This window comes from Glycine max, chromosome 7 (genome assembly GCF_000004515.6).
Source record: "Glycine max cultivar Williams 82 chromosome 7, Glycine_max_v4.0, whole genome shotgun sequence".
Classification (NCBI taxonomy): Eukaryota; Viridiplantae; Streptophyta; class Magnoliopsida; order Fabales; family Fabaceae; genus Glycine; species Glycine max.
Window position 1 is genome coordinate 36,746,929 of NC_038243.2, and position 60,230 is coordinate 36,807,158.

General features: G+C 32.7%; 6 protein-coding genes across 9 annotated transcripts; 3 read left to right on the plus strand and 3 right to left on the minus strand.

Annotated features, from left to right (window-relative positions):
* The first annotated feature begins 7,220 nt into the window (after positions 1-7,220).
* Positions 7,221-14,083, plus strand: LOC100777843 (general transcription and DNA repair factor IIH subunit TFB2). Of its 2 annotated transcripts, none has more exons than XM_014778120.3 (15): positions 7,221-7,796; positions 8,353-8,520; positions 9,106-9,174; positions 9,461-9,554; positions 9,729-9,829; positions 9,934-9,979; positions 10,064-10,123; positions 10,626-10,694; positions 11,080-11,163; positions 11,281-11,364; positions 12,069-12,154; positions 12,427-12,517; positions 13,399-13,479; positions 13,568-13,642; positions 13,717-14,083. In XM_014778120.3, exons 1-15 carry the CDS (start codon positions 7,684-7,686, stop codon positions 13,849-13,851), a joined length of 1,356 nt encoding a protein of 451 aa, XP_014633606.1. In that variant the 5' UTR covers positions 7,221-7,683; the 3' UTR covers positions 13,852-14,083. The 2 variants fall into 2 exon arrangements, with proteins under 2 accessions (XP_014633606.1, XP_040873284.1); XM_041017350.1 differs by having other exon boundaries at positions 7,229-7,796; positions 9,762-9,829.
* Positions 14,084-15,588: 1,505 nt separating this feature from the next.
* On the minus strand, positions 15,589-18,483 carry LOC100500177 (uncharacterized). Its single transcript, NM_001251083.2, is given in 5 exon segments — positions 15,589-15,788; positions 16,740-16,778; positions 17,202-17,305; positions 17,952-18,005; positions 18,389-18,483. Coding segments are annotated over 5 exon segments (414 nt in total). The 5' UTR covers positions 18,465-18,483; the 3' UTR covers positions 15,589-15,647.
* Positions 18,484-24,985: 6,502 nt separating this feature from the next.
* On the plus strand, positions 24,986-31,375 carry LOC100778373 (endonuclease MutS2). Of its 2 annotated transcripts, XM_006583753.4 has the most exons (6): positions 24,986-25,517; positions 26,543-27,530; positions 27,630-28,154; positions 28,684-29,148; positions 29,603-29,948; positions 30,754-31,375. In XM_006583753.4, the coding sequence occupies exons 1-5, from the start codon at positions 25,063-25,065 to the stop codon at positions 29,912-29,914; spliced, it is 2,745 nt and encodes a 914-aa protein (XP_006583816.1). In that variant the 5' UTR covers positions 24,986-25,062; the 3' UTR covers positions 29,915-29,948; positions 30,754-31,375. The 2 variants fall into 2 exon arrangements, with proteins under 2 accessions (XP_006583816.1, XP_003529319.1); XM_003529271.5 differs by lacking the exon at positions 30,754-31,375 and having other exon boundaries at positions 29,603-30,142.
* Positions 30,050-31,209, plus strand: LOC102666888 (REF/SRPP-like protein At3g05500). Its single transcript, XM_014777514.1, has 2 exons — positions 30,050-30,060; positions 30,816-31,209. The coding sequence occupies exons 1-2, from the start codon at positions 30,050-30,052 to the stop codon at positions 31,207-31,209; spliced, it is 405 nt and encodes a 134-aa protein (XP_014633000.1).
* Positions 31,376-33,411: 2,036 nt separating the features above from the next.
* LOC100779259 (vesicle-fusing ATPase) lies at positions 33,412-45,275 on the minus strand. The gene is made up of 21 exons (XM_003529273.5): positions 44,892-45,275; positions 44,576-44,671; positions 44,377-44,458; positions 44,219-44,269; positions 43,409-43,579; positions 41,472-41,626; positions 41,279-41,387; positions 40,551-40,650; positions 40,417-40,472; positions 39,972-40,037; positions 39,782-39,864; positions 38,591-38,724; positions 37,251-37,461; positions 36,046-36,177; positions 35,911-35,971; positions 35,743-35,802; positions 35,435-35,493; positions 35,259-35,346; positions 34,608-34,730; positions 34,256-34,321; positions 33,412-33,831 (listed from the first exon to the last, which is right to left on the minus strand). Exons 1-21 carry the CDS (start codon positions 45,083-45,085, stop codon positions 33,688-33,690), a joined length of 2,241 nt encoding a protein of 746 aa, XP_003529321.1. The 5' UTR covers positions 45,086-45,275; the 3' UTR covers positions 33,412-33,687.
* A 3,236-nt stretch (positions 45,276-48,511) lies between these two features.
* Positions 48,512-51,226, minus strand: LOC100779793 (E3 ubiquitin-protein ligase RMA1H1). 2 transcript variants are annotated; one of them, XM_003529274.5, is made up of 2 exons: positions 51,118-51,226; positions 48,512-49,467 (listed from the first exon to the last, which is right to left on the minus strand). In XM_003529274.5, exon 2 carries the CDS (start codon positions 49,411-49,413, stop codon positions 48,667-48,669), a length of 747 nt encoding a protein of 248 aa, XP_003529322.2. In that variant the 5' UTR covers positions 49,414-49,467; positions 51,118-51,226; the 3' UTR covers positions 48,512-48,666. The 2 variants fall into 2 exon arrangements, with proteins under 2 accessions (XP_003529322.2, XP_006583817.2); XM_006583754.4 differs by having other exon boundaries at positions 48,512-49,462; positions 51,118-51,172.
* Between the last annotated feature and the right edge of the window lie 9,004 nt (positions 51,227-60,230).

Consider the following 60,230-nt stretch of genomic DNA (forward strand, 5'->3'; position numbering starts at 1 on the left):
TTGTTCTCCTTATTTTGTTTTTTACTTTGTTGGTGTTATCATTGTTGTTGGTACTGTCATTGTCTTTATTGTGCTTCCCAACATTGCCCTATATGCAATTACCATGGTTATTACCACCCCTATCATTGTTGTTGGTACTGTCATTGTCTTTATTGTGCTTCCCAACATTGCCCTATATGCAATTACCATGGTTATTACCACCCCTATCATTATACAAAAAAAAAAAAGTACAAGTGCCTTTTACATGTTTGCATTGTATAATTGTGATACATTTTCTAAAATTTTCAAATTTAAGAAAACAACTTGTTTTTTGATTTTTTTTACAAATTAAATCTATTCCCCCACTGCTTCAAAAGAGGTATGGTCTTGCTTTGATTTCCTCCACTTTTCAGGATTTGGATGTATGGTCTCACTTAGAGTCAAGGGTTCATGTTTGCGGCAACTTGCTACTGGATTTGGTGTTGACAAAACTATAGGATCTTTAATGATTCTATTATGCAAAGTATCACAAAAATGATACACATAAATCTCATAATTTATTTATCAAGATGAGTTTCAGATTATAAGGAGTTTTTCTAGAAAGAATTGAAAACAAATCACACCCAAACTAAATAGTAGTTGAGCTATTTATACTGTTTTTTTTTTTTTGCAAATGGATAGCTCACTAATATTAATAGTTTTGTTACAACTGTTTTAACTACAAGCTTAGTTTGTTACAATTGTTTTAACTACCAGCTTAATTTGTTAGTTATGTGGACCAACTTATCAACAAATCTCCACCTTGGTTACATAACTAAACAAGGATCAAAGTTGTTGTTCCCTTTTTGAAATTAGACTAGCTGACATTACTTCAATTTTATAAGGTTTAGGCAGTAGAAAAACTTGTTGCTTGGTAGAACTTTAGTGATCATATCAGAGGGATTATGCTCAGTGGATACTTTCTTTACAAACATAGCTCTTTCAGCAATAATCTCTTTCACAAAGTGTAGCTTCACATCTACATGCTTTGTCCTTTCGTTATAAACCTGGTTCTTTGAAAGGTGGATAACACTTTGGTTATCACAATGGACAGTGATAACATGATTTTGCAGCTTCAGCTCTTGAGCTATTCCCCTTAACCATAGTGATTCTTTTATTGCTTATGTCAAAGCAATATACTTTGCTTCAGTAGTGGACAATGCAACCACCTTCTGAAGACTAGCTTTCCAGCTAATTGCAGTTCCAAATGTAGTAAATACATAGCCCGTGAGAGATTTTCTGGTGTCCAAACAACCAACAAAATCAGAATCTACAAACCCCTCTATTACAACAGTATTTTCCTAGTAACCCTTAACTTCTCCATATATTAGAATCTTTCCAATTAACCCTTTTATATACCTTAGGATCCATTTTAAAGCCTGCCAGTGTGCCTTTCCAGGATTTGCCATAAATCTGCTTACAAGGTAATTGAGTATGAAAGGTCAGGTCGAGTGCATACCATGGCATACATGAGTGAACCTACTGCATTTGCATAAGGAACTTCAGACATGAACTCCTTATCTTCTTTGCTTTCAAGAGCTTGATCCATGCTAAGTTTGAACTGTTGAGACAGGTTTAACATCTGACATACCAAACCAGTTTAGAACTTTCTTTAGGTACATTTCTTGAGATAGAAATAGTAGCTTCTTGTCTCTATCTCTCTTGATCCCTACACCCAATATTCTTTTAGCTCCACCCAAATCTTTCATTTCAAATTCTCTTTTCAAGTCTGCCTTAACTTTGCCTGTTTCATCCTTGTTATTGCTTGCTATTAGGATGTCATCTACATATAGCAATAGAATGACAAAATTATGATATGAGGCAAACTTGAAATACACACAATTATCAAACTTGCTCCTCTTGAACTTGACGCGAGTCATGAACTCATCAAATCTTTTATTCCACTACCTTGAAGATTACTTTAGACCATATTGGGACTTGTTTAGTTTACACACAAAGTCTTCCTTTCCTTCTATTATAAATCCCTCAAGTTGTCTCATGTAAATAGTTTCTTCCAGTTCTCCATATAGGAAGATAGTTTTAACATCCATTTGCTCCAATTCTAGATCAAACTTGGCAACCATTGATAGCAGAATTCTTATGGACCTATGCTTCACCACTAGAAATAATACATCATTGTAATCAATTCCCTCCCTCTGAGTGAAGCCTCGAGCTACTAGCCTAGCTTTGAATCTTCCTTGTTCAACTCCAAGAATGCATTGTTTCCTCTTGAAAATCCACTTACAGTTGACTAACTTTGACCTCGCAGGTCTCTTTACCAGGTCCCAAGTATGGTTATCATGGAGAGACTTCATCTCTTCATCCATGACCATAAGCCATTTATCTTTCTCTTTGCAATCAACGACAACTTTGAAACAGTTTGGTTCATCATTCATGACCTCACTAGCTGCAACAAGAGAGAATGCCATCAAATCTACATAATCATACTTCTCAGGGGGGGTTTAACTTGCCTTCTGGTTCTATCTCGAGCCAACAATTAACCCTCCCCACCTTCTTCCCCATCATCATCATCAGTCTGAGGTTAAATATCGGATTCTTCTCTGTGCAAATTTTAGATGGATCTATTTGGTTTTCTTCATTGAGCTTCACCTCAATGCTATCCTTTTTTGAGCTTGCATGGACCACCTTATCTTCTACAGTTGCCTTTGTTTTATAAGCCATTTCAGACTCATTAAAAACAACATCACGACTTATAATGTATCTTCTGTGTCCTGGCTCTAGACACCACAATTTGTACCTTTTAACACCTTGAGGATATCCTAGAAACATACACTTGATAGTTCTAGGTTCCAATTTGTCTTGCCTTATGTAAGCATAAGCAACACATCCAAACACCCTGAGTCTATCATAACTTGGAGGATGCCCTGACCATACCTCTTTTGGTGTTTTCATGTTTATAGCTGTTGAGGGGCACCTGTTGATTAAGTAACAAGCAGTCATGACTGCTTCAGCTCAGAAAGATTTTGATAGATTAGCACTCAGCAAGATACACCTCACTCTCTCAAGAATGATTCTGTTAAATCTATTAGCCAAACCATTCTATTGAGGTGTTTTTACTATTGTCTTGTGTCTTGCTATTTCAGCCTTCCTACAATAGTTAGTGAAAAAATCTGAACAAAATTCAAGTCCATTATCTGTCTTGAATCTTTTAATCTTTTTTCTTGTTTGGTTTTCTATCAATGTTTTCCAGTTTTCAAAACAATCATCCACCTCATCTTTAGTCTTCAAAATGAAAATCCATAACTTCTTGGAATAGTCATCTACCATTGAAAGAAAATACCTAGCACCTAAGTGAGATGGAGTTCGAGAAGGACCCCATAAATCAGCATGGATGTAGTCCAGAGTACCTTTAGTTCTTTGTTGTCCAGTACCAAACTTGACCCTACAAGCTTTGCCATAAACAGTGTTCACAAAAGTCAAGTTTCTCCACCTTATCTTCATAAAGCAGGTTCTATTTTCCCAATTCAATCAACCCCCTCTCACTCACATGTCCTAACCTTTTGTGCCATAGTTCAGTCTTTGACAACCTTTTGACATAAACTGCAACAGTTGATCCAATCACCACTTCTCCAATCAGAGAATACAAGCCATTTTTTTGCATCCCTTTCATGAATATTATGGAGCACTTTAGAACCTTTAGAACTCCATTCTCCTCTTTGAACACATAGCCTTGTTTGTCAAACTCACTCAGAGAAATCAAATTTCTCTTCAAATCTGGGATAAGCCTTACATTCTTGATGACTTTCTTAGCACCATCATGAAGCTTGAACCTTACAGACCCAATTCCAGTGATCTTACAAGACTTGTTGTTTCCAAGTAGGACTGAACCACCAACTTGTTCATCAAGCTCCTCAAACCAAGACTTGTTTGGGGTCATATGGAATGAACAGCCAGAGTCCAAGATCCATTTTGTCTCAGTGTTGTCATGAGACACCATTAAAGCCTTAGCTGACTCATAACCATCTTCAACTAGAGCAGCATTTCTAGGTTCTTTAGATCGATCTTACCTGTTTCCTTTCTATCTATCAGGACAAAATCTCCTAGTATGACCTTCTCTTTTACAGTGGTAACATCTAATGTTTGGTACATTAGATCCAGATCGAGTTTGTGACTTGGATCTTTTCCCTTCTGTCTTATCATCCTTTGTATACTATCTTCCACGAACTGAGAGTCCCTCCCCATGTACATAAGGCCTTTATTCATTTCTTTCATTTAATTCCTTAGAGTTCAAGGCTGATTGGACTTCAACAAGAGTGAGAGAATCTCTTCCATAGAGAAGTGTTTCTTTGAAATGAGCAAAGGTCTTAGGTAGAGCACACAATAACAGTAATGCTTGATCTTCATCCTCAATAGTAACATCAATGTTTTCAAGATCAAGAATCAATTTATTAAAGACATCTAATTGTTCTTCTACTGTTTTATTTTCTTGCATCTTAAATGAATAAAATGCTTGCTTAAGGCCGAGGCGATTTACCAAAGATTTGGTCATGTACAAGTCTTCAAGCTTTGACCAAATTCCAGTTGCAATATTTTCTTTGGAGACTTGTCGAAGCACTTTGTCTCCCAGACTCAGGATGATGGCACTATGTGCTTTGTTGAGCAAGATCTTCTTGTCTTTACCTTCCATCTTCACATCAAGATTGGTTTCACCATTCAGAGCATCTTCAAGACCTTGATGCATAAGAAGAGCCCTCATCTTTAATCACCAAAGACCGAAATCATTTTGTCCTGTGAATTTTTAGACTTCATACTTTGCAGATGTCATAAATGATCGGTCCACGCTCACTGCACCAGTTTGTTATGCAAAGTATCACAGAAATGATACACAAAAATCTTAGAATTTATTTATCAAGATGAATTTCAAATTAAAGGAGTTTTTCTAGAGAGAATTGAAAAAGAATTACACCCAAACTAAACAGTAGTTGAGCTATTTATACTGGGTTTTTTTTTTTACGAATGGAGAGTTCACTAATATTAGTAGTTTGTTACAAGTGTTTTAACTACAAGCTTAGTTTGTTACAAGTGTTTTAACTACCAACTTAATTTGTTAGTTATGTGGACCAACTTATCAACAAATTTGACTTGGGAGATTACGTATGTAATTCATCAAGCTGGACTGCTATATGAAAATATTATTCTTTCTATATCTCAACTGGATCAAAATCCATCAAACTGGTTCAGAACTGAAGTTTTTTGAAACCGTTCAAGATGATTGGCACAAGGGTCTCCTTCGAGATCACAAGGGTGAGTGGATCTTCGGATTGTTCACATTTGATGGTAAGAGATATAGTATAATAGTCAATTATTAGCTATAGTTCATGGACTCCAAAATAGCCTGGGAAAGAAGATATAGAAATCGGAATTGTGAGTTTGATAATGTTAAATTTTGGAGCTTGTCCTGCAAATCACCTTTATACAGCACTTGTCCTGCAGACTATGGAGCTTCTTCAACGAGATTGGTCATGCAATGTTGCATATGTAAAATCGAGAAGCAAATCATATTTTGCTCATTTTATGGCTAATGTAGAGGTCCGCCAAACCCAAGCTTTCTGTTTTTTGCTCCCAACCTCCGAAGGCCCTTCTATTGAGAGATAGTTTAGAGTAGACTCTTTTCTGTTATTTCCCAAGCATAAAAAAAACATTTAACCCATATCATCTTAAATATCTAAAATTGATCTTTTAATCTCTACGGCTAAGATTAAGATTAATATTAAAAGTTATACGCATAAAAATTAAAAGAAGATATTTGTAAGTATAAGAATGGAAAAAATAATCAAGCTGCTTGAATGTGTAAATCAATGACAATTTAGTTGGTGAAATAACAAAATTTTGATTTAGTAGTTGAATATATAAAAAATGCACTAATTCCATGATGACGTAAGTTTATAAAATTATTTTGTTATTAAGTTATAATATTTAAAGATTAATTTAACATTAAATTGTATTATAATATTTCTTGATTGTTTTTTTAAAATTAGTTTGACATTAAGTTATAAAATTTCAATTTGTCATTAAATTATTCCTAAGACATAATTGTCGTACTTTCTACGTATTTAATTGACAAAATTATAATCTTCTTTAGGCTAAAATATATATTTTTTTCTTTTTAAATATCGAAAAGTTTGTAATTTATCCTGCAAAATTTTTGGTATGTTTTGTGTCCTAGTAGGATTGAAATGTGTTGTTTTTTTTGGAGCCAGACTTGGATGAATCTGAGTCTGCATTACATTTTTTAAAACTTAAATTATAAACTAAAATATGTTTTTCGTCCCTATAAATATCGAAATGTTCGGAATCCATTTTTACAAAATTTTAAATCTTTTTCTCGTCCTCGAAAAATTGAAATCGGTTATTTTTTTTTACCGGAATGTAGGTTCGAGTATTCAAATTTACGCGTCATTCTTTCATTGGTTTTATTGATAACCATGGAAGTGAGTGGTTTTTCAAGGTTAAAAATTGTCACAAAATATAAAAAAAAAACCTCACATATTTGTAAATCCCTCTTTTTTAACATACTTCTTTTCTAACTTTCTTCATCTTCCTTGAATTTAAATAAACAATTTTTTTCTTTTTTAAATATTCATTTCAAATGCTCATCATGTTATCTTTTTTTTTTTTTGAAGTCTCCTTCCTTTCAAAAATCTAACATTTTCACTTCCAAACTCAACGATATGACCACCAATCCTAATATTATGTCGGAATCAAACGTCTCCAACAAACTCAACAACCTGCTTCCAAATTCATTCACTCTCATGATCATCAATGAAACCAATAAAAAAATGAAACCTACTTCCGCGTTAAAAAGTAACGCATTTCAATTTTTCGAAGATAAAAAAAGACTCAAATTTTTGTAAGTATGAATTCTGAAGATTTTAATATTTATAGGAATGAAAAATATATTTTAACCTCTAATTTAAGTGTTAAAAGATGTCACGTGACTCGGATTCGTCAAAGTCTAATTCCGATAAAAAAAATAACACATTTCAATTTTACAAGAACAAAAAATATAATAAAAAATTTAGAAGAACGAATTTTAAATTTTTCATTATTAATAGAGACAAAAATATATATTCTATTTTATTTATTTATTTCAGAAACTAAATTTTTTACGCAATCAAAATGATCATATTTGCCCATGGAAATTAATAATAAGTTTCAATATCTATAAAACCAAATGAATAAATTAAACATGTTTAAAAATATGTTGTTCTCCTCCTCTTCCTCCTTGGTGTTGCTCCTTTGACTCCCCGGAACCAGAGCTGCCATACGCCCATAACTGCTTCTCCAACTTCCTTAAGCAGTTTTCCGACCTCTCTTCTCTTCTCTTCTCATCTCATCTCTTATCTTCACCAGTCACCACCCTCTCTCCCCAACTTCACGTGATAGTTTCAAATCCAAAACGGTGCGTATTATCACCGCCGCAAGAGACCCTTTTCGCCGTTCTCATTGGATCCTCCAATTTGATTCTGCAAAGCGTCTCTGTGTGCTCTACAATTACGAAACGAAACGAGGTTCTTGATGGGGTTTCATAAAGTCTCTCGCTTTTTCTTTTAATTTGGTGGTTTAAGCTCTGCATAAAGACCCCTTTAATTAGAATCCGATTAAAGAGAAAGAAAAGGTGGTGGTAGTGGTGTCGGAATCACAATGCCAGAGGTTAGGATCATTGCCAAGAATTTCATGGACATGGTGGCTTCCATGCCTGCCATGAAGCTCGATAAGCTCTATGAAAACGGATTCATCTGTGAAGCTATTCTCAGGTCATTTTTTTACTACCTTTTTTTCTTACTGGAACCAAGTTACTGATTATTTTGGGTTCAAAGTTTCCTTGTGTTTTATTTTTTTGGGAAATCAGTTGTGGATATTTTGCATACTCATTCAATTTGCCTCAGTAACATATTCTTACCCATTCACCCTCCCTTCATAAGTATGGTGTTAAGTTTTAATAGTTTTTGGCCTTTTTGGAAGAGGAGTGCTAGTAATAAATTCTCTAACACGCTCTTTATGTTGGTTGAATTAAAATTTATTAGAAACTACAAAATCATGAAGGTGATTTAAATAAGAAGTGAGGGCGATAAATTTCTGTGATCTCTTATAAATTTCAGTCTATAACAGATAATGTGTTCAAAAGGGTGTGTTGCTAGCCATTGTGTTTTTTTGGAATACAAAATATCCTCAACTTGATGCTGCCATTATAGTGGAATTACTATTATGGATTATCTTTTCACCTATAAGTTCAGAGTTAAGTGGGGTAGAGAATTTAGTTTCTCGAGTATTATTTTGTGGCTTTAACAGACATATGTTTTAAAACGTTAGGTCTGTTCCACCTCTTGCGAAGAAATATGTCATACAGATGCTGCATATTGATGTGCCAGTGGCAGCTAAATTGTTGGAGGAATGGGTGCTTCCGGCTGGAGTTTCAAAGCACAGAGTGGCCATTGATAGGTTGGTTCAATTGAGAGTTTTCCTTGAAGCTGTTGACAGGTATGCATTTATTCTCTAATGAAACGTTTTGTATTTTTATGTTTCTGTGAAAATGAAAAGTAGACATTTGTGCTTTGTAATGGTTCAAGTTGATTCAATTCATTTCAAATGACAATTGGATAAATGCTGCTCTTAGTATGGAGAGTACACGCCTTTTTTGCATCTTGTAATTTGTTTAATTGTCTTTGTGATAAAATCTTATTTTATTTTTGACATGTTGTAGTTCGACGGAACATATTTGCTTATCTGATTTGCATGCTCCATGGCATGCATGATATTTGTTTGCTTTCTCCTTTGTTTCTTTCAGAACATATTTGTGTAAAGTTATCAATCGCTTCATAGCATTTAATACTCAATACTGATCACTTAGCTCTATTCATTTTATTCTTCAATTTACAAGTAAGAGAAACTGATATTGATACGTATGTAGTTCATTTCTGTGGATTGTATATATTCTTCTTCTCTTTATGTGTCTTTGCGTCTAGCTAAGTTTCCATAGTTCTAGAACATCACTTTTAGCATTTTACCAGTTTGGAGCCTTGCCTTATCCCATTTACTTCAGTAAGTTTTTCCTCTTTCTGGCAGGAAGAATGAAAAGACTTACAAAGTTAATCCAACATTTCAGAGAAGTCTCCAAAAACTTTTAGTACAAGGGTGAGTAATACATCATTTTTTCTTCCTTTTCTGTGGATGGACCATGGTAATCATTAGCTTGTCTTGTTCTCTCGCTGCTATGCTGACTATTCTACTTTATGTATGATGGGTCATGGTTTAATTAGCCTATATAGGCTGAGAATGGTCTCTCCATGAAATTAAATGACCATAGTCACTCCTCTATTCTGAATTTTCAAGAAGAGCAATTATTGTAATGTAATTATTAATATGTAGACTGTAATATTTGCTTTAGCTGGTAATATTTCCTTGTGATTAAATATGGCAGTGGAACTTTGCCAAGGGAATCAATGCCTTCTAATATTACTGTAAGGCTCCCAACATTAGAGAATCTTGAGGCTTATGCTCTAGAACAATGGGAGGTACAATGTTTGATCTTCTCATTCCATTTTTTTTAAAAAAACTGTACATCTATTTATTTTATTTCTTAATATTATTTCTTTCATAAGTTACTTTAGTTATTTGATGTACAGCACCTTGCTTAAATTTTGGCTAAAATGAAGCCTTTTATGTGACTTTCTTTTGCGATGAACTAGTGTTTCTTATTGCAACTTATAAGCCCAAGTCAGGTTGAAAAGCCCTTAAATATTAGCTCTTCCTTGATGAAGGTTTTCCAGCGGCGTATCCTGAGTCACAGGTTTTGTTTCCTTGGCAGTAGTATTTCTCATTTGTAGCAGTTGCTTGTATGTGTGTGTATTGAAAATCTCATGTTTGATATCATTTTCTCATGTGCAAATACAGAGACAAAGAAGCTCCAAAATTAACTGAAAGTGGTTTCCAGTTTTTGGTATGCGCCAAATTATTTATAAGCCAATTGTATTTAATGTAATGCATTCTCCTAAATATAAAGATTGTTCCTTGTGAATTACAGCTGATGGATACAAATGCACAGCTTTGGTACATCATCAGGGAATATATCTCTAATTCTGAGGTAGCTCTAACCAGTGTTATGAAACCTAGTCCGGTCATTGACCTGGTCGAGGTAGTGGGTCAGTGGTCCAACTGGCAGGCCAGTAATTGGCCTGGTTTGATCCAGTATATATTAAAAATTCAAAATTATATATGTATCTATTACATATAAGTATATAACTAACATTATTCGATTAAGAAAAATCCATCCATACTCCAAAATCTAAAATAACAATTAATAATAATGAGACATCAAAATGACGACGTAGAGGTGGTCCATTTTTTTTTTAAATTGGGCGGATCAGACCAATCCAACCTTGGCCGGGTCAGACCGGTCCAGGGATTTGGTGACCTAACCGGCAGGGTCAATTGCATGACCAATCTGGTTAGGCCACCGGGTCTTGGTTGGACCAGTCCGACCGGCCGGGTCGAACTGGGTTTCATGACACTGGCTCTAACTTTTTTTTTTTAATAATATTTTTCCATTTATTTTCTAATGCTCTTCATTATCCAATTTGATGCAGGATAGAGGTGTTGATGCAGCTGATTTGATCTCATTCATGCTGGAACTTAGTTTTCATGTCATTGGGGAGGTAAGACATTATGGTTCTTTGATGAGAATTTTGTTGCATAAAAACTTATATTATGGTGTTATTAGAGTATGCAACTGCAGCAGTTATTCAACTGCTAGCACTGTGTAGTTATAGAGTGTTAGTTCTGTTTTGACAGCTGTCTCAACATCAATTCTATCTATATAAACTCATCTGTACTACTCTATTACTTGGTTAATGAAATCCCTTTTCATCTCCTTTAGAATTCTAATAGTATTCTACATTACTTGCACAAGTGTTGGACTAGTCAGACCTTTGCTTTCTTGTTCCTTTTTTCTCTATAGCTATGATTACTGAAACTGTTACTTCCTTTTCATGTAACCGGAATTCATTGTGACTTTGACACTTAATTTTTTTAATGCTTCAGGCTTATAGTGTTGACACATTGACTAGTTTTCAGAGGACCATAATTAATGACCTAGCAGACCTTGGATTGGTAAAAATTCAGCAGGTTATAATACTTCCATGCTTATCTTTTCAGACGTGACAAGGTTCATGATGATTTTAATTGTATATATTTATTCATTAGAATTTGTCTTCTGTTTCTTCTTTTTGTGACAACTTATAGGGCAGGAAAGGGAGTTGGTTTATACCTACTAAATTGGCGACCAATCTTTCAATGAGCTTGGCTGATTCATCATCTAGAAAACAGGTTTCTTATTGGTTTCAGAATGGATTTATCTTGATAGAAAATTTTGAACATGGCCTTGTTTTACGATGGGGTTTCTTTTAGGAAAACTCCTTCACAGACGTGCTGAATAGTGAAAGGCTCAGTAGTATCAATGTGTTTGTTTGTTTCAGCTGCATTTTTTCCGTTGTGCCTTGTTCACATAGGGTGGCTTATTCTTCTCCTTATATTTCCTTCTTTCCTTCTAATAAAATTTACGCTTCAATAAAAAAAGTAAACTTTGAAAATTGATTTAGATGATCTTTTGGGTTATACTCTATAGTTTTTTTTAGTATTAATGTGATTTATTTCAATAAATACGGCCAAGTTGTTTTGCTTCTTCATATGTGTGGATTACTGTTGTCGGTTAGGTGTTTTGGTTTCTTCATCTCAATCATTCCAAGTTTGCATAAACTTGTGTTCTTTAGAGTTTCCAAGTTTTACTGGATTACACAATACACGTAGGAGATGTGTTGATTCTTGTTCAAGAATCTTGTGTTGACTGATCATCACTAACTACCCAGACTGATGACCGCTTGACATGTCAATTAACCTTTGGTTGGCTTTAATGAATGAATTATCTTCTGTTATTGTAACACTAAATATGCCTATTTTGAAAAATAAAATAAAAATTCCTGTACGATTGTGAATATTAATGAAAAAAATGTCATTCTATTTAATATTTTCAGGGATTTGTGGTTGTGGAAACAAATTTTAGAGTTTATGCTTACTCAACTTCTAAATTACATTGTGAGATATTGCGGCTATTCTCAAGGTATGCCACCAAATACTTTGTAGAATGTTATATTTTGCAATTTGTGTCAAAGAAAGCTTCTAGTCTTTCCTTATTTTTTCCTGGCATTTGTGTTTTGGAACTACATAATACTTATAGATATCAGAAGTTGTTCTTCCTGGATAATATTTTTGGAATATCCTTAATTTTTCTGGCACTATTTGTATATGAAACCACTAATTAGCTATTAAATTTTGAGCTGCCTATTTCAACAAAGTATCATTGCTTAGTATCAATGCGTGTGGTGTACACAGGGTAGAGTATCAACTTCCAAATCTTATTGTTGGGGCTATTACGAAAGAAAGCTTATATAGTGCTTATGAAAATGGCATTACAGCAGAGCAGGTAAGTATTAGAAAATAGAAATTTGTGTGTAATATCTGCTTTTATAATATAATACTTGGTTTCTGCAGATAGATGGTAATGATTTATTTCTTGCTATGCTTTTGTTAGGAATAAGGGGCCCATTCCTAAAGTGTATTCCAGAAGGATTAGGAAGATAGCAAACCTAACTGATCCACAAGTCAATTAGTTAAGTGGTCACATGGATCAGTTAGGTAGCTAGGAGTTAATTGTTATAAATAGCAGTGCAGTAGATATTGCATAGGTAGTTTTTGGGGACACTCATTGTGGAGGAGAGTGCTGAGACACTTGAATTCTCAGTAATCAATAGATAATTACTTTCCTTTTTCTCTCTCTACCTCTGTGTACTGTTGTGTGAATTCTTCTATTTGTGGATACCAGTTGTATCAGTTTTGTCTATTTGCCCCCTGAATGTTGTTTTGACCATTTCACTTTTGTAAAATAATCCTTTACATAAGTAGTTCTGCTGCAGGAATTTATTAAGCTAGTCAATTTTAGACATGATATGGGGACTAGCCTCAACCTCAACCCTTTCTACCCACTGACCTTTCATTTGAATGACCTACACTGATGAATAGATGAATTTCTTTACTGCTATACACTTCCTCACCCTGACATGCTTGTATTCACTAAAGCTTTTGGCATTTTTTTACTATTGTTGTAGGTTAGTGTGCGTTTGTTTTACAGTTATCACACATTCCAATGCACGTTCACTCAAATCCATCTCTCTAGTGTCATTATTGTTAAAACAAAAACACCTTTAGTCTTTAAACATAAGCCTATACTAACATGTTTGAGTTGACTTTTGAAAGTTTACTATGAACAATATCTTACACAGACAACCACCTGCGTTGATGTTGCAGATAGTCACTTTCCTTCAGCAAAATGCTCATCCTCGTGTTGCAGAGAGGGTACCATCTGTGCCTGAAAATGTCACAGAACAGGTTTTTGATCTTAATATTGTGTGGTTGCACACACGCATATGTACTGTTTGTTTTCATTTTCTGATATGTAGCATTGTAATGGTGACAGATTAGGCTGTGGGAAGCAGATCTAAACAGAGTTGAGATGACAGACACATATTATTACGATGAGTTCCCTTCCAGAGTAAGCAACTTAGCATCATTGATTTGAGAATAAGCCCTTGTGTGTGTCTTATTATTTGTATAATTTGTGAGCAGGATGTGTTTGAAGGAGCATGTGACTGTGCTAGAGAATGGAATGGTTTGTTGTGGGAAGATTCAAAGAAGATGCATATGGTTGTTAAGACCGAGGTACATCCGTATGTACGAGATTATTTACGCCGTCAAAAGTAACAGCAAAGGCAACACCATCTCATGCATCCTGGTCCTGCCAACATGCAAATGGAAAACCGGGGGGAAAATGCATTTTGAGCTCCTTTTAGAATTTTTTTTAAAAAAGAATGTATTTGCCTTCAAGGTAAATTAGTTTTGACTTCCTTTTTTTTTTGGTGTTGGGAGGGGATCCTTTTATTACTTGAATGCTGTGAAACCTTTTATATATATATAATTAAAAATTTAAAAGTTACAACTTTAGTCAAAATATTTTTAAGCGTAAATTTTTCCAATGGTTAAATTAATTAAATTAAAATTTTTATATCCATATAATAAAAAAAACTACATATGTCCCAATACCTTTTTTTTTTTGTAAATTTAATGTTTTCTATACAATAATAATATATTGAAGATGAATGGATATTAGATTTTATAATTATTTTAATTCAACCGTATATTTTAGAACAAATTACACTTGCATCCTTTGATTATTATTATTTTTAATTACATTCATCATCACTCTTTTTTCATTCTTACATTAAACCTCTTTAATGTTTGAAAACATCACATCAATATCCTCTTGTATAACTAATAGTTAACATAAGTAGTAACGGTGTGTTCTTTAATAAGTAGTCTAGTGTTCAAATTCTAGCATTGGTATGGAGTAAATTGTGTTGGAAGGAAAAATACCTACCTTGTGTGTGCATAAAGTTATCGACGAAGATTAGTCAATACTTTTGCAAAGTTACTTTGAACAAATATCTTGTTCAACAAAAAAAAAAAAAACCTCATGTATATTACACTAATTCTTTTTAATGTTAAAAATATTACATTTATATCTCTTCTAAGAGGTGTTGTAAACATTAAATAAAGAGTATTGTGTGACTAAAAATCTCAAATGTAATTTACTTGGTTATAGGACCACCACTAACATTTTTTCTCTCCAATGGAAAGCATAGAATAAAGTAATATACTGTTAACTAAAATTGATGACCGAGCGAGTACATTGTGTATCTTTAAGAAAACATTAGTCGAATTATTTGTTTGTTTACCCTAATTTTACTGAGATGATATGATAACCCCGGATAAACTCAACATTCATATAAATAGCAAAATTAGAAGAAAAAAGATGAAGAAAGAAAGAACATATGAAAGTATCAATTTTGATGATCTTGTTCCTAAATCCAAGTTCCAACTAGTTAATCTTGTAAGACTGAGTATGATTCAAATTGCAATTGTCAATAATTGATCACAAAGCAACAGTGTAGATATGTCATCAAATTGGGCTTGGGAATTAGGATCTAAGAGTAAAAGGTTCTTAAAGAGATTGAAAACGCGAGTGTGATGTCAAGAGTCAAGTCTTAAATGAACAGCAATTATTTAGTCGAGAAGCACAAAATCCATTGGGAGGGTACAGGAGTGGTGATCAAATTTTCTTAAACTAACTGCTGACATCACCATGATTTGATCGAGATTTATAACGGTAATGATCAGATAAAAAAAATCACCAATTTAAAATCCTAGAACATCAACTTTCCTTAATAAATCATGGAAGCCCTGTAATTATCCAACTATCAATGCTCCCAGTTTAAAGGCAACACGATGCCTCCAAATTCTCAAGGCAAAAATAGGCACAACCACTCATGGTGTTGTCCACAAAATGTAAGTAACTCATGCTGATAACAATTAGCATGTTTCAAGGTAAAAAGAAAAAAAAAAGAAAAAGAAAGAAAAAAAAATTCCTGAGAGAATATAACCAACAAAGTATCAAGTATACATACATGCTGGATTTTTGTCAAATATGCTGATGTTTTTCACTATGCAGAAGTGTCAGGTATATCACCAGGCAGATCGATGGGGCGTACAGGTTGTGGCTTTGGCTTCTTAGTAGGCTTGGTCTCAGGCTTTGGTTGCCTGTTAGGACAGACTTTATCAGCTTCCTCTGATTTAACCTCAAACTGCAATATGAGAAATATATAATTGGGTTATAACAAGTGAATTTTTGAATATATTTGTCAGAGTTATTTAGACTAATGTAGATTATTGATATTCAATTCAGAGAGCAGGGAAAGCTGTATATCTGCGTCATGATTCACTAAATTAAATTGGCCATTCAATATTCAATAGTGACAGCTTAATATATGGGAAACCACATCAAAGCAACAGAGAAATATATTGATGATACATATGATTTATAAAGATGCAATAAATTTATAAGGTCACCTGTATCCTAATATTTCCGATGCAAACCAATTGATATAGAAAAGAGAATTGGTTTTCTGTTTGAAGAATTACATTCAATTTTTAGTTACTGTAAGGTGTGAAATGTATAAAATACCATGAATAAGAGAACAAATCAAATTTTATACTAATCATTCCAACTAGACTTTTAGTTGAAACACAAAAATGAAAGAATCATAGAAATGTCATCATGCAGTTGTGACAGCCACTGCAACCAAGATACCGCACCCACTTCACGTGATGCAATCCACAATTTCAAATCTTGGAAGAGATTACAAATCAATTTTAGGATACATTTCCCTATATAATTTTTCAATTTATAAACATGAAAATTTATTGAAGGTTATCAAACTGATTTGAGACTGAAATTTCTGATTAGCACCATGAGCAAGAGAACCTAGCTATAGGCAAGACATGATATGGTCATATGAATGAAATGAAGTTTCTACAACAGAAGTTAAAAAATAACAACTATTATGAGGTTCCTTTTGTTTCCTTTTTCAAATAAATATGGTAGAAAAAACTGCTTATATGAAGCAAGCATAGAAAAAGCATCATTCCCTCCTGTGCTTGTTGAAAAGATTCTAATAGTCCTTTCATTCGAGGGGGGAAACTGGAATGCATATGACAAGCTTAACCAAAATTTATGTTCTTCAAATCCAACCGACCTTGTAACCGCAGCCAGATACACACGCATGAAAGCATTCCTGTACATGAAACAATTAATCATCATTAATTTCCAAAGATAGCAGCCATACCATAATTAATCTTAAGCTAATAAAAAGCCACAAGCATGTCACAATTGATCAGCACAGTCAAGATTTCGGGGCTGAAAACTGGATTACTGATGCTGGTAAGAAAATTAGTTGACTAATCCTATTACAACAATTTTAGCACCATACACATTACACAATCAACTTGTAGTTCACTCATTGGCAAGCGAAGACCAAGGTAACAGTTCAATACTTGGTTCCAATAGTTCTTATCAAACCTAAAATTTTTCACTCAAATACTTTCCCTCTGACAATAACTCAACAGTAAACATGCGGAAACCTTTCCTTTAAGTTAAGTTGCAATCAAGATTCATGAATATGGAAAGTAAAAGGAACATGGGCAATAATAGAAAATACCTCCGAATAACTGGCAGCTCCAGGGGAACGATCAATATAAGCACTCCACTGCTGGTCCTTTAGTACGGGATCCTTGTAGCATATTTGATTGCAGTCCTCCAAACCTGGTTAACCATTATTCTTATCATTTGTTAATCAAAATCAAGTCTGTCACTAAGCAAGCCCAATTTTTACAATCACACTTTTTCCATTCTTTTTCTCAGAATGTGCCAGGAAGAAAGATGCTAGCAATCCTCATCTCAAAATATGAGATAAACCAACTACTTCTGCCATCTACAAAGCCAAAGCCAATGTTTGATCACGTATATTCAATCTTTGTTGCTTCAGTAGCAAAAACTAACTTAGTCTTATGATGTGACTCGTTAAAAAATAAATAAAAACTGTTTCGTTGAATTTCATTATTGCTGAAGAGGATTACCGAGTTACCGTTTAACTATAAAAAATAAAAAAAAGTGAAGCCGAACTTCAATACTTTCCCCAATCGTCAAAGATAAATCTTTTCCCTCAAGATATTATTGTTTTCATCTAGAATTATTAAGTCAAGATAAAAGTTAGTAAATTTTCAGAATAATTTTTTATGGACAGGAAAGGGAGAAAGAAATGATTCAGTAACTATTTTGCTAGCATTGATGCAGAAATACAAGAAAGTGAATTACATAAAGCCTAGAATTTGAGTGAATAGATTTTTTTTTTTATCTGCATTGCATTCATAAGAAAAAATTATTAAACAAAGATGCAAAGTAATCTCACATTCTTCCCATGTCTCTCCATCTGAGTCGCAACCCTTTTTGCAGAATATTCGCCCTACATTAAAACAAGTAGGATTTGTGAGTGCAGAAAGGAACGCAAAGATTCAATTTTTAGTGCAGACCCAAAACCAATTAACATCAAAATAACCTCACATCGACATCATCAACCATAATTGCTACAAGAGCCTTCAACGAGCCCGGAATATTGCTTCATTGAGTAACGTTAATGCATTACAATATATATCAAAATAATTTGAATAGTTCAACATATAATCTACCCAAACATTGAAAACCAGCCAGAAATAACGTTATGGGCTAATGAAAAGGATAACACAATTCCAGAGCATGGATAAGGCAAATTGAACATTCATGAAATTTAAAAAATAAAATAAAAGAAAGAAAGAATGAGGAAATGTTGAAGAGGGTTGGTTACATTACATGGGATTTTGCCGAGGGCAGCGTATTTATTGGTGCATTGGCTTCCACATGGAGAGCCCCATTGCTGCGACATCATCCTTGTTTTGTGTTGTTCCTGAAGAGAAGAGAACAACGAGCACAGAGATTAAGAAGCCATGTTTTAATTCGACAAGGGTAGTTTGGTCACTTCCCGTGTGATTCACCGCGGTTTCCTGTCCAGTTACATTTCCGAGTTTTGTGGGCCATTTCAATCAAAGGATTAAAAATTAGACATATGGTAGTGAATTTTAGTAATTGTATGTTCGGATCAAGATTGAAAAATTAATTTTGTAATGATAATTTTGATTAAAATTAATTTTAGAGTGATATAGTTTATGTTTGAATATTTTTATTATAAAAAAGATTAGTAGTAAAATTCCTTTAAAAGAAAAAGGATTAATAATAAAATTTGGTATACCTTTTTTTATCTAATGTAAAAGTTATTTTCATTTAGAATCAATGTTGAATCCAAAAATTAATTCCTTAACATAAAATTAAACATGTGAAAAGTTACTTAAAATCACATTGATATTTCAATGTGAATTTTGAATAATTCAACCTAAAATTAGGAATAGATATACAAATCAAGGTTCATTAAGTCCGTACTGTACGAAAATTTGTCTCTTTTTTTTTTAATCCGAATAACTATAGGCAAGTTTGGGAACGGTCCATGGAACCCACAAACTTCATAGGCTAAATCCATGGGCTCACGAGCTAGCCCGTGAAATCTGCATAAAACATGTTAAGACTTTGATATTTAATTTAGAAGGTTTGAATGTTCGATGTTGTTATAAATCTTGATATATTTTAGTTACAAATGTTGGTATATTTTGATTTTGTAGATTTTAGCTTAAAAAAGAAAATAAAAAAATCTTTTAATATGATAGATTTTTTTTATTTTTTAAAATTTTTTTTAGATTATTATTTAGATCTGTAGAGCGATTGGTTTATCAATGAACAACACAAGACAACCATACAAAAAAAAACACATATTGTGATTTATTGAAAAAGTGCCATTATAGAATTCTTTCCTAAGTGACAAGCCTCTTATTTGTCATGTACCTATGTCACCGACCACCCAAATATATATATAAAAAAGCCTAAGGAAATTGTCAATCATCACAAAAATGTAATCCTTTCCTATTTTGGAACTTGGAAGATTTATTACAAAACTTAAATTGATGTTATTCCATTGAGAATTCCTAGGGGAAAAAAGGGTACTAAGCTTATGCAAATCATGTCACATATGAGACCTTAAGATGTGTTCATATGAGGCATCCAACTCATATAAGAAACCAGTTGCTCCCTTACATGTATCCCATAATTTCCTTCCAAAATGAAGCATGTGGTGAAAACTTAGACATACACAATATCATATATCTACATATACATTTTCCTTGCAAACAAAGTTCTCCACAAACAAAATGTATAGGAGAAATCTCATTATTATCACACAAGTCGACATAATGGTCACTATTTTCAAGTCTCAAGGATTTCATGACATTACCCCAAAGCAAAATCATGCACAACATAAACATTATGCAAACCATAAGTGTAACACCTTGATTGATTGAATAACATCAGAATGAGAGAGATCCAGAGGCTGTGTAGATATGAGATTGTACAATTGAGGATGACTTAAAGGTATTAATTGGTACTACCTATACCAACAAGATGCATCTACTTTTTGTAGTCCATCACTTAAGAATTTCATAATTAAGCATACTTAACTTTAAGTAGTTATGGGATGGGTAACCTTCTGGAAAGTTTTCTGAAAAGCGTGTAAGTGAGAACAAAACACACTGAAATGTCTTTGTGTTGGCTTGTCAGGATAGTCACTGATCCGGGAAGCAGACAACTGATTGTCGAGATCACGGAAAGGACTATCTACGGAGGATTTTGACCAACAAAGATGTTGAGTGAAGTGTCGTAGTATGAAAGTTGACGAGAAGTAAAAAATCAAGGATATTACAATAAGCATCTTAAAACAATTGTTGCAACACATTAATTAATGTATTAGGCCTAGAAATAGTGTTTGTCAATAATTTTTATTCCATCGGAGAATGCTCCACCACTCCATTTAATTGCCTTGTCCATTGAATCTTTATGCATATTCCTCCTTTGCATACCAAAACAAAAGAAGTTAGGTGGTAAAAATTACAAGTTTGGAAACAAATTGAAACAAGAAGTCAAATTTGAACAAGTCATGCTTGGCTTTTGGAGATAAGCAACTTCTAGTATTCTTTGACTTTCCTTTCTTTAACCCTTGATGTAAAAACCTTCTTCTTGTAGTTGAAGCTTTGTTCCTCTTAAATAAGGCAATCCATGAGAAATATCATTAGGAAATATATCAAATTCTCTATAAAAAAAATGTGTCATCCTTAGGGGCTAAGTCTAGGTTCAAAGAGGGGTGTCCTGGGAGATTGTCATAGTTTGAAATAATTATAGCTCTTTGCTCTGTAATTTGTTAATTTAATGGAAAATCACAAGTGCTGCTTGAACACTAGATATAGGTTAGGTATATCGAACCAGAGTAAAATATTGGTGCCTTTTTTCTATTTCTAATCTCATTCACTTGTCTATTTGCTTATTTGTGCTTAAAATATATTTGAGTTTTGAGTTTCAAATTAAATCTCATCATCTCTTCTATTAAATTGAACTCTTGTATATTAAAGGTTGAGAAACAATTTTTAAAAAACTCAACCCATCTCCCATATTGAGTTATTGAGGCCACTTAGTTAACAAGGAGGAAAAAGAAAAATAATTTTCTCTTATTTCGTTTAAATTTTTAAATATTAGAATAGAGACAAAAATAAGAAGAAAAATATTTTAATCCCCTCATTTCTCCTTCCTTTTTAAATTTTAAACCAAATAAAGTACAATTAAAAAAAACTCCTATCAACATGTTGAATTCGAATCTCTTAAATAAGATTTCAATTTTAAGTTTTATAGATGAAAAAATATGATTAGAAAATAACAAATCCCATTAAAGATATTCAACTTTCTTAACAAATATTAGTCATTCATAAATTTAATCAATATAAAATATTAATATCATAATGACTAAAAAAAATCTTCTTTTAATTCCCTCTTCTCACTTCTCAGTTTCATTTTCCTTAATGAAACACATTGTAATACGAACCATGCCCCCTCCCTCGTTTAAATTTCATTGTTAGTGCCAAGGGATGTGGTAACATGATGAAGTGGAGTTGCAAGTAGAATAATTTGTTTAAACTTTAAAGCTGAACTTATTTGACACGTTAACGGAGGTAATGACTAATATCCAACAATAAACAACTCCAAATTCATACGTAAAAAAAGAAGAAGAAAATAAATACTAAAACTTTTAACATTTCCAAGCTATTTTCATTTTAGGCACACACGGACAGTGACATAATTTTTATTTAAGAAATGTTCACTCTTTTTTTAACTTTCTTTTTTTTTTTAAAGATTCTCTCTATGATTATCTTTTCCTTGGATATCTACACAAGTCCTACACATATTATGCTTTTTTTAAAGAGTAAATTACGTTGAAATTAACTCTATGTGATTCTTTTTAAGAATGCATATAATATTTTGCTTTTTTAAGGTTTACAATAACCTCATGAGACAATTAAGAGATAATTGTAATATTTTTTAAACAATTAAATAACTAAGAGAGTTAATGTGAGAATATAAATAAAAAAGAAAGAGTATTAGAAGAAAATTCACAAAACCTCAAGAAGAAAAGATGCAAATTACTCTTTTTTATAACATTTCCCATGTTTTTGTTGAAACAAATTTACATTATTCACTTTTCAGTATATAAATGACACGGAGTGCGAATTGGTTTGATCTGAAACACTATATATACATAAGGATTAATGCAACCCACCGGTGATCGTGCAAAAAAGCATGGTATCAATTAGCTCCACTACAGAAAAATACATGCATACACACACACACACACACACACATATATATATATATATATATATATATATATATATATATATATATATAAATTCATTTCCCAAGTCTTTCTTCTTCTTTTTTTAAAGCATTCCCACGTCTTTCTGGCTTGCACTTTCCGCTAAATCATCGTACACTTTGAAATAATGCTATGTTAATTTCACTGCATTAATAGTTAGTTTCTTTTTGTTAGCAGTTAAAATCAAATCCTAGACCTTTCCCTCTTCCTTTTACCACCAAGCTCCATCTTTTTAGCTCATGGTTGAAGATTTTTAGCCAAACCAAAGGAAATCCAGTACATGTAGTTTTTATTTTTTTTTATTTTGATGGCTACATCTGTGTACTCGTTTTACCTGGACAAAACAGAAGAGAACACTGAGAAAAAGGATGGCGACAAAGTGTTGAATTTGGTCTCTTGTGCAGCATTTTCCATGATGTCCCTGAGCTTGTCAAGATTAACTGGTCTCGGATTCATTAGTTTCAGGGCCAAAGACACCAGCAATATCTCCGATTATTTTGCTTCTATTCTACTTAAGAAATCACTCAAGGTCTATTTTCACCAAGAGCTAATTGGGGACTATGTACCACCCAGAGTGGTTGAGCAAATTGAGAAGGCTAAAGTTTCCGTCATCATACTTTCAGAAAGTTATCTGGATACAACTTGGTGCTTGGATGAAGGAAGGGAGGGTGAAACCCCATCTCACCCTGCACTGTTTCCTTATCTACCAGAGTAACTGTTTCCTTTCAACTCATCAATGTCTATGTGATGTATGAAACTCTTTTAAGTGTTTTGGACAGGAGATTTCAAGGTTGTGTGGCATTTGACTGTCATTTTATAAATTCTCATGATTACTATAGGACAAAAATAGATAATTTGAAACTCCACCTAAATAGATGAAATTCCTAGATTTCCTACCACCTTTTTTCTTGTCTCTTCATAACTTCTCTCTCTAGATAGCTTTATTATATACTAATTATTAGAAAAAATTTAAGTCTCACATTTGTTAGAGATAACATCAAGATATAATATTTAAGTAAGAGATAAATCTCATCTTTTGAGATTAAATTATGCCCAAAATCCATCATCTAAGATGATATTAAAAAACACAGATCACCCATGTCATCTATGTATCAAGTTCAATATTAAGATATAATATATAAGTAAGAAACAATCCTCATTTTATGAGTTAGTTTTTAAGATTGAATTAAACATAAAATTCACCTTTTAAGAGTAATGTCGTCTATGTATTTTTCATTCCTCAACATATTCCTCACCCCCATAGCACTAGCTTGGTGGGTTGAGCACTCTAACCTTATTTTATTTTTCATGCTCTACACTCTAATTTGGAAGCTATAGGTATAATGTTTCAGCTTTGAACAAATGTTGTTATTCTCTTGTTGGTGATGATGTAAGGTTACTTATCTCCAACCTAGGTGTAAAACTCATGACACAACATATTCTAAGATAGAGAGAAAAGAAGCTCGAAAAAGAAGACGAAAGGAATGTTTTTCATTACTTAATTCAATCATGAATACAGATTATATACAAGAATTAGTTTGTAACAAATTAACTAACAACTATGACAGCTAAAACAACTAAAACAGTTATAACCATTCTAACTGAAATGAGGCAGAAGCTGGTTGATGGTAAATAACTAAATACCATACATACAACACAATCAACAATTCAATTCTATTCCTTTCAACTAGAGTAGAAGAATATGTAGCAGATATTCCGAAGATTCATTGAAATAATTTGCTCATTTATATTTACTTTTTTCATAGTAAATGGATACTGTAATAGTATTCATTTCTATTTCATGCTACGATACTACTTTTGGTCCTATAATTTAGTTTGGTATGCTTGTTAAGTGTTAAACATTTACACATTTTATTTTGTTAAAAAAGAAAAATGTTTGATAAATATCTTAATATGTTATCTTATATCTAGAAAAAGAAAGAAAAAAGAGAAAATAAAATATAAATATAGTAAGATTTATGATATGATAAGAATAGAGACATGGAGAGAAATGAGAAGTATTGGTAAGATGTTTAGAATGAAAAGTGATTCATGTATCATTATTCTTTAAAAAATTTGGGATTGCTCATTGTCATAGAACAAATAGAAAATACATTTCCATTGTGTAACTTTTTCAATGAAAATGTGTTTCTACCATCAAACTTGACTTCATTCTAATGTAAAGGAATATGATTTTTGTTGAACAAATCATATAACGAAAATATGATTCTACTATGTAGTATGTTTATCGAAAATTGAATTTTGTTGTATTATGAGATGAAACCAATTATACAATGAGAAAAAAGTGATTCCATGGTAAGAAATATACAATAAAATTGTATTTTCATTGTGTAGTTAATTTTCACCTCTTTACGATTTTGATGTGAATTTTTTTCAACCGAATCAGGTTTCCACAAGAGACATTTGCAGTATTCGTAAAAATCCAAACAAATGATTGGGTGGGAAGAACAGACTTGGAAATGGGAATAGCAAAGTGCAACCTTATTAGGCCCCTATTTTTAAGCCCACTCAGCAAGGGGCTTTTCAGCCCACAGTGGAAACGACGCCGTTGAGTGTCTACGCTTGCAGCAGAGATAAAAGAAAGATCCAGAAGTGAAACCGAATTCAATCCATAACATAACGAACGGGTGGTAGACTCAGAAACAAACAGGGCACTGAGTCACCGATGCAACTCAGCAGCAACGTACTGATTCCGGCGAACAAACCCCCAAGACCGTTATTCTTCAAACCCCGATTCTGCTCCAACCCCAACTCGCCCGAGTCGAACTCGCTCCAAGCCGAGACCCTCAAGACTCTAGAATGGGGCTCCGTGTGCAAGCAGCTCTCGGCGTTCACCTCCACCTCCATGGGCTCTGCCGCCGCCCTCAACGCCCGCTTGCCCATCGGCCGGACACGCCGCGACAGCCAGAGGCTCCTCGACCAGACCTCCGCCGCCAGACTCGTCGCCGAGCCCCTCGACTTTTCCGGCGTCCACGACTTGACGGAGATTCTCGGCGTCGCCACCTCCGGCCACTTGCTGACCATCCGAGAGCTCTGCACCGTTCGCCACACGCTCGCCGCCGCCAGGGAACTGTTCGATGCTTTGAAACGCGTCGCTTCCGCTTCTAATCATCCACAAAGGTATTCACAAAACTATACGATTCTCTCTCTCTCTCTCTCTTTGTTGCTATTTTTAGTGAAATTGTTTGGTTTGAACTGTAATAAACATACATTGAATCGGAGTAACAAAACGTATGAGTTTAACAGTGCAACAACGAGTTAGCATGTGATTATAAAAAAAAGTTAGAATTTCTGATCAACGGTTGTAATAGCTTGACTTCTATGATCATTTAGCCATTCGTGATTGGATGATAGTGTGAACAAGTTTTGTGTTAAACATAAATCCAAATTATATGTCAAATTGTCAATTATTACATAGATTGACATTCTACTCCCATTATAGTTTTTTTTTCTTTCTTTTTTTAGTGAAACTGTTTAGTTTGAACTGCAAGAAACATACATTGAATTGGAGTCGAAATTTTATGAATTTAAATTTGATGCACTGTCAGTATAACGAGTTAGCGCGCAATTAAGAGTTTTTTTTTTGGAATTTCTGATTAACAGCTGTACTAGTTAGACTTCTCTAATAGTTTAGCAATTCGTGATTGGATGATGGTGTGAAGTTTTTGTTTGGTTGACCAAGTTATTTTTTTACTTTGACAATATATAAAAATTAAGCTCAAAAAGTAAATCCAAATTATATGTCAATCATAACTTGGATAATTGGATTGTCATTCTATGAGATTTATGTGACTCTCTATTTTTGAGTCACTTCAAAGGGTTGGTGTGAAATTGTAAAGAAATAGCTTTTCCCAGTATTTAAGGTTATTTTTTTTAGTTTGATTCAGTTTAAAAGAAGCTTCATTTATGTATTTTGGCTAGGTGTTGTGTTTTTCTTGACAAAGTTTGGAGCATAGATCATATGGTAATGGATTCTCATATCTCAATAAGGCCTTAAAACAAAGTTTGTCTCTAAGGTAATGACTGATGTTCAGAGTGTAAAACTCTAATTGCACTTGTTCTTTTGGGCATAATTGCTTCCTTTTAGAAATCCGAAGATAATTAATCATTTTGTTAACTTTATTGGTGCAACTGTTTCCCATCAGGTACTTACCCCTTCTCGATATACTCCAAAATTGTAATTTCCAAGTAGGCTTGGAGCGTAAAATAGAATTTTGCATAGATTGCAAGCTTTCAATAATTCTTGATAGAGCAAGTGAAGACCTGGAGATCATCAGATCAGAAAGAAAGAGGAACATAGAAATTTTGGATTCTTTGTTGAAGGAAGTATCTTCCCAAATTTTTCAGGCAGGGGGAATTGATAGACCATTAATAGTTAAGCGTCGATCTAGAATGTGTGTGGGAATTAGGGCTTCACATAGATATTTGCTTCCAGATGGTGTAGTTCTGAATGTTAGCAGCTCTGGGGCAACTTACTTTATGGAACCCAAAGATGCAATAGATCTGAACAACTTGGAAGTTAGGCTTTCAAGCTCTGAGAAGGCCGAGGAAAGTGTAATTTTGAGTATGCTTGCATCTGAAATAGCAAATTCAGAATCAGATATAAATCATTTATTGGATAAAATTCTTAAGGTTGATCTTGCTTTTGCAAGAGCTGCATATGCTCAATGGATGAATGGGGTATGTCCCATTTTCAGCTTAGGTAATTTTGAAGGCCGTGATTCCGTTGAAGATGATGATGATACCTTGGTCACACAAGAGGATGACGATTTAACAGTAGACATTGTTGGTATACGACATCCATTACTCCTGGAGTCCTCTCTAGAGAACATTTCAGACAATCTTACACTAAGATCTGGAAATGCTGCTGAGTTTGGTAATGGAAATGGAACAATGGCTTCTAAATATATGCCACAAGGCATATCAGACTTCCCTGTGCCAGTTGATTTTAAAATTGGACATGGAACTCGCGTGGTGGTGATCTCAGGTCCTAATACTGGAGGGAAAACTGCTTCCATGAAAACATTGGGCCTGGCATCACTTATGTCAAAGGCTGGGATGCATTTGCCTGCCAAGAAAAATCCAAAACTTCCTTGGTTTGACCTTATCCTTGCAGATATTGGAGATCACCAGGTAATATCTGAACTTTTTATGGACAATAAAAGACTTTTTGTTGAGATCGTGTAATTGTTTCTTTTGTTGTCTAATTCCTTTTCTCCCTCCAAATTGAAGTCCCTTGAACAAAATCTCTCAACTTTTAGCGGGCACATATCACGTATTTGTAAGATTTTGGAAGTGGCCTCAACACAATCACTTGTTCTCATTGATGAAATTGGTGGTGGAACTGATCCTTCAGAAGGTGTTGCTCTTTCTGCCAGTATCTTACAATATTTGAAGGATCGTGTTAACTTGGCTGTTGTAACCACTCATTATGCTGATCTGAGTAGTATGAAGGAAAAGGATACCCGTTTTGACAATGCAGCAATGGAATTTTCACTTGAAACATTACAACCAACTTATAGAATCCTTTGGGGATGTACTGGTGATTCAAATGCGTTAAGCATAGCACAATCTATTGGCTTTGATAGAAATATAATTGATCGTGCACAAAAATGGGTAGAAAAGTTTAAACCAGAACAGCAGCAAGAGCGGAGAGGAATGCTCTATCAGTCACTACAGGAGGAAAGAAACCAGTTAAAGGCTCAGGCTGAAAAGGCTGCATCTGTTCACGCAGAAATTATGAGTGTGTACAATGAGGTACAATCTAGATGTTTTGCTAGGAAGAGATCCTTTGTTTCTTGATTATATTTTTTTTTCCTTGGTCAATGTAGTATTACAATCAATAGTGTTCCTTTCCAAGTTCATATGAATTTTGCATCCTTAATAAGTAATGAGTTGGTAAATTGACTGGAAAATCAAAGAGTGATGGGGATTTGTACAAGTTTGTAGATTAACACAATATTTAGTACCTTGTGAATAGCCAACAAGTGGCTTTCTGGTTGGGAATGGCCTACAAATGTTAATTTCAATATCTTTGAGGGACTTACCTCTAAGAATATGGCTTTCTGGTTGACTACATGCACAATTATAATATAAAATATGTACATAGATTTTTCCTTACAAAATGCTCATATTTCCTTTATTGCTGGAAATTTTTTGTTCAGCAAAAGAATGCTTGAGCATTTGCCAGCAGACTTTAATTGAATATCATCATATTTGGAGTTGCTTATTTTTTTCCTTTTTTTCCTTCTTTGCCTTTTTTTTAATTCTTTTTAATATTGCAAAGATCCAAGGGGAGGCAGAAGACCTTGATCAACGTGAGATGGAACTTATGGCAAAGGAAACACAACAGGTTCAACACGAGCTAGAGCATGCAAAATCTCAGATAGAAACTGTGATACAGAAATTTGAGAAGCAACTCAGAATTTCTGGTCGTGATCAACTCAATTATCTTATTAGAGAATCTGAATCTGCAATTGCCTCCATTGTAAAAGCTCATACTCCTGCTGATAGTTTTCCCATCAATGAAGCTGATCGTGCTTTGTATACTCCACAAATTGGAGAGCAAGTCCATGTAAAGGGATTGGGGGGTAAATTGGCTACTGTGGTAGAATCGCCTGGCGACGATGGAACAATCATGGTACAGTATGGTAAAGTGAAAGTTCGTGTTAAGAAAAGTAACATCATAGCTATTCCATCTAGTAGAAAGAATGCTGTAACTAGTTCTTCTTCCACACATCAGGGGAGGCAGGTACGTATAAAGATGTTTAGATATTTACTGTCATGTAAATGTTCAATTGATATAATAACCTTAAAGGAAGAAAACAAAGTGATATACTTTTCCATTTAGAAAGTGATTGAGCAAGCATTAATTAAAAGACATTTTGAACATGGAAAAACCTAGCTTAGCATTGAATTCAAAACCTGCTGTTGATCAATGTTTATAACTAGATCATCCTATAAAATTATTCTTATTCTTCTTTCCATAACAGGCTTCTTAACCTGGTTTATTTTTAAGAAGTTCACATGTTTTCATCACTTAGATATTTTGCACATTCTGCTGAATTATAAGTAATTTCAGATCCAGAGATTATTAATAATGACCCCTTTCATGTAGGCATATAATTTATCTGTGCATTACTATGTAAAAACCATTCATCTAAAATCAAAATGCCCAGTGGTAACATTTTGATATAATATTGCAGAGTTTGCGGAATGGAGAATACAGGGATAATGTAGACAACAAAACCAACGATGATATTTCTTATGGTCCAGTGGTGCGTACATCTAAGAATACTGTGGACCTACGAGGTATGCGAGTAGAAGAAGCTTCTATCCAACTTGAGATGGCAATTAATGCGAGTCGGCCATATTCGGTTCTCTTTGTTATACATGGGATGGGCACTGGTGCTGTTAAGGAGCGTGCACTTCAGATTCTGCAAAACCACCCACGTGTTACCAATTTTGAACCAGAAAGTCCAATGAATTATGGTAGTACTATTGCTTATGTCAAGTGAAGCCTCATTGCCCTGGTGCAATAAACAATGTCAGGTTGAACCTTCTTCCTTTTCTGGGAGTTATCGTGCTTCTTCCTTGCCTGATAAAATCAAATGACTAAATTGATATGTAAATAAACACATTTGATATACAATATGGAGAATTTGTAAAATTTTGCAGTTTTAATTCATTAATTTTTACACTAAAGCTGTAGGTAGCATTCCTCGCAGCTTTATCTCTGTTCAGAAGAAGGCGTGTTTTCAATTTGTTTCATCTATATATATTATGATGACTTAGTGGAGTGGTGTGCTTCCTGATGCCTGATTAATAGATTTTGGCGTGCGATGAAAAAGGTCTGGAAATAGAAAGTCCAAGAATATGCTACCATAAGTTGTTCCAAGAAGATTCGGCTAATATATGGTGTTTTATTAATGTATTGCATCCAATGATTTAAAATCTTGTTAAATAATCAAATGTGTAAAAGTTTATTTATTTTTAATTCTTTTCATACAGTCATACACGGTTCTTGGATGTAATTATCTTTTTATAAATATATACATAAACAAATATTTCCTTATATAAACAATTACTGTACTTATTAAACATAATATACACGTATGATTTTTTCTTCTATGAATAATATATATGTAGTTTATTTTTTTAATATTTATCTTAAATTATATACCAAATTTCTTTTACTTAAAAATAAAAAATTAGAATCCTTTCCTTCTATGTGCAAGAAACGTTCCCTTAAATTAGGAGTTGAAATTCCGTCACTAAGATATTTATTCTCTTTCTTATCTTCAATCATATTTCATATCTACTCTGATGCATGCATTGATTTTTTGGTTTTTTTAAGGTGGGCGAGACAGAGCAAGGTAACAACACCAGCACAACTAATTAACGTACCGTGCATGCAAGTTGCCACCATGCGTTTACCGCCGTCGCCGCAATTTGTGCCAAGGAGCGCTCCGGCGTCCACGCTGTGGAGGAAGCCGTCAAGAGCGTCATCGGCTCTGTCTACGAAAAGTTCCACCTCGTTCCTGACGAGCTCGTCCGCATCGCCAACCGCAACCCCGACCTCTCCGGCGCCGCTGTGCACCGGCCTACCCCGCCTCCCAAGACCACCGCCTTTGGCATTGCCGGAGCCGTTTACGCCGAGTGCGAGCTGGCGGCGAAGGAGCTGTACGAGAGGTACGAGGGCAAGGCGGAGCAATGCGCGGTGGCAGCGGCTGTTCCCTCGGGTGCCGAAGGCGGCATATTGGACGGAGAAGTACAACAAGAAAGTTGCGGCAGCGGCGGAGAAAGGTTGTAGGGTTTCGGCATTGGTTGCTACGGAGAAGATAGCTAAGATGTTTAGTGAGAAACGATTTTGAACGGCCAACTTGTTGATTTAGTTGATAAAGGTCAAGTTCATATTATAGATAAGTTTGAGTCTCATTGACGTGAAGACTTTATTAATCGATAATTGTAATTATATATTTGTTCTGCTCTTATTTATATAAAAAAATCAATAATTTTTTTTATTATAAGATATTATTTCATCTTTTTTTGTATATTAACTATTTTTAATTAAAATATCTTAAATTATCTTTTTTTTTTCTTTTGTTTATAGAGATTAGAGAAGATGAATAGATTATTAATAAAATAAAAATAAATTTATAAAATATTATAACTATACATAAATTTGATGTTAATATAATTAAATTAACTAATTTTTTAATAAACATAGATTAGTCAATTATGTTTTATGTTAGAAATACGTCTTATAAATAAAAAGAGAGGAAGAGAATATGTTTAAGCTTGGAGGCATGTCCCTCCTAAAACTCACCTTACCTTAACTTTTGTTAATTGAAAAACGAGCATGAGCAGGCAAAAGGTGTTACTTGCACCTTTTCAGTTCTTATATAACCTCTTTTTTACTTTTATGAATTTGATTTAGAGTTTTTTTTCCCATCACTTAGAGATATTGTGTTTTAGGGGTGTAAACTAGTCAGTTTTACTTAGATTTAATTAAATTTATGACTACCTCAATCAAATTTGAAGGGTTGATTTGAATGAGTTTTTTTTTTTTTTTAAAAATGAGACCTAACTTGATCAAATCAATTTGCTTGTAAATGGTTTGACTTAAGTTAATGAGTTAAAATATTTAATTTTGTCTATTCTTTTTTAAAACACTATTTTTTATAAGCTAAAATTTGTATTAAATGAATCAGACACAATTGTTTCTTGTTAGATTTTTTATTAAAAAAATTGTAATGTTATCATACTTCACTCCATTTCATTGATTTCTATCTATCACACTTCACTCCACATGTTTTTCTTATAAACAGAGGATAATGTGTCAAATTAATTTGTTCCAAATAAAATTTGATAAAAAGGTAAAAAATTTACGGTGAAAAATGAAATAAAGCCTAGATTTTACATCTTTCAAATACTATTTTTAATGGTATTTTCAATTATAATTTGATTTAAATTTTACGCCTTCATATATTTATCAATTTGAAGATATCTTTGTCTTTTAGATATATTAAACTTAAAATTATTGTATTCTTAATATCTTTCGTTAAAAAAAACGTGTAATCTTGATATATGACGAGTCAAATTAAAATTTATAATTAATTTTAAATCAACATTTATTAATATATAGTCTTCAAAGTGTATCAAATTTAAAATTAAGTCAAAATAAATACTTATATAAAATAAAAAAGTATTTTAGATAAATAACTATTTATAAATAAAATAAATAAATTGTTTTTCATTTGAATACACTACTCATTAAGCGGTGAACTTCACTATCCTAGAATGCATATGGTATATTCTCTTAAGCTATTAAATTTTAATATAACTAAATGAGTTGTTAACAAGTTGTAATTGAAAGTGATAATATGTTTGTCTGTCTTTTGTATATATCTTTCATATAATATATTTTAAAAAATATATTTAAAATACATGGAAAATGTATTAATAAAATTTATCATTTGGTTAGTTTGTTATTATTTTGTTTTATTTACATAAATAAGAGATAACAAGATAAATTGAATTTTTTGTATTAGTATTTAAGATACTTTTATAAGATCAAATGTTTATGAAAGAAAACTAATTATATCATTTTCTTATTAGAAGAAATCAAATGCTAAATGAATTACCAAATAAGTTACTTCTCCATTCAAACGCACAGTAAGAGAGTTTCTAAATAAACATGGATGATATAAGATTTTTAGATAATTTTACAAGTGTGCTTGCACAAAGGAAGGGTGAAATGCATCAGGTGGAGTAGGTATTTTGTTATGAAAAAGAAAAGAATATTAAATCATATCATGAACACTTAAAATTTAGTGATTTAAAAAAGAAAATAAAAATAAAAATCGTGTAACTTAACAAATTTACAATCTTCATCATTCATATACATGATAAACTAAGGTTTACTCAAATGTTACTCTCGTTATTGTTATTTTTGGATTAATTTCTAGCAGAATAATAATCCCAGGGCAGCTTTAAAGAAAGGAGTACGAGATACCTCAATATGAGACGTACGTTTGGATAAATGATGAATCCCGAATAAAGGTCACAATTCCAATTTCCAACTAAGTCGTAGCCCTAAAGATAAAACATGAGACTACGAAACCCCTGCCTCCTCTCAAAATTACTATCAGCACAACCAAACAAACACTGATTCAAAAAAATCTCTGTAACTGAACCGTAACAAGCAATGTAATGAACTGTTAAAAAAAGATTTCAACTCAATAAGGATTATATGCACTCTAACTTAGAAAGCGCTTAATACAACAACTTATAACCTAACAACATCCTGGAGGCAATCATAGAAATGAGCGATACTAATCTTCTCTTTGCCAGAAAAGATGGCTTCTGCAGATCCACCATGCTCCCCTTGCGCTGCCATCTCGATCAACATGTATAGTTTCCTGATAGGCATCTGAGAACGAAAATTGAACACAAAAGTACAGAGTCAGAATAAGTACCAAAAACATCATGCCATCAATGTTCTTTGCCAATCACTGCTTTCCAATAGAAAAAATTGTGCAAATTAAATTAATAGTATACAAACAATTTAATTCCCTGACAGTAACTAAATTGAGCACCTTCATTTTGAAAGAGTGGACGAGAGTAAAAATAAAATAAACAAAACCTCATCTATAACTGGAGAAATATTATCAGTCAAAAGACCAATAGCTATTCTACTAGTAATCTGTAATTGGTACACGGAGAAGCACAAATTAACGAAAAAAGGATGGTCCCTTCCAAACAAAATTATTGGAGTTCCCTTGTTTTACAAGTCAGGAAAAACTAGCACGTGACAATTAAAAGAATGAAGCGCATAAAAGAGCAATTATACATACATCATTCAACGCCTCTGCAGCAGAATCAATATCTTCATCAGTAAACACATTCAACTGTTCTAGGACCTGTAATTTTAGAAAAGAAAAGGAGAAGCTTAACATTTATTTTGAACTGCAATGTTTACAAGAGGCACAATTTAGCATATAATCTCAAGAAACAAATTAAACTGTACATTTAATGATAACAAGTGATACAATCACTTAAATTTCATCAGATGAAACAACTGATCTGTTATCAAGAGAACAAAAAAGCACGAAAAATAACAGGAAACGTTCATAAGGTACAAGTCAATAGCATGCAATTAGCCCATGAGCCTGATATTACCACTATGTAAAGAGCAAATATGTTTACCTTCTTTGCATCCGTTGTGTTCAAGGTAGGAATATGGTAAGTAACAGAGAAGGTATCACAAAATCCAATTGATTCCAAGAAATCTAGTTCACTTGTTGTGCCAATAACCATTAGTTTTTTCCCCTGTCAACATGAGTAGAAATGCACATTAGTCATAGTAAGATTTAGGTAGCATCATCAACACAAACTATTTATACCTAACATTTCAAACTTTTCATTGGTGATATTGACCATGTGGAGATGAACTCTCAACAGTTATAAGAAACATACAGCTAGCATAAATTGCAGAAAAAAATACAAACATTAAAACATCCCAAATACCCAAGGTGTTGAAGATTGAAAACCTAGTTCTCGTCTTACACAAATAATTTGAATTCAATATTTGCTCCTGGAGGCAGGAGAGCAATTTGACGACAAAGAGATCGGCCACCTTTACATTAAGATGTAAAATATTATTATCAAAATTTTCATTTGACATTTTGGAAATCGAATGATAGATTTTGGTTAGCCCACTAACAACGTAAAGTAGCATGCCAGTATATCTTCACCCACCCACCCACTGAATCCAGATCTATTCCTGTCAGTTCTGCTTTTGAACTTATAACAGATATGCTTCAGAAAGGAACTGAAAGAACAAGGATGAACACAAACCTTTGGAGGAAGCCGTTTGAGCAGAACCAGCAGTGTCTGAGAAATCAAGTTTGAAAATCGAGGACCAATGGGCACATACTCCAATAATCTAGATCAATGAACAAGGAAACAATTAATATTATTCATTAAGGAGGAATTACCGGAAAGGATGATCAAATAAAAATCACAAATCTTACCTCTCAATGTCATCAAGAATGATGACACTCAATGGTGACTTGTATGCATCCTCAAAAACCTATCAGAAACCATTAGACCTTAGAATTTATGTCATACAGCCAACTAGCTAGGGAGATACAGAAAAGACTATTATATCAATGTAATTGTTAATGGACTAAAGATAATTGAAAGTCAAAAGCATGTACTTGACTTTTGACTTAGTAAAACCTCACTCGTAAGGTCAGTAACAGAGTCTTCAGAAACTATATACACTCAGTACTCAATAGATTCAAAAGAAAGGCTAAAAAAAATATTAGTTATGGCAAACCTTAATAATCTGTGCACATTTGGTGCTCTCATGTAGACCAATCATTGATTCAGCTGAAACCTAACCAAATTCAGAAGATGAATTACATGTGGCCATAATTATAAAGTCAAAAGACTCAAAAGCAATGCACATCTCTGGAGTAATATACAAGATAAGAAGAGAACTTACTATCTTGACGTATGGGAAGTCGCTGTCGATACCAACAGTAGCTGAAAGTGCAGTTTTACCACTATGACAACAAAGTAAGTTAGAAACAATCCATTATAAAGGTCATATTGAGATGAAAATCCATACACGGCATACCTGCCACGGGAACCTTCCAGGAGACAAGTGACAAGTGGGCTTCCTTTACTCACTTTAACTTGCTCCACAAGTAGCATTGCTCTTTGATAAATGTGCTTATGTCGATCACCACACTCAACCATGCCATGGAGTCTATAAACCAAATAACAAAAATATGTTAACAGTAACATGGCAAACTTGCTGGTTTCCACAATACTTCCAGATAGACTTAGATTTGAATTTTGCTACATTCATCATAAATCTAAATAACTACTTATGAAAACAAGTAAAACATTATTAGGCATCAAAGTTGCATGAACATTTGTGATAAACAATCCAAGGGACCTCCACAAACTCCGTCTGCAAGAAACTCGCCAACACCTTTCCAGCATCAATTTACTGGTCTGTTTGGGTAAATATCTTAATTAAGCACTTAAATAAGTACTGATCATGTAAACACTTATGTACAAGTTTTTATAATCAAAGAAAAAATAGGATTAAATTGATTTCATACAAGTTGTAAGTTGTTTTCATAAGCTATCCTGTGGAACTTACTGAAATAGCTTAAAACAACTTTTGGACATATCTTTTAAGTTTTTTTCATAAGCTCTCCAAAACACTTACACAAGTGCTTCTTTCATACGATAAATCCAAATACGTTGTAAATAAACTTTTCTAAATGTACCCTAGTGTTTCACATTCAAATAATTAGAAGTTGCAGACAATAATATTTCATATTTATGATGCTTCGTTTTATTTTAGTTGGGTAAGAGGCTGCATAGTCTTTTTGCTATAATAATGTTGCACTTGCCCACAACCGTGTTCTTCATGCAAGAACAAGGCATATGGAAATTGATCTGTTTTTTTTGCCCAAGAGAAAGTTCTGGCCAAGCACCTTGTTGTTCGATATGTACCTGCTCTGGATCAATGGGCTGATGCCCTCACCACCAAGCCACTGTCACCGACATGGTTTCTATACTAAGAGGCAAACTCAATGTGCTTGAGGGGGGGGAGAGTATTGTAAATAGATGCAGTTATTCAACTGCAGTCTCAGGTAGTTAGTATTCTGTTAGGTTAGTTGTGACTGCTTAGTCTATAAATACACAAGTGTGAGCTACTGTTAAAGCTGGTTAATAAGAATTAGTAACTTTTCCTCTTTCATTTTCTATCTCTCTAAGTTCTCTAAGAATCTGATAACTCTTAATCCTTGTGACTAAAAGTAGTACCTGCATCTTTCAAGATCATCAGTTGAAGCTCCAAATGCGGAAGTAACTTCGTGGAGTGCATTCAAAAAGTCATCCATTGTAACCTTAATGTTCTCTTCCTCCACTGGCTTAGTGAGATCCTCTAGACTCAATTGTCTATTTAAAGCATATGAGACAGCACTTTTCACAACACCTTCAAGTTCTGCACCACTGTAGTTTTTCGTTCGAGCAGCTGCAGAAGAGAAGAAAAAGCAAACCCAGAGTAAAACATCCCATGAACTTCATAGTTCAATCCATGTGATTCAGATAATTTATTTTTCCAACTTCTGTTAAAATGAAAAAATAATCTTGCCATCGGTATTTTGCAGATTATGCTTCATCTACATTGGCATGATATCAAAATAACTGATTATGAATAATAACTTTCTTGGTATCTTATGCCTGCCTTCAACCATTAATCATATCATCATGTTACAAACTGAACCCATTAACCAAAAGTGTGTCGACTAATTATCAAATAGGACCATAATTAGTCCACTGTCCAATTACAGATCAAATGGTGTCATCAAAGGACAAGAATGCATTTATGTTTTGTGATTACCTTTTTGGCCTCTTGAGCATATGTTTGTCATACTCCTAACCTAAAACCAAATAGTTACTAAGATATAGTGGAACTGATTCCAAAATCTTTTAAGGATTAATAATGATTCTATAATTATAAATCAATTCTTATCTCATAAATATTTAACTAAAAATTATTTTAACAAAGGAAGCTATTTAGTCAGCTTGTACTTTTTCAGTTTATGCTTGAACACATAACTTCCTTACTTTTTTAACATTTTACTAAACAATATTTAAATTACTATAAAACCAAATTTTAGACAAACTAGTTTTGATTTCTATGAAGCGCACACACTTTGAGAAAGTGACAGTCTCCATGTTAGATGCATAATGTCACACAACTAAATATGCAAAAAGAAATTGGACACCTTGCATTGTTGAATCTCAATATACAATGTCAAGGTCTGTGTTACTGCTGCGTTCAGTTTGTCCATGCTTAGGTGATTTCAAAACCAATTCAAAGGTAAAATTTATACAACTTTATAAACTGCTTGGAACTAGAACAGATGTGAACTAGTATTTAATTTGCCAGATTCCCCCTTCAAGTTTCATATGATAAAACTATCAAATAAAAGAGCTTATGATAGATCATGAATAATATCCACTAATAAAGAAATATTTTTGCTAATGCAAATAAGAAGCATAATATGCTACTTTTTTATTACTTTCATAATTTCATTTCATCAAAAAAGTAAATTTATACATATGTAAGACAAGACTAGGCATCATATAACACATACCAAGCTCTTGAAGGTTCACATCAGCAGCTAGAAAAGAATTCTCTTTCATTTTGTTAGTATGAATTTGAAGAATTTGCAATCGACCATTTTCATCAGGAAGGCTTATCTCAACCTGGACTTCCAACCTCCCTGGTCTACATGACACAAGTAGATGATAAATGACTAAAAGATAAGCACCACTTATGCAGATAGCTACTACACAAATCAATTACAGGTGTTACAATTAAGCAATAGAATTGAGCACATTAATAGGTAGTAGTTTTGGCCATTAATGAGACATAGTTACTAAAAATAGAACAGAGTTGCTAGGTCAATACAAAGGCCAAGTATCATGCTATGGAAGCAGCAACCAATGAGCTTGGGGTTAAAGCAATTGCTTTAACAGCTCAAGTTGTGAGACACTAAGGAAATGAAACTGATTTGTGACAACCCAACTGCATTTACTTATTGCTTCTAACCCAATATTTCATGAAAGGACTGAACACAAAGTGATTGACAATATTTTGTCAAAATTTCTTTTTTAAAGGCAAGATCGTCACTAAATTTGTCAACTGCAACAACTAGTTAGCTGAGGCCTCTGGTTGACTTTATTTATAAGCTTAGTACATATGACATACATACGTGTAAACTAAAATATTAGCAATAGTGTTTGAATTAGTCATACGTGTCGAGAGAAATATTAGCTAATACTGGCCTGAAGTTTATTAATGCTGATTAGCTTTAATTTAGGACATTATTCCTCTTCCAATTAATATTGTAAGTAATATAACTATATAAATGTGTAAAGTAAAATAACCAATCAATTTTCCTCACTCTCTCCAAATTCTATAATAAGCAATCAGAGTGCAGTAGATTGGATGACAACTATAATAGATATTGTTGACCGTCAACATTTATTTTTTTTTTGGAAGGCAGAAGATATATATATTATTAATCAGAAAAACAGCAGCACCAGAGGTACTGCTGGTGACATATACATAAGTACAAGACACCTATTATAACACCCTCCAATACAAGATATGAAAAAGAAAAAACCAACATTGACCCCACCACATAGGCTAGATGTGTCCAACCCATACTAGCCAAAATATTCCACAAGGTTGGAAGACCAGTGATTAAAAGACCGTCAACACTTATATTTTCCATGGAAAGTATATTCAAAGATCTAGAAAAGGGAAAAGATATAGAGACCTTAAGAGAGCTTCATCAAGCATGTCCTTTCTGTTAGTCATTCCAATAAGTAAAACATTATTTAGTGACTCCACACCATCTATCTGCAAACCATGCAAATAGTCTTTATAGGTTTACTGATATGACTACTGTAGGAACATTTTCTCTTTTTTTATCAAAAAAAAAATATATATTCAACACCTTTACTAACCTTAGTAAGAAGCTGATTTACAATACTATCATGAACTCCAGTACCATCTCGAGTTGAACCTCTTGACTGCACAACACATGAAGAGGAACATATAGTGATTATAGAACCAGGCAATTCAATCACTATTCAATGCTCATGATTACTCAAAAAACTACATGCAGCCCCAGATTTAAATGTCATCATATTCCCCTTTAATCATACTTATGCGCTTCCTCATATAAGCCAAGATGAACAAAATTTTTCCACTAGTTAAGTACATCAAAACAAAATGAACTTTAAAAAACTATTATTGATCAATGACCAAATAAATAAAGTTTAAGCTACCACTAAAATATAAAGATTCCACTGGTTAAGGCGAACTCAATTGTTGCTAATAAACTGTAATCAACAAATTGACAATAGCAACACAACTGATGATCCATGTTGTTGTTGAAAAACCTCATACCTTGCAAATAGCATCAATTTCATCAAAGATTATAACATGCAAATCACTTTCATCCCCTGGAAAACAGTGAACAACAAAAGTGAATTATATGAAATTTTGACTTAAGGAATATGCAATGTGTATATATCCATCACCTCGGGTCCTCTGATCCTGTTCAGCATCAGCAAAAAGGTCTCTCACATTCTTTTCAGTTTCACCAACAAATTTGCTCAAAACTTCAGGGCCATTTACAATCTAATACAAGTTGTAGAAAAGAAAAATTAAGATCACAAAAGATAATTACCAACTACCAACCTACAGAAAGGTCACACTTTCCATATACAAAATTTGAAGCTATTCAAGCATGTCAGTTAGTTAAAGAATCTGAAACAGGACAAAAAGTAAAAATGGCAAAATAATCTAGTACGTATAGAAGGCATAAATGCAGTGTGAGAATTGATAATATGTTAGGAGAAAGTTACGCCCACCCCAATAAAACTCCCACAAGTCACAAAATCACATTCATAAAAATAGAGAAGAGTGGACTACAAGCAATGAGATTCAAATTCAATACTTTCAAATCAAGCACAAATTCTTTATCAATAACATATGAATGATTTCTTTGATAACACATGAAAACAATCATGATGTAAAATTTAAATTAAGAAGATAGTAGATCTATAAAGTAACAAACAGCAAAAACAAAAGCATGCAATTACTAGACCACTATTAACAATAACTAGGAGACTAAATGATATTAATTAAATGGAAGAAATTACAATTATCTTATCTCTATTAACTGTTGCTGATAGCATACATAATAATTTCATATAAATGTACTTGTTCAAATTTATTATACAAGAATAAGGAGTCATTTCCAAACCTTGGGTTCCTTCCCATTCAAAATTTTTCCAATTTGGCGTGCCATAAGTGTCTTTCCAGTTCCAGGAGGCCCATAAAGAAGCATGCCCTTCACATGCTTGATTCCTAATCTGAAAGCTCAGAGGCTTTCAAGTAAGAACATGATATACTATAAAAACAGCAAATTAAATGAACCACAGTATCCAATGTATTACTTAGATGTCACATGGGGTGGGAAAACACGAGAGGCAAAAGCTCTTCGAAATATATCTGCAAATTCTGCACTCAGGCCACCAATACCCAGTGACTGAAGGTTAAATTCTTTCTGCTTGAAAATGTTGCTAGTGGCACCCTCTCGTTGATTGACAATCTGCAAATCACAACATAAACCAGTAAATATATGTAAGGAAAATTGCAATCAGTAGAGTACAGTCAAAAATTTTCATACAATATCATTTACTTAACAATGTATTGGCTATTATCTTACAAGGAGTATATAAAATAATAACCAATTCTAAGTAACTGGATTTAGCTTTCTAAATGACACACAGAAGATATTAAAAAAGTTATGTCAATATTAACATCAAGACTAGCTGAACATTCACCAAATCCCACTCAGTGAAATCTATTTAACTATACAATGCAGAAATATTTGCATCTGGGTAGATTTTACAATTTTATTGTAGATAAGCTGATCCAATAACTTTGTGGTGTCAAAACTCCTTGGCTGCTAAATTCGTGGTGGTTCTCAGTTCTACAGGGGTGAGGCATCTATAAAGATGATGCAGACTGGAGTAAGCTTTGATAGGCTTGAGACATGTATGGGGGGCAGCCATCTTTCTGCTTCCTACTTTCTATCACTATCTGTTTGTGACATAGCTATTCCTATTCTTAGAATTTACTTTCATATACCAGAAGCCAATATGAGAATTCTGTCTTCCCTCACTTGCCCTCAGAATTGTAGGCAGGAAAAAAAAATGGTGTTTCTTAAACCTGAATTGTTTTATTTGTATTTCTGTTATGCAATAATAGGTTAGTTAGGCTGTTAGAGATTGCATTTCTAACTATTGGTAACAGCTTATCCTGTTTATAGGTTCAGAATTAGTCACAATAACAGGTTCCAGAGACCACTTTCTACCAATTCTCTCATAGTTTTTCCTCATTTTCTCCTAGAAAGTAGAATCAGAAAATGATATTCCTCTTGGCCGTGGAAAAGTTCAGTGTTAACTATTAGCATAAAATGGAATACTTTTAGTCATATCAAATCCATCCATCATATTTTTTAACTGTTCCTACAAATGGCTTTAAATTTTCTTTAATTCGTTTTCCACTTGAAAAGATTCATTTCACAAAAATTATGTCTGGCTTGAAAGTTAAGTGGTTTTGCTGTCAAAGAGTAGTGGCGCAAGAAGAGAGAGCTAGGATTCCATATCCCATCAGACACTTCTCTGGTTATATCTGTAAGTTTGGGAATTTAGAATGCACACACAATTATGTGGTTTATTTACTACAGTCAGAGTTGATAATATCAAAGCAATCTATATTAGTTCACATGTGAAAAAAGGTGTGTCAGGCTGCCCTGCTATTTCTTTGTTTGTATTGATTTTGTCTAGATACAAGACTCTATTAGTGGCTTAGTGGCTTACTTAAAAGTGGAATCAGACAAATTATCAGTAGTTTCCTAGAAGTGAATGAGCATTGAGTTGCATAACATTATGTTATGTGTCACCAAACACACCCCCTCAAGGCTGCAATTAAGGCAGCCCACATAAAGGCCGCAACTAAAGTGGGCTAGGGGTGACCACAATTAAAGTGGCTTTCCAACATAGTGTCTTTCTATGGCAATGGCACCACTACAATGCTGATTCTGCATTTTGATCTTGGGAAGCCAAGATCTTGATAATTACTCAAGGTTAGAATTTAAGGTATGTAATTAGCTTAGTGTAAGTAATTTAAATGCAGCGTATTTGAAATTTTTGTTCCATCGTTGTGATTCACTTTTGAAGTTAAGGGTTCGTTACCTTTTTTTACTGGCTAGTGAACTAGTTAAGCATCAAAGGATAGTTAAGCTATGTAAACATTCAGAATGTATCAAGAAAAAATCTGACCAAAACAAGGTAGATAGATGTCAAAAGCAAAATGGGAAACTCACCTTAATTCCACTATCACGTGATGTTTCAAAAACAATGTATGTGTCATCTGAAATCATCCCTCTTTCAAGAGAATTAGACTTTTCTTGGCCCTCAACAGCAGCATTACTGACAGTAAAGCTATAATTATTTCCGTGATACTCAAATAATACTTTCTGCCCCACAGTCATAACCTGCATAAAATAATACCGATTAAAAAATTAATCGGGAATGTAGTACATCAAACGAAAGGTGCCTGAAAGAGCTAATAGGGAGACCCAGGATAAAGAATGTTCCTAAGCTTCCTGAGAATTAGAAAATAATTTGACAAGTCATGGAAATAGTGAGATAATAGAAATGTTACGACAGAATAACATGCACTTACTTACAAAGGCTATCAGGTATCGTGAACAAGTTGAATTTCAAAATAATTGCAAAAATCGAATAAAAATAGTATATATCGAAGCTATGCAAAATAATACTACTATGAATTATATATAGTAACTTTCTGGGAAATGATAAACACCTATATAAAAACTTCGTACCCCATTGCCCGGAGGCTCTTCGCTATGCTCTATATATGCAAATAATAACAAAAGAATTTATGCAACAATCAGATAACATTCTCTTTTCTGTTTCCAGCAGTGATCAATCTAGACAAGAAGATTTTGAAATAAAACTCTGCAATTAGTATTATTAACATCTAGCAACCATACAACATTGTGTGTTCAAGTGCTATAATCAGAAAAGACAGCAGGCACGTTAATAGTCAAAAAGGAACCAATCAATGATAACTCAAAAACCACCACTATTAACCAAGTAAAAGACCCTACCTGGTTCATAAATCTCTTACGAAGTTGCTTAGCCAGTAGAACAGCATCAATCTACAAGACAAAGCAACAGCAACAACAATATTTAATGCCAAACCACCCTAATGATCAACAAATTGATGACAACACAACACAATGAGCACTTGTTCAAATCAACATACCTGCTCACTCTTACTCCCCTTTTTAACAAATTCCAATTCAAGAGTTAGCAGTGCGAGGTTGAAATCTTCAGGCGGCACAAATCTTAAGCAACAGAAGGAAGAAAATCAAATCAAATCATGAGAAAATAACAAAAAGGGGGAAATCAATACTCAATACTAAAAGACCAATCGGAAAAAACACAAATCAAAACAAACTAACCGGCTCACTTGTACGGAATCACCGGAAGAAACTTTGGCACACCGGCGTTGAACGGCATTCAACGCAATCTGACCGCTGCCTATGGTGTCATGAGCAGTATCTCTCAGTTAAGGCCACAAAAAGAATCATCAATGATTCGATCATCAATCCAATTAAACCACGCAATAATTTCCACTATTCGGCATTTGCATATATATAATTAATAAGAACAAATTATTAACAAGTAAGTAATTCTACGCTACGCAATCGTTAAATAAGAAAGGAAATGCAATATGGATTGAAGAGAGAGAAAAAAAAAGGAGGCGAGGAAGGATATGAGAGAGATAAGACGAAGGAATCGGCGACGGCGGCGAGGTAGAGGTTATTGTGGCCAGGGACGGCGAAATTGCGGAGATCGGAGGGGGAACAGAAGGCGAGGTTGGTGAGGGCGAGGTCGCTCGCGGGCGTGTTGGTAACTCTCATGCTGGACGCAGAGGAAGACGAAGACGATAACCCGAACCGACTCGCCATTGTTTTGTTTGTTGTTCTTCTCGCAGATCTTGCTTGTTGCAGATCGCACCACAATAGCAATGGCGCGGAAGAGTGAGATGAAATGTCTATATTTCTCTTTTTTCTTGACCTGGCTATAAACACGACTTACGAGCTAAGCAATGATTTACTTTACAAATTCTTCTGTTGCCAAATAACATGTGAGATTTTTATTACATGGCAGTGAATGTTGTTGAGATGATGTATGTTCATGCAAGAAAGAATAAAATAAGAAATGGTTATGTACCTAAAAAGTAAAGATAACAAAATATAGATTAAGATAATTTAGACATATACAAATAAAGTCATAAAGACAATAGTTAATTGTTAGATTGGTAGAGTAAAAATGAGAATATAAAGATCAAAAATTATGTTTGAGGATATCATTGAGGAAAATCATATGCTAAATAATATTTTCAAAACTTTGAACTTTTAATGGGATTGAGTAATACATGTAATGAACTAAGATAAGATTTATTGTTGTTGTGAGATTTTATTATATTATCAAATCCATTATTATCTTATCAAATAATGAATTGTGAAATATCATAATATTGTTTATTATTGATTTTTGTGATGCATGTCTTAAAAATATACATGTAGATGAATCCTTAATTAGTTGATAATATTAAAGTATTTATATTCATATATTTATATTAATAAAAAACTATACATTAATATTAATATTGTAAAATAGTAAAATACTTTTATATTATTATTTAATCACAAACAATCATGTATAATAAATTTGTTGATTTTGATAATAAGTAACTTAAAAGCTATAAACAATAATTTATGATTGAATGATATTGTAATTATTTTATACTATTAATTTAGCATAACTATTAAACTCTATTATCAAAATTAAACTAGTGTTAATAATAATAATAATAATAATAATAATAATAATGTTTTTCAGAAACTATATTTCTTTTATTTGATCTACTTGTTTGGCCTCTCTACAGGCATGAGAGAAGTTACCATGAGCATCTTCTCCATTTTTAAAGGGAGTGTTGATTTATGACATCTTAAAACTACTAAATTAACTGTCATCAAGGAATCGCTCTCAATTCACATGTTGTTGAAACCATTTGACGAAGGAATCTTCATCATATAAAGAATACCCATATAGCTCTGGCATCAAGTTATTTTAGATCCTAGATTCCTTTGAAAACCTATGATCCATTACCCATCATGACATACGAATGCCTTTGCATATGTTACACTTATGTCATTTCCCTGGACTAACTCCTCAGTTTCCATATAACCTTTCCAAAATATCACTTGTCTACCATTGGCAATAACCCACTGTTTACCTTTGTTTATCCAATGCAACTTATTTTGAATGACCCTATACACCTCAAAGCAATTCTTCGTATTCTTTGCCACAAGTATAAGAGTGTATCAACATTTTTTTTTGTTCCTAAGAACTTTTACCCAAAGAGCATAAACTTTTGCCATTTTGTGTTTTTGTATTGGGAACTAGCAGAAGATGAAAATGCATTTTCGTTATGCATTTGGGGGGATGCATTCCCAATATAAAATGGTAATGAGTTTTCGTTTTGTATCATCAATTAAAACAAAAGAGAAACATGCTTTTGTTTTGTATTAAAAGCACACACACCCAATGCATAATAGAAACTCGTTTTTGTCTTGTGTGTTTACCAACGGAAAAGTGTTTTCACGAGAAGTATTTTTGTGGAAAAAAAAAGTAGAACAGGTAACATACTTAGCAATAAAGAAGGTGCCATTAATTCAGCCTTCTACACATTTGATTTGAGTTCAAGGCCCATTTTAAACATCCAAACTAGCCCACGTATCTTTTCACAGAAGTTGTAGATTTCTTTTCCTAATGTACAATGAATATAAAAATCAAACATATAGCTCGAATTATGGTAAAAATACAAAAAATGTTATCAAAATGCAAAAAAAGCTATCAAAATACTTCAAACGTCAATTTAGCTCAATGACTCAAATTAGTGTGAAGGCCAACCAATTAAGACTAAAGAGTCACTAATAAGGTAATTAACTAATTATTATCTATAACTATTATAATGACAATTATCTCATTTGGTGTACATATTTATTATTCTCAATTTATCATTAACTATTTTTTCCATTACTACCTATCGGGGAAAAAAAAATCATTCTTAAAATGTGAACAACATACTTAACTATCTCACTATCACACGAACCACAATTATTTATTAAATAACGAGGCACGATTGTTATTGGATAGTCACAGGAAGAGAGGATGATTTATCATAAGAATTAGACAAGTCACATGTCCAAATCTTCTTAGAGTGGGATACTAAAAGTGCTCTTTTAAGTCTGAAAACTTTCTCACTAAATTTCAATCCTACCAAAAAAGAAAAAAAAATCAGACAAGATAAAAGAGATAATAAAAAATGATGGTTGTCAATAAGATATTTTCTCTGTTTGTATATCCAAAAATTAAGACTCTGATTGAAAAAAATAAAATAAAATTGTGCAAGGCATTAATGGTAAATGTCCCCTTCCCAGCTGGACGAAGTGAACATATTGGAACTCAAACCTCCAACTCTAATACGAAGTCCAAATGGACCACCAGAAAGCTTAAAGATGGACATAAAAAAAAGTTTTTCTTAGAAGCTCGAGTAGTTGATATGTAGTTTTTTTCCCTAAAAGCAGAACTCAGCCATTTCGAGTTCGACATGCATTGTGACGTTTGTTGGTTTATAATTGTGGACCCTGGACAGCTAGCTCATTGCTTCAAGAGGCAAATCTTATCCTTTACAAAATTATCTATGTTGTCCCATGCAATTATTTATTCATTAGATTGGATCAACCTGCTATAATACTGTGAAGATATTATACTATAATTATATTATAGGTACCTTGTCCAAAAAAAAAAACAGTTTCACCGCTTATGGGTAAACCTTGTGAATATTCGTACATTTATGATTGCGTAAGAGTTGGAGTTGGGAATTTGTTCCTCCTCTTCTATTCCCTTAATATCTTCAAAGGAAAAGATTTTTCACTCAATCCGTCTGCAACTGCGTATTTAACAGCAACTACAAAGTTTTTAATTTTTAAGGTCTCTACAACCATAACACACCGTAATTGCGGTTACATTTATCTGCAATATCAAATATCACAACAAAACTACCACCACGACTTGCATGAGAGACATTTGATTTCTACAAATTAAACAGACCAGTTGTCTAAGTCCATGTTCAATCATCTTGGTCGGATTGATATGTTGTTCACTTCAAGCAACAAGTGCCCAAAATTTTGAGCTAGGCAAGTGAAATTGTAACCATAAGTGGGTCTTACAGGTACCAAGTTTGTTTTTTTAAAACTGTAGCATGGCATAGAATAGGGTGCAGTACAATGCAACATCTTCGATAGTCATATAGAGTGACAATCTGAAAAATGAGCTCTGATATATTGCAGTAAATGTTGAAGAACACCAGTTATTTTACCCTAACATTGCTCAATCTATCTCGTTCTCAGAGCTTACACCCGTGTTTCTTTACAAATTATACAATGGGACAATAGATAATAACAATCCAATTACTTGCTTAGAAGACAATAAGACACAGAAGGAAGCAACAAAACAGAAAAATTGAGATTCTGTTCAATGATTTGTTTGCTTGCATCTCTTGCCTTCTCAACCTGGGGCTATTATTATTACTTCCCCCCAGGTGATAAGAATTTGGATAGTTGTATAAATTTTCTGAGTTGCCAAAGACTCTGGCATAAAACATCTCTCCAAACATCCCAACCACAAGGTGGGGGAATCCTGGTGCCACCATGTTGGCACCAGGATTCAGCATTTGTGATGATGATTCATCCTCATCTTGGTACAAAGGAGGGTTGAAATGCTGATTCTGATAAGGGTTGCGATATGGAAGTTGTTGAGCACTTTGAGATGATGTTGACATGAGAGATTGAGCACCCAAAGCAGGTGGTCTTGGTGGTATAAAACTGCCTCTATAGGATGATGCCTTTCCATCACGGTCACTATGAGCTATGCCCTGGCCACGGCCATAGAGAGGAACCATTGTGGTGTGGCATATGTCATCCTTGCAAACAGGGCATTGAGGGTGCTCATCTGGTGCAAGAGAAGCACTTTGGACATGGAGCCACTTGTAGATGCAGGGCCAGCAGTATAGGTGGCCACAAAGGGTGACCACTGGTTCATGTGCAAAATCTAAGCAGATGTTGCAATCAAAACACCCATCAAGGTTTTCTGTCACTGTCATGGGGCTCGGGCTCGGGCTGGGGCTGGTTTTCCATTCCTGCGAAAGGTAGTGCTCTAAGGCCATGTATTAATGAACCCTTCTTGGAATTTTGGTTACTTGTCCTTGTCCAGCACTGATCTGAGTACTCAAGAGATCAATTGATCCACCAAAACAATTTAATACACAAAATCAAAAGAAATGTCAAGGGTCATTAAGTTCATATAATGCTTGTTTTTTTTTTTTGGTCATATAGTGCTTGTTTGGAAATGCAGTAAATCAAGATAAAATTATGGTAGTTATAAAGCTACTTTTTAGTATAATGAAAAATTATGATAGTGGTGGTTTTTGGATCTCACTGCCAATTTAAACACAAATATAAAATATTCAATACATATTTCCTTTTTCTTTTATTACTTTGTCTATTTTTTTCATTTTTTCTTCACATGACTTGTTATATTTATTATTTCCCCTCTCCCTTCATTTCCATAGATGTAAGTTTATCACTCTCTTCATAGCTGCACTCAACGTAAAAGAAACAAGAAAAGTTATAATTATCTACTCACTTCTACCTTCATTATCTTTTCATTTCTCTCTTTCTTTTCTATCACAATACTTATTAAAATTCTCATTCTCTTTTGTCTCAGTCCACCCCAAATTCCCAATCCAGCTCAAAATAGGTGGACGTTAATTAGCACTCAAGAAACAAAGAACAGGACATTAAATTAAAGTATTAATAAATTGGTATTCCACCATGCCTATTGCCTGATAAAGCAAGAAAAAGAAAAACCAACATAGCAGAGAGAGAGCATCGTATGACTTCAATTATTAAGAATCAGTCACTCCCGAAATCTAATGCAATTAATTATCCACAAAGGGCATTAAACCAGATCTCCACCTCAATATCCATGACCAAGTACAAAACTGCAAAATAAAACCCAACAATACAAAAGCATAATAACAAATTTCATATATATGTTTCTTCTTGAGAGAGTTAAATAATACTTTTACTTCTAAAGTAATAAGTTTCTTTTTCTTATTTTGTCCATCAAAATGTAGGAATTCCCGTTAAAACTCAAACATATTTTATAACTTTAAGATTCGGTTTGGGAAAGTAAAATGAAATAAATAAATAAAATTAATTAAAGTAAAACGTAAAAGTGAAAAATTCAATCTAAATTTTAAAACATTCCACTCTTTTCTTTACTACTTTCCGCTTATCAAAACAGTTCCACATATCAGAATATATGTTAATTGCTAAACCAAACATACCATATATCAGAGAGAGAGAGAGAATTAAAAAATGATATAGCATATCACTTCATCTGTGTCTATGGCAGGGAAGGTCACTGTCATGACTCAGTAGACAATCAGAGTTAGGCGAAACATCAATTCCAAAACCAAAAACGCTCCCATCAGCATTCAAACTTAAATAAATAAACAAATAACGTTTCATAAACACAATAGTGATGATGTTGCTGGAACTTGGAACCAAGAGTTCTGTGATGAAGAATTGAAGATAGTACCCAGCGAGAGAATTCGTATTGCGATCCATAATAATAATAAATAAATAAATAAATAAACAGATCCAACAAATTGTGAAACTGCTCACATATCCATAAAAATTGGCACGTAACAATCGGCATAAAGCAACGAGACGGAAGAGGAAGCTACCATAACCATGCTTGAACAATGAAAATCCATAAGATTGATTTATCTCATGCATTTATTAGTAAGGAACAAATATTTGAATATTAAATGTAAAATTTGATAAGATCTAAAAAGACATACCCAAAGAGAGAGAGAGGAGGGTGCAGAGAGCGGCGAGTGGCTTTATTATCAGAGCGGAGGGAATTGATGCAGCGCGTTGTTTATATAGTTTTTATTTTTTACCCCAGTCACACGAAAACAAAGGTTAAATTATTTTTCCCCCTCACATTTATTATTTTAGTTCGAAGTCTTCTAATTATTCTTTATGGACAAATTATCAACATTGAGGATCAAAATATCCTTTTTTTTTAATTAGAGGATCAAATTAGATTGAAAAAAATAAAAGATTAAATCGATCAAAAATAATAAATTAAAAAACCTAAAAATTAATTTAACCAAATTAACAGTGTCAACATTGTAAATAGGTGATTTTATTAAGCTTTAAAATATTTTTCTGTAATATATTACTTTTTTTATTTTATTATCTGAGATTTTCAAATTGTTGTTAGTTATGTGAGAAACAATTAGAGTGTTATATTATTGGATTAAGTAATTATATAACAAATTAATAAATTATTATGTTATCATTTAATATATTTAGACTAATGGAAGGTATCAAAAATAAAAATTTAAAAATATCAAATAATAAAATAAAATAAATATATTTTTTGGGTAATAAATTGAAAAAGTATATTAAAGGTATGAAAAAATATATTTAAGTCGTTTTATTATGACTTAATTATATTTCTCCTTCCAAAAGGTATATAATTTTGTTTCTAAATAATTTTGGCTTACATGATATTTTGATCCCTATAAAATATATTTTTTCTAGAAAAACAGGGTTTATAAAAAAATACTCAAATTTTTCTCACCTTCTCATATAAATAATTTTAATATTTTATTTTACATTTCACACGTTATATTTGTTATTAGCCTTAAAATTTGACTCTAATTATTTCAACTTATTATACTTTTATCTTTATATGTATACTTGATGTTCTTGATTGTTTATTCTTTTTAATCTATGTTATTTTATGTCTATATCTAAATTGAATTATAATTGATTTCTAGCCTTTATCAACTTTTAGTTATAGGTGTGATGTTCTCATACGGTGCAATAAGAACCTCTCATTTTCACTCTGAATTTCAAATGCTTTTGTTCTAATTTCTAAAAGCATTCAAAGAAACCCATGAGATCAAATCATGAAAATTTTCATATCTTTTATTTTGGGTCAAAGAAACTCATCTCCTTCCCTTCCCTGTAAAATCGTTTTCTTTCTTTAATTCCTTTCCTTTGTAACCTTATCCAACTACGCTGTCAACACCAACACTCTTTTTCCTTCATTAATTATCTTCACTTCCTTATCTCCAACCAATTGGCTTTCCTAAAAGTTAAAGTGTGATACTCTTTATCCCAATATGTATATAAATAAATAATATATATAAAAAAATATCGGTAAACAAATTTATGTGGATAAAAAGTTCACATTTACTTCACTATTATCAATTAAAACTTATTAAAAATATATTTGGCTCAAAATAAGGCCGTCAAAATTTATAAAAATATTTTGTTAAATTAGTGAGATAAAATAAAATAGACTAACATCATGCAATTAATATAAAAACTTATGCCCCAATGTCATATCCTATCAGAGCATTGTGTCCCGACGTCCTTCAATACAAAATTCCTTAAAGCAATTCACCTAGTCATCTGCTCCTCCGAATACAACGTTCAAGATCATCACAGGATTCAAACACAAACAACACACAAAAAGTGAGTTATCACATTCTTAACTAATAGAGAAGCAAGACAACTAGATATACATATCATATAAACAAGATAACTCACGCAATTTCACCACTTTGTCATTCAAAATTTACTTTTCAATCATCAATCACATTATACAAGAATCACACACTCCGATCAAGACATAATAATCCATCAATTTCATAATAAACAATTAGCAAGCGTATGCAACATTTATTCAAAGACTCAAGCCTATATGCAATGTGGTACCATGTCAGTGAAAAATTACACTAGGGCGCTTAGGAGTGCATAACAAGACGCACCACATAATGAGTATGTCAGGTCACTCTCACTAAGTAAAATCATAGGGAGACCAGTCAAGGTTACGTTGTTTTGCAAGAATGCTCCAACCATGTGGGATCGGCACATGCTTAAAGGAACACTCAAATCGGGTGACCCCCAAAGCCTACACTCCGAAGAGTCCATCAGGACCTCTCCCTCCTGATTCAGGTCCAACCCCTAAAATAATTTTTGCATGCAGACACTCCTCATGAATTATGCAATACCCACAACCTCACACTCGTGTTTTAAACACGTTTAACACAATTGCGCTACAATTTAACACTGGTTCCTAAATAGGAAACCTACATTTTTTCTTTAACACTAGTTCCTAAGTAGGAAACCTACATTTTTCCTGTAACACTGCACATTAACACTTTTCTCAAGATAACACTGGTTGGGTTATTGTACAATTCACAGCTTACAATACAAGTAATGTCACATCAAGTGTTAATCACACACTTATTTACAACCAAAACTCATTCACAATTTCACATCTCATAATGTCACAATCCATCATCACATGTTTACACGTATCTCACAAATTAACACATGTTCAACTTTGCACTTATACTTAATCTCAATAACAATACAATAATCTCAAAGCAACATGTTATTCCACAATTCATCATATATTTCATTTATAAACACTGCCCATGAATTATACAATACTCACGACCTCACACTCGTATTTCAAACACGTTTAAGACATTGGGCTATAATTTAAGATTGGTTCCTAAATAAGAAACATACACTTTTCCTTTAACACTACGCATCAACACTCTTCTCAATATCAACATTGGTCGGGTTATTGTATAATTCACAGCTCACAACATAATTATTGTCACATAAGTGTTAAATACACACACTTATCCACAACCCAATATCATGCCCACAATTTAACATCTCATAATGTCACAATCAATCATCTCATGTTTACATGTATCTAGCAAATTGACACATTCCACTTTGTATTACTCAATCACCATAATAATATTATAATGTCATAATAATAATAATTTATTACACCTCACAGTTCATATACACATCACACAACAATCATATTTGCATGACACAAAACACACACACACACACACACATATATATAGTAAATCAAACTACATTATTTTTAATCAAAAGAGTTTTTATAACAATTAATTTAATATTACATCAAAAGAAATTACCACTAAGCATTAACCTTACAACTTTCTTTAATTTATTATTTTAGTATTACAATAAATATATACACAGAATATGTTGATCATCGTCGTGGAAAAAATTAGAACAAGATAATAATTCGTATAAAATAAGTCATTGAATAATATTATTTAGAATATAATTCACGTTAATAAAAAGAGATCAATTTTTTTAAGGGTTCACACTCAACACAAGAACACATCAATTTCAGAGCAATTTCTCATTGGGACATCAACTGATTCATCAAACATATATAATTCACAATTGTAATTATAAGGATAACATAAAAAATTACAGAAACACCCCAAAATCCATTCCAATTAATACTCTAATGATTCCTACACATGTTCTCACTAATCCCTAATTGTGAATAACTCATCTCTTGTCTCGATGTAGTCGCTCAAGTATTCTCCGTTATCAATTGTGGCATTTCTGGTGCTCTCTAAAGCTCATCCTTTGATTGCTCTATTAGGATTCTCAAACGTTAAAAATGAGAAGGAATTGAAGCCTCTATTTCATGGTCCTACGTGTGATGCATATTTTTCCCTCCACAGACATTTTTTGCAAATCCCAACAGTGAAGACGTGCAAAGATTAATCGCGAATCACATATCAAAATTTCACGACAATCCAACGGTTAACGAATGTGAGATCGTGATTTTACAGAGACGGTTTTAGGTTTCTGCAGGAAAATAAAAAGGGTTTTTATCTTAGCTTCGACATGTTTTTGTAATTCTCATCGGTGAGAATGCTAGGAATTGAGTTGCGAACCTGATGTTTAAATTTCACGATGATCCGATGGTGAATGAGTTCGAGATTATCGTTTTTCTGAGATAGATTTGATGGTGTGAGGGAAAAGAGAGATTTTTGGGAGGAGAAGAAATGAAAACGAAATTGAGAGAAAGAGGAAGCATACCTAACACTATTTATAGTTAGGATACTCATAACCTATTATTCACCCAATTTATTTATTTTTATTATTTTATAAAAACAAATTCTATTTTATTTCTTATCAAATGAATATCTTTTTTATTTTCTCTTAAATCATTATTTTAATTAATAAATTTATTTCTTCTTATTTATTTAATTATAAAAACCTCATTATTTTTCTAAAACTCTATTTATTTTCAAATAACAATCCTTTTTAAATTAGTTTAAAAAAAATACACAAAGCCTCAAATTGAGGTTTATAGAATATGTTTAAAGACCAAATAATGTCAGATAGATGTACATTGGTCCCCTACATCTCAAATCAGTGCAGATCGATGCCCTATAACTCAAATTGGGGACTTTTGGTTCTCTCAATTGATAATCTAGATATGAAACAATAGAGTTATTGTGCATAATGTTTAAAAACACAGCTGTGCATTTCTAATATGTATAAAACATAGGAGCTGCGTATATTGTGTAACTATTAATTTTCTGTAATAGAGATTATTAGCAAGATTAAGTTTCTTATGTTTAGACAAACGTACCTGTTGCATTTGTTTTAGCATCTTGATATAGATCTTCTTGTATTAGGGAGATTTTTTATTTTCTTTAACTTCGAGGTATGCCCCGTTTATTATTGTATCATTTTGGGTTTAATATAATTTACATTTTTCAAAAAAAAAAAAAATAGGAGCTGCGTATATTGTGTAACTATGGATAATTTCAAGTTAATTTCAACTTTTTAAACCAATTGTAACCGAAGTTGTTACAAGAAGGGGTACCAAAGAAATATTTTCAAACAGAGGGAGTCATTGTGTTATTCAAGTAAAACATAAGGGTGTTACTGTAATGTGTTTTTTTTATATATATGAATTATTTCATTAGTTAACCAATTTTTACAATATAAAACTTTTTTCTTCATTTTTCAAACCTATTTTTTATGACTTTATATCCTTGTTCTGGTATAAGAAACTTATACAACATGACTTCAACTTGTGAATTTTCTTTTGCATGCAAATTTTTCTTGTGAATTTTTTATGCACAATTTTTTTTATGAATTTTACAATTTCTTTTACAATATTTTCCTGCAAAATTTGCTGTGATTTTGTCAAAAATATAATTATTTCCTTAAATTTATTGTAAAATTCATAGATATTTTAGTTTTTTTTCGTATTCTCGTACAAATTTTGCTTTATATAAAAAATGCATAACATCTCTTGCAATATTTTTCAAAAAATTACAAGTTTTTTTTTTATTTAATAGCAAACATAGATATATAAGTAACGAAAAAAGAGAAATCTAAAAGAGTGTTATGAATAAACAAATATTTTAAAAGATATTTAATTAAAATAGTTATTAAATACCTAAAAATATCCATAAAAAATTATATTTAATTTATATATTCTCTTAATTATATTGCTCTCTACAAAAATTCTGATTCCACCGCTAGCTACTGACTACTGAGTGCTAACATTCATTGACAGAATTTAGTTGGTTCTCTTTATTGAGTCGATGTGCCTAGTTATATCAGAATTGGACCTTCAAGTCAAACTCAATAAATTTTCATAGTTCTCGTTGGCAAGGACAACAACACACGAATTTCCTTATGGAACAACATTGTAACCTCAAGTCCAGTTTCGTCTCATCATCTCTTTGACATTATTATTCAGCTAGGGCAGCACCATAGAGATGGAACCTAGCTAGCTTTTTTGACTCATAACTTCTAAACAACATCAAACTTACACTGCACAAGAACAAATGCTAAAAGGCGCGCTCTATATGAATTCTAAAGCTAAAGACAATCCATATCACATGGCTAGAAAATTTAGGGGAGGTAAATTATTCATGTATAAAGAGAATAAATCCCTCAAAGCCGACTAGAAGCTCCACTCTTCTGATTTTTGTTGCACATCCACAGAAAATACTCAACCCTAGCTATGCTCTCATCAATTGCTACTATATTATTATTTGATTCATGAGTATATGATGGTGTACGAATAAGTTAAATGAGCTTTTACTTGAATTTAATTTTTTTTGTTGGGGTTAGTTATTTGTCCTAGCCTTGAAATAACAACACTATTAAGAGTGTTTTTCATGAGGATTTAGTTTACTTTTAAAAAATATATGCTTTCTAGAATAGTTTGAGACCACTAAGTGGGTGGATTAATTGATGTGAGATTATTTCAACTTAATATGAGGTCTTAAGTTTAAATCCTAGATATGTAAATGTGTTAAATATTGAAGGGAAAGTTTTATCATCTATCATAATTTTATCTAACTCGAACAAAATTATCTTTGATAACTAAATTGTAAATTGTAAAGATTAAGAGTGTGTTTATGTCTACATTAAAGAGGATGCAATGCAAAAGCTAAAGATTAAGAGTGTGTTTATGTCTACATGCATGTAACTTCATTATTAATTTTTGCATTAGAAGTTAGAACATGCATGTTTTCGTTCGACGTGGTTTTAACGCGTTTTCAAACACTCTAATTCCTTGAAGAATTAAGTCGATCGACTTCTTTAAACAAATATTCTTTTATACATAGAAGTTTGATATATGATTGAACTCTCTGACTGTATGTTTAAGAAAGCATGGTTATATCTGCTATAACAATAATACTATATGATACCATGTTGTATTTTTTGACCAAGCGAACTTCCATGCTGCAAAAGTGCAGAGGAAATGATGCAATGCAGTGTATGCTTCTGTGTAAACAACCACTTGTCCAACCACATGAACAAGCTAACTCTATTCCGTGAGTGTTTATTTTTAAGTTACGTTGAATAATTGGGATATGTGTCTTATAAATTTATCTTATTTATATATTTATGTTAAAACATATATTTTAAATTAAAAATAAGAGAATTAATTGTTTAACGTCAAAACAAAATAAGGATTATCATTAAGAGTACGTTGATTACTTGACGCAAAATTATTTCTATTTAATTTGATAAGTATTATCAATTTTAAATTTTAAATATGTAACTGTATTAAATATATGAAAAAAAAAATTGTATATAATAATTTTACTATATTTAACCATGGTTATCTCTAATGAAGGATGTTTGTGTTTTTTTAATATATAAAAGAAAAAAAAAAAGACTGTCTTCACCCTCTTTCGCAACTCCAAAAGCAACCATTTTAGATGCTAAAAGGGAAAAAAAGCAAACAAATTAAAGACAACAAACAAATTCCTTGAAGAAAAAGACAAAGCAGAAAGGATAAGTCAATAAATTAGATACGCGCGTATCCATAATTTAATTTGCAATATATATTGCCGTAAGTATATTATTTTCTATAGCAAGATTTATATTGACTCACAAGTGATGATATGTTTTGTTGTTAAAGAGCAATGCTATATGGTACCAAATATCACTCTGCGAATTTCATACAAAAAAGTGGTTATAAATAATTGGTTTAAATATATAAACTAAAGAATAAAAAAAGGAAAAGTTTGACGGAAATCACACACACACAAAAAACCATTTATGATGTAGGAGACTCTGTTTTTACCACGTCTGTGTAACCAGTTGGAGTTGGTACTTCTGGTGCCATGTTTATATATATATATATATATATATATATATATATATATATATATATATATATATATATATAAGTTTTTATTGCTGATCCAAAAAAATGTATAGTATTTCTCATAAAAAAAATATTACACCAAGAAAACTAATGCCTGGAGTTGAATTAGCATGAAAGATTTTGCATGCAACTTGTGTATATGCTAGTAGGTTGCAAGCGTAGCTTACAAATAAAACCCAACCTATAATTTACATTGCAAATCAAATGCGAGTAGAAGTTGCATTGTCACTGTGAAAATGACACTTCTGTCAGAAGACAAACATCATCACCTATCCTATCTCTTTTTTTTTCTGCATGAGTATTAGTCATCAACACCAAAAGTTAGACAAAAGGCCCCAATAAACTCAATTGTTTTACTTTATTTATTGTAGGTTGTTATAATGATTTACTGCTTATGTTTGTGAAATAATAAAAAAACCATGTCTCTCTCTTCTACTCTCTTATCTTCCTCCCGTAAAACATTGATGACTTTCGATATGCCACAACCCTTCATCATCGGGGGAAAAAAACAATGTGCTTTTCATCAGCCACCATAATTCGGATTCATAAACAATCCTCACAAAATACATATTAGCATTATTTAATCACAAAAACATTCTCTTCCATTATTTAATTTTGCCATAGTCCATATAGTTATGATATTAAATTAGATATATAGTAATAAGAAACAATCAGAAGCCAAAGCATCAAAAGAAAAAAGAAATCAAAATGAATATTAGACATTGTTTCCACCAGAACAATTGTCAACTGCAAGGATGTATATTTTTTTCTATTTATTGATCTGTTGCCAGGTTTGGTTACGTACAGCCGTAAAGTCTATGAGGGGGCTAGAAGCCATGGAAGCAACTTACGGGAAGCTACAAGAAAACTGTAAATAGGTTGCAATAAATGACCATGAGAGAAGAGAGAAAAGTAACAGAGGAGGAGAGAGAAATTAATTTTTAAAAATAATAAGTAAAATTATTGTGATATTCTTAAATAAATTTATTAGAACAATAGAATGTATTGTGTTTTTCTGTCGCACACACTTTCCAAGACAAAGTCAACTTAAATTTTCATGTCAACAGGATATTAAAAAAAATGGGCTAGAGTTCTTCAGAAGTTATAGCATACTTCTTCGATCTGTATCTCGTTATAAGATATAGCAGTTAACTAATTTTTATTAATTAAAAAAATTAATTAATTTAATTATTAGCATTAAATTTATTTATAATTATAATGTTTTTTTTAAAGTTATCCTTGATTTTATTAGAAACCTATCATTTTCTCCAATTTTTATAGGAGAGAAAAAAAACAATTCATGGTATTTTAGTAAAATATAATTTATGCACAAGAGAAATGAAATAAAAGTCTTATAATAATAGATAAAAAAAATTGTTAATT

What these genes read in the sequence shown, in the direction of transcription:
- LOC100777843 (XM_014778120.3), top strand. Translation starts at nt 7,684, where the DNA reads ATGCCAGAGGTTAGGATCATTGCCAAGAATTTCATGGACATGGTGGCT. An exon ending in ATCTGTGAAGCTATTCTCAG is followed by an intron (nt 7,797 to 8,352) that starts GTCATTTTTTTA and finishes TTAAAACGTTAG; the next exon opens with GTCTGTTCCACCTCTTGCGA. An exon ending in CAAAAACTTTTAGTACAAGG is followed by an intron (nt 9,175 to 9,460) that starts GTGAGTAATACA and finishes TAAATATGGCAG; the next exon opens with TGGAACTTTGCCAAGGGAAT.
- LOC100778373 (XM_006583753.4), top strand. Translation starts at nt 25,063, where the DNA reads ATGCAACTCAGCAGCAACGTACTGATTCCGGCGAACAAACCCCCAAGA. An exon ending in GCTTCTAATCATCCACAAAG is followed by an intron (nt 25,518 to 26,542) that starts GTATTCACAAAA and finishes GTTTCCCATCAG; the next exon opens with GTACTTACCCCTTCTCGATA. An exon ending in CCACACATCAGGGGAGGCAG is followed by an intron (nt 29,149 to 29,602) that starts GTACGTATAAAG and finishes ATAATATTGCAG; the next exon opens with AGTTTGCGGAATGGAGAATA.
- LOC100779259 (XM_003529273.5), bottom strand. Translation starts at nt 45,085, where the DNA reads ATGGCGAGTCGGTTCGGGTTATCGTCTTCGTCTTCCTCTGCGTCCAGC. An exon ending in GTAAGAGATTTATGAACCAG is followed by an intron (nt 43,580 to 44,218) that starts GTAGGGTCTTTT and finishes TATTTTATGCAG; the next exon opens with GTTATGACTGTGGGGCAGAA. An exon ending in CACGTGATAGTGGAATTAAG is followed by an intron (nt 41,627 to 43,408) that starts GTGAGTTTCCCA and finishes TGTGATTTGCAG; the next exon opens with ATTGTCAATCAACGAGAGGG.
- LOC100779793 (XM_003529274.5), bottom strand. Translation starts at nt 49,413, where the DNA reads ATGGCCTTAGAGCACTACCTTTCGCAGGAATGGAAAACCAGCCCCAGC.